The sequence below is a fragment of the Phocoena sinus genome, chromosome 7 (assembly GCF_008692025.1).
Source record: "Phocoena sinus isolate mPhoSin1 chromosome 7, mPhoSin1.pri, whole genome shotgun sequence".
Classification (NCBI taxonomy): Eukaryota; Metazoa; Chordata; class Mammalia; order Artiodactyla; family Phocoenidae; genus Phocoena; species Phocoena sinus.
The window spans coordinates 9,204,429-9,276,517 of record NC_045769.1 but is presented as its reverse complement, the minus strand read 5'-3'; the positions used below and the strand labels follow the sequence as shown (position 1 = coordinate 9,276,517).

The 72,089-nt window shown below is 43.0% G+C and overlaps 2 protein-coding genes and 1 pseudogene across 2 annotated transcripts in view; 2 read left to right on the top strand and 1 right to left on the bottom strand.

Annotated features, from left to right (window-relative positions):
• LOC116756841 overlaps positions 1 to 834 on the top strand; it is a 20,931-nt pseudogene extending 20,097 nt beyond the window's left edge.
• Positions 1 to 31,299, top strand: part of FBXO36 (F-box protein 36) — a 109,736-nt gene extending 78,437 nt beyond the window's left edge. The window contains exons 3-4 of the mRNA XM_032637856.1: positions 10,673 to 10,845; positions 30,803 to 31,299. Coding sequence (XP_032493747.1) covers positions 10,673 to 10,845; positions 30,803 to 30,991 — 362 coding nt within the window. The 3' untranslated portion in view covers positions 30,992 to 31,299. The remainder of the gene's footprint in view (positions 1 to 10,672; positions 10,846 to 30,802) is intronic.
• A 9,525-nt stretch (positions 31,300 to 40,824) lies between these two features.
• On the bottom strand, positions 40,825 to 70,508 carry SLC16A14 (solute carrier family 16 member 14). The gene is made up of 5 exons (XM_032637942.1): positions 70,155 to 70,508; positions 63,405 to 63,676; positions 57,719 to 57,862; positions 50,387 to 51,364; positions 40,825 to 43,746 (listed from the first exon to the last, which is right to left on the bottom strand). The coding sequence occupies exons 2-5, from the start codon at positions 63,661 to 63,663 to the stop codon at positions 43,595 to 43,597; spliced, it is 1,533 nt and encodes a 510-aa protein (XP_032493833.1). The 5' UTR covers positions 63,664 to 63,676; positions 70,155 to 70,508; the 3' UTR covers positions 40,825 to 43,594.
• Between the last annotated feature and the right edge of the window lie 1,581 nt (positions 70,509 to 72,089).

Here is a 72,089-nt window from a genome sequence, read left to right as displayed (position 1 = left end):
TGTGACTACCTCTGCATCCGCTGGCATCGGGAACGTGGTGGACTTTGGCTACACCCTGAGCAAGCGCTGCTCCCGGATCTGCCCCATCCCAGCGTCAACCTCTGCGTGGCGTCCGTGGGTACCCACTGCTGCCAGAGCTTGCTGCGTAACATCAGTGCGCCGACGGTGGACTGCGGGCCAGTGCCACCCACCGTGCTGCTCAGCCTGCTGTCGGCTCTGCTGCGATTTGGCTTCTGACCGCCGGCACCCTGTGCCCGGCCCAGACTCCCAAAGCTAAGGAAGGAAAGTCCAGCCTCTCCCAGACCCAGGAGGATCTCGAAGCCTCCTCCTCTGATTCCTCACCCTGCTGATCCCACCCTCTAGGCCCTGTAGGTGCCCCCTGCACCCACACACCTGCCAGCTACCCTTGCTTCCCTGTCAGCCTTCCAGGGGGAACCTGGGAACGGAGCCCAAGGGTCCCGGAGTCAGAACCGCATCCTAGGGACATGCTGCGAGGGCCATCTGGTCCCAGGCCTGCCCCTGTCCAGGCCCTGTCCGCCCGCAGGTGCAGAAGATGTGCTGTGTGGACAGGCGTGTGGTCCGTGTGCCCTGCTGGGCATGGGTGAGTGTGTGGCCAGGTCTCGGCCTGTGTCGGGGGGCAGGGATGGGAGTAAGCGTCAGGATCCCGGCATCCACAGCCCCTAGAGCCCCGAGCGCCAGCACAGAACCCCATTCCCCTGGCATCTCTGCACACCACATTTCACTCACTTCAAGGGTAGCCTTTTGGAAGACAGGCCTTCCACTGTTTCTAGGTCTAGGCTGCTGACCCAGAAATCGCTCCCACCCTGAAATCCAGCTGCTCTCGGGCCCCCTCCCTCCACCACCACACTGGAGCCCTCCTGCTGCTTCCGTGCCTCAAATAAACACAGATGTTCCCACCCCCCAAAAATAGTAATAATATATTTTACTTTTATATATTTTAAATTTTACATAAATGGTATACTGTATTGTTTTTCAAGTTTGTTTTATTATTGAACACTGTTTTTGAGATTTATCCATGTTGATATATGTATATCTAGCTCACTCATTTCAATGGCTTATGGTATTTTACATTACAAACCATAGTTCAGTCATCTCCCCTACTGAGGGTAGTTAGGTGGTTTCCACTTTTCTGCAATAATAAATCTTCACTTATCCTTGTGCAATGTGTGAGCATTTCTCTAAGTTAGGCATGTAGCGGTGTTTGTTGAGTTGTAGGATATGTGCCTCTTCAAGTTTACTAGGTATTGACAGTCTGCTCTCCAAATGAGTTAAATCAATTTATATTCCCATTGGCATTTTATGAGGGAGTTGCTATTTTCCCACATTCTCACCAACATTTACTGTAATCAAAGATACATGTTATTCTTTGCCAAACTGGGTGTGTAAATTCCCTGATTAGTAATGAGGTTGAATACCCTTTCTTATATTTATTGACCAGTTTTCTTCTGAGAATTGCTAATTCATCTTCTTTGCCTGTTTCTTGTATTTGGTTGTTTACCTTCTTTGTGTTGTTTGTAGAAACTTTTTCTTATCTTGAGTACCAATTCTTTGGTTTGGTTATATGTGCTACAGATATTTCACCAAGTTTGGGGTTTATCTTTTTACCTTGTTTATGAGTTTTTACCCATATAGAAGTTTATCATTTTAATGGCGTTCAAATTTGTCACTCTTTTAATATATGGCTTGTACTTTTGTGTTTTGTTTAAGAAATCTTTGCCTACCCTGATTTCATAAGGATGTACTCCTATGTTTTTAATTCTAAATATTTTATGACTTGTTTGTCATATTTGGTCTTTAACTTATCTCAAGTTTGTTTTTGGTTATGATGAGATGAAATGTTATAATTTTTTTTCCTGTATGGTCTGTCAATATTCCCAGCACCATTTATAGGATAGTTTAGTTACCCTACACTGTTTTGTAATCCCATCCTTACATATTGCAGGTTCCAAGGTACATCTATCATTTCCAGGAATATTTAGTTCTATTGGTTGATTGTCTTACACCAACATTACACTGCTTTATTTTTTATTTTTTTAAACTTTTTATTTTATATTGGAGTATAGTTGATTAACAATGTTATGTTAGTTTCAGGTGTACAGTAAAATGATTCAGGTATACATATACATGTATCTATTCTTTTTCAAATTCTTTTCCCATTTAGGTTGATCAGCATCATTTTTCAGTAAAATTTCTTGACTTTTGTATGTTGATATTTAGATCATCTGCAGTTGCAGTAATGACAGTTTTTCCTTGCCTTCTAACCCTGATACTTTTTTTTTTTTTTGCGGTACGCGGGCCTCTCACTGTTGCAGCCTCTCCCGTTGCGGAGCACAGGCTCCGGACACACAGGCTCAGCGGCCATGGCTCACGGGCCCAGCCGCTCCGTGGCATGTGGGATCCTCCCAGACCAGGGCACGAACCCGCGTCCCCTGTATCAGCAGGCGGACTCTCAACCACTGTGCCACCAGGGAAGCCCCCTGATATATTTTTGTGTCTTCTTTTTTTTTTTTCTCCACCTCCAAAACAATGTTGAATAGAAATGGTGAGAGTAGACATTCTAGTCTTAGGCCTGACATTAAAGGCCACATAAAATCACCATTAGGAGGTGCACTATGGAGAAAACCGCTTGCTTCAATCCTAGTTCTCACTATGTGACATTGAGCAAAAGCCACTTAAACTGTTCCTCATCTTTGTCTTTATAAGAGGGAAATCGTAATAGTACCTATCTCACAGAGTTACCGTGAGGATCGAATGATGATATGTATGTATGATACACACACTGTATATATACAAATTAGAGCAGTACATGGCAAATATTGAATAGTAAACAAATCCATGTGTTATTATCATTGATACTATTATTAGGTTTTTGGTAACTAGCCTGTGTCAGGTTTATCAGGTTAAAGACATTCCCTTTTATTATAGTTTTCTAGGAGTTTTTCTTCATAAATAGATGTTAGAACTATATGAAATAATTTTTTAAATTTATTTATTTTTGGCTGCGTTGGGTCTTGGTTGCTGTGCGCGGGCTTTCTCTAGTTGTGGTGAGCTGGGACTTCTCTTTGTTGCGGTGCACGGGCTTCTCATTGCGGTAGCTTCTCTTGTTGCGGAGCATGGTCTCTAGGCACGGGGGCTTCAGTAGTTGTGGCACGGGGACTCAGTAATTGTGGCTAGTGGGCTCTAGAGCACAGACTCAATAGTTGTGGCGCACGGGCTTAGTTGCTCCACGGCATGTGGGACCTTCCAGGACCAGGGCTCAAACCCATGTCCCCTGCATTGGCAGGCTGATTCTTAACCACTGCGCCACCAGAGAAGTCCCCGAAATAATTTTTCTACATTTTTGAGATGATCATTTTTTCCTGTTATTTGTGTTTTTTTCCATTTAAAGAAAATATTTAATTTTCACAAAGTGTGTAAAACTCCTTACATAGTCAAATGGTTTTTTTTAATTGGAGTATAATTGCTTTACAATGTTGTTTTAGTTTCTGCTGTACAATGAAGTGAATCAGCTATATGCATACCTATATCCCATCCCTCTTGGACCTCCCTCACCCTGCCATCCCATCCATCTAGGAGGTCGTCACAGGGCACCAACCTGAGATCTCTGTGCTGTACAGCAGGTTCCCACTAGCTATCTATTTTACACATGGTAGTGTATTTATGTCAAACTTAATCTCCCAATTCGTCCCCCCCTCCCCTTCCCCTCCGTGTCCACATGTCCGTTCTCTACATCTCTATTCCTGCCCTACAAATAGGTTCGTCTGTACCATTTTTCTAGATTCCACATATATGTGTTAATATACAATATTTGTATTTTTCTTTCTGGCTTACTTCACTCTGTATGACGGACTCTGGGTCCATCCACATCTCTGCAAATGACCCAATTTCGTTCCTTTTTATGGCTGAGTAATACTACAACACAGTGAATAATATTAATATATCTTCCAAAGTTATTCCATCCTTGGACCCCAGGATTAACTGTACTGCTCACAATTTATTTTTTAAATGTGTTGATAGATTCAATTTCCTAATACTTTATTTATAATGTTGGCCATGTGTGTTCCTAAATGATGTTTCGTATGCAGTTTTCCTTTTGCCTACCATCATTGCTAGTTAGAGCAACCTCCTGATTTGAATTGGGAGTTTCCTTCTATTTCTGTTTTTTGGAACAAATGATATAAGATCTGGATTGTCTGTTCTTTGAGAGTTTATAAAGCTAACCTGTAAATCAGTGTGGACCTGAAGTTTGACTTGAGGTGTTTTTTTTTTCAAATCAAACAGTGGATTCAATTTATTTACTAGTTATAGTCTCTCAGGTTTTCTATTTCTTCTTGAGTCAGAATTAGTAAATTATATATTTCTGGAGGATTGCCCATTTGTCTGATTTTCTGTTAATTGGTGTCATGTGTTTCTAAGTCCCTGTTGTAGTTAATCTTTTTATTTCTCATAGGACTGAGTTATGCTTTTGTCCTTTTTTCTTGTTTATTCTTGAAAGTTTATCCATTTTATTAATCTTTTGAAAAATTAATTTTTTGGCTTCCTTGATCATCTATAATGTTTGTTTACTACTTTATTAATTTTTGCTCTTATCTTTGTATTTTCTTCTAACTTGGGGAAGTAATCAATTTTTTTATTTGAACGCATAGCTCATTAATATTTGATCTTTGTTTTTCTATAGAAATGTCCATTGATAAGTCTTATTAATAGTGTTATTCAAATATTCTATAACTTCACTTCTGTTTGGTATATCAAGTATTGATAGATGTTATAAAATCTTCCAGTGCAATGGAGGATTTATCATTTTTTCATCATAATTCCATCAGTGTTTGCTCTGTGTATTTTGTTAGGGGCATACTATTTTAGAAGTATTAAATCTTCCTGGTGAATTATTCCTTTTATCAATAAGTAATGGTCCTCCTTATTACCAATAGTGAGTTTTGCTTTAAAGTATACTTAGTCTGGTATTACTGTAATTATACCAGCTTTCTTTTGGTTTGTATTGGTCTAGCTTTTTCCATTCTATTACTTTCACTTTTCTGTATCTTTTTTTTAAACATGTATGTATTATTTATCTGAGTGTCTTTTAGCTGGCATGATTAGTTCATTTATATTTACTGTGATTACTAATATGTCTATAATTTCCATCATCTTACTTTGTGCTTTCATCTTATCACGCTTTTTCTTTGCTTTTTGTTTTGTTTCCATGTCTTCCTTTCTCTTTTGTGTTTCCTTTATTCCATTTTTTTCCCCTTAAGACAGAGACTACATTTCCCTCCCTACCTTGCAGATGTGGCCATGTGACCCAGTTTTGCTGGGTAAGACGAAGTTGTTTCATAGAGCATCCCAGAAGGTGCCTTCAGACACAGGTGGACTCAGCTTCCATGTCCATTTTTGTTCCTTGTCCTACCCCTTTTACTTACTGGACCATGGTTGTGATGCCTTGAAAACAGGAAGGGTGAGAGCCACATCTTAAGAATGTGAAACAGAAAGATAAAAGGATCTGGGACTTTAGTGACATAATGGAACTTCTGCAACAGCCTTTCTGGTCTACCTCCAGACTCTGAGAAAAAAATAAACTTCTATTTGTTAAGTCACCTTAAATTGAGTTTTCCATTTTGTTCAGCTGTGAACCAATCTCCAAGTGATTACAGACCAACTATTTTGGGAGTTACCCTTATATATATATATATTTTTTTCTCCTTTCTTTCTCTCTTCCCTCCTTCCCTCCTTCCCTCCCTCCCTCCCTCCCTCCCTCCCTCCCTCCCTCCCTCCCTCCCTCCCTCCCTTCCCTTCCTTCCTTCCTTCCTTCCTTCCTTCCTTCCTTCCTTCCTTCCTTCCTTCCTTCCTTCCTTCCTTCCTCCCTCTCTGTCTCTCCTTCTGTCTCTCTCTGGTGGTGTCCCTTAAAAGTTTAGCAAGTTTACTTTAACTTAACTTATAAAAATCTAACATATGTCAATATTTCTATCTGCCTCTTGAACATAAGGACCTTAGAATGTTTACATTCTAAGCCTCTACCTCATATGTAACTGTTGACTGCTGTTTTGATTTGCCTTGTTTTGACACCTCCTCTAAAGTTTGTTATTTAAAACATGTTTTATACAGTAGTAGTTGTTTATATTTGCCTATGTTTACTACCATTTCTTTCATCTTCATTGCTTCTGAAATCCTAGTCTTTCCTTCTGGGCAAATTTCTTTCTTCCTGAAGTATATCTTTAAGTATTTCAGAATCTCATCATGTAAATGGGGTCCATATGTGGATAGGGCTCCTCAGGTGTAATGCCTTAAGTACAGCTCCTCGAGGATGGTTCCTTCAGATCTGAAGCCAGTGACGGGTTTTCCTTCCCCTCTCTCCCAGCATATCACGGTGGGCCAGGCATGAGAGAATCACTGTGTACAATGCTCTTGAAACAGTGGGGAAATGATAGCTCCATGGGAGTCATTCATAGAAATTCTGAAATCCAGCAGGGCACAGGTTATTAGCTCTTGATTAGAGCTCAGAACCTATCACTAGACTCTTCATGGCTTTTGGCCTCCCCTCTGGACTCTTGATTCCCTCATCTGATTCATCTTTCCTTTTTGGCAAAAGGGAGCCCATGTTTGCAGGTGTAGTTTTCTCGGCCTGCCTCCCGCCTGTAGGAGTTTGGGAGTCCAGAGTCATCTTTTCCTTTTGTACTACCTCTGAACCCTTGCAGTTCAAGCTGGCAGTCAGTGTTTCTGCTGATATAATTCTCTTAAAAACTTTATGTGTTGTCTGTTATTCTTATTGGGGTTCACTCCATTAGACAAAACCACACCTACACATCTTTTTGCGATAAGCCCTTCTTTACTTTGGGTTTCTGTCCTTGACTCCTGAGTGACCATACCCTTATGCTTCTTGGAAGTGCTACAGTATCACTGAATGGTTCTTAACAAAGCATTTTCCAGCCACACTCTCAGCGTCACCTTTATACCATGTTTTCCTGACACTGCTCTGGATTTGATCTTTGCCTGGGAGTCATTTCTTAACTTTAGCGTTGCTTGCCATCCAAAGAGGCAGAGAAGGTTCCAGCAAATCCTGGCTGCTTTTTAAGAGACCTGCCTTTGGCTTATCTCTTTCTGTTCACATTTTACTTTAAGCAGCAAGAAGAAATCAGGCCACATGTTCAACAACACTCTGCTTGGAAATCTTAGCCAAGTCACACACCCACCAGGAATATTTCCTACCTTCCATATTACAGCAGGCAATAATATTGCTAAACTTTCTGCCACTACATAGCAAGGATTCCCTTTCCTCCAGTTTTCTTCCCCCTTTCTCCAGTTTTTTAATAATATTTTCTTCACTTTTCTTTAAGCCTTCACATGTAAAGCCTCCTCAGAGTCCATCAGGCTTTTATTAACAGATATTATTTACTTATTATACTACTTATTGAAGGCTTTTCAGACTTTCACTAACACTCTCCACGTACGGGCTTCCCTGGTGGCGCAGTGGTTGGGAGTCCGCCTGCTGATGCAGGGGACATGGGTTTGTGCCCCGGTCTGGGAAGATCCCATATGACGCGGAGTGGCCGGGCCCGTGAGCCATGGCTGCTGAGCCTGAGCGTCCCTAGCCTGTGCTCCGCAACGGGAGAGGCCACAGCAGTGAGAGGCCTGCGTACCGCCAAAAAAAAAAAATCTCCACGTACTTTCCAATTTCAACGCCATTCCCACATTCTGGGTTTCCACCGTGGTACCACAACACTTGCAGGTACCTAAATCTTTATTGTCTATCGTTGTGTAACAAATTACCCCCAAACCCAATGGCTTAAAACAATAATAAATGTTTATTAACTCAGAGAGTTGGGTCAGGAGTTTGGGAGCAGCTTACCCCAGCTCTTCTGATCCAGGGTCTCACATGATGTTGCCTGGGACCCCAGTCAACTGAAGGCTTGGTTGGAGCTGGAGGATGCAGTTCCATGATGGCTTACACACCTGGCTGATTCAGTCTCCTTCCGTGTGGACCTCTCCATGGTGCTGCAGAGTAGTGTTAGGGCACGGCAGCTGGCTTCTCCCAGAGTGAGTGATCCAAGACAGCAAGACAGAACCCCCAAAGTCTTTTGTGACCTAGTACTGGGGTATTTTTGCAATATCCTATTGGTTACACAGGTCAGCCCTAATTCAGTGTGGGCTGGGAACACACAGGGGCTTGAATCCAAGAGGAGAGAATCAGGAGCTCTCTTGGAGGCTGGCTGCCACATAATCCAACACAAAAGAGCTGATTTTACTTTTCAAAATGGAGTTTGTTTTAACACTGTTTTCCTTATTTTATTTATTTATTTAATTTATTTATTTTTGGCTGCTTTGAGTCTTCGTTGCTGTGCGTGGGCCCTTCCTAGTCGTGGCGAGCGGGGGCCACTCTTCCCCGAGGTGCGGGTGCCTCTCATTGCGGTAGCCTCTCCTGCTGCAGAGCACAGGCTGTAGGCGCGGGCTCAGTAGTTGTGGCGCAGGGGCTCAGCCGCTCTGCAGCATGCAGGATCCTCCCAGACCAGGGATCGAACCCGTGTCTCCTGCATTGGCAGGCGGATTCTTAACCACTGCACCACCAGGGAAGTCCCTGTTTTCCTTATTTTAAAAGAAACAGATGTGGGAATTCCCTGGTGGTCCAGCGGTTAGGACTTGGGGCTCTCACTGCTGGGGCCCCGGGTTCCATCCCTGGTCTGGGATGTAGATGTTGGTTACATAAAAAACACAAAGAAGCAAAAAAAATTTTTTCTAAGGACCCCAATACCTATACACTTTGAAACGATCATGTTACATACTTAGGTGTATGTGTCCTTTTATAATTTAAAATTTAAAATTTAAAAGACTTTATTGGTAGAGACTTTTTTTTTTGTCTGCATGGCTTGTGGGATCTTAGTTCCCCAGCCAGGGATTGAACCTGGGCCCTCAGCAGTGAAAGCACAGGGTCCTAACTGGACCGCCAGGGACTTTCTAAAGTACATCTGAACATGCTTTGAGTATGCTTTCCTGGAATCTTAAAATGTTGAAACATCTACAGTTATTTTAAGGAAATTTTATTGTACAAGGGGTTTTGTTTTGTTTTGTTTTTCCAATAAACAAGCGCTGCTTTTTCCTCTTATCCTGCTGGTGAGTCAAGGGTTCTTCATAATATCTACCGTTTTAGGCTGAGTTTTTGAAGGGCTATTTCCCCCACCCCCACCCCTCCAAGAAAACCTTTGGACTTCAGAAGTGCTTTGAATTGGAAGCACTTGGAATTTAGAAGCAAATAAAACCCTTAATGCCTCTAGAAAGCTGGACTAACCAGTTTTGGAGAGAAATCTTATATGGCCGGCTCTTCCACGTTAGCACAATTAGAGCTTTTACATAAACGTAGCCCACACCTTACATCCATTTTGAGATTGGAGATCCATCTACCTTTAGCATCACCGATCTGCCTGCTTCTGCAGGGAGCTGGGTATTCTTGACAGCTCCATCCCACTTGCCCCAGAAGGAGTGTTCCAGGTTGGGAAGGAAGGTGGCGCCCAAATCTTGGACAGTTAGTTCGCTGTAGAGAGTGCACTCTTTCTGTTCTAGGAGAAGTTCTCCGGAAAAGCTAGATATAGTGGTGCTTTCAGAGGCAGAAGTGGAAAAATGAGCTTCAAGAGACTAAGAAAGTCCCCAGCTTTGGGACCACTGGAATCCACATGCATACTCCATTATAACCCCATTTTCCTTTCTCATAAAAAGAGGGAGCCTTCCTCCCTTCTTTCTTTCCTTCCTTCCTTTCATCCATTTATCCTAGATTTTAAAAAATTACATGGTAATTATTACGGAAAGATTACAAAATACAGATAAGCAAAAGGAAGAAAGTAAAAACCACCACCTGGATTTAATCACTGTTATAATTTGAATCTGTATCCTTCCAAACATGTTTTATTATTTATTAGCCATTTCTTATTTATTCAGAGAGCTGGGGTAAAAAAAAGCAAACAAAAACCCAACCCTGTTTTCTCCTACATTAAACACGTTTGGGTAGATCATAGTGTTGGTTGATTCTTTGTGAACTATTTGCTATTTTGGAAATAACTGAAAAGATAGGAAAAACAATGGGCAAAAGTTGACACAATTTTCACGAAATATGCCTCTACTTTTCTTCTTTGCCTCTTTCTGTTTTTTTTTTTATTATGTAAAGATGGGAATGAAAGAAGGTAAAGAAGAAGGAAGGAAGATTCATAGAGAAACAATGTATAACAATAAGAGAACAAAAGTCAATTAAAATCAAGAGATATTAATGTTTCACACCAATTTGGGGAAGCAGGGGAGGGGTAGAAAAAAATGACCTGGACCAGCATCTTTGCCCAGTCATGGAGATTGGGAGGATGAAGATGAAGGTGACACTGAGACTAGTTAAGTCAGTTGTCTGGACTGTAATTTGATGCAGTCCATCACTGTGTTGAACAGTGAGTATACCTAAAAGATTGTGATCTCAGGGCAAAGACAGCTGTTGGAAATACATGCCTCGTAAATACATGCCATTGGTCCCAAAGGCAGCTTGGTGAAAGCAGGAGTGACTCAGCAAAATCTAACATCACTCTGGGGGAAAATGCCCCGAAGCTTGTCTTACTGATAATGACCGTAGTTTTTATGTGACTACACATGATGACTGTGTTGTTTTGTTGGCTTGTTTGAATTACAGTTCAAATTGCCTTAATATTTGGTGCAAGAATATTAGACTATGTCTTCAGTTTATGCGAAGGTAAATTTGACTTCCTTGAACGGCTCTCAGACGATTTGCTCCTGAGTATCCTTTCTTATCTGGATCTTGAAGACATTGCCAGGCTTTCTCAAACATCACGCAGGTTTGCAAAGGTAACAGTCAAATTATTTTGGGTCTGTACGGGATTTCCCTTGTGCTTCCCCAAAGTTGTTTAATTTTGTTTCAAGTTTTGTTTTATTTTTAATATAGAAGTGGTTTATTATTTGCATTTATTTCAGCAAGCTTTTGTTGAATACTTGTTTTATGACAGGTACTGTCCCAGGCACAGAGGCAACAGAGCTGAAAAGACATTATTCTTGCCCTCAAGGAAATGATAGTCTAATAGGAGAGAGCCATACAGGTACAGATCATCACAATGTAGTGTGAGCAATTGACCAAGGGAAGTGTGAACAAGGTACTAAGACAGTACAAGGTGATTTGCTCTGCCTGGCTTCACAGAAGTGGGTTATTTTTTCTGTGTTTTGGGGGGAAAATAGGAGTTCATCAGGTGGCCTGGCTAGCTAGGGGCATTCCAGGTCAAAGGGGCATTCCAAGTCCAGGCAGTAACTCAGGCAGAGGCATGATGGCATAAAAGAAGAAGGAAGGAGGTGATTACTCCCCAGCCATTTCCATTTCTTCCAGTAAAAGCCCTTTTCCGAATTACCTATCTCCCACTATGGGTGATTCTGAGGCACTGTTAGTTGTAGTGCCCTGTTTTTCCCCATGCCCCAAACTCACCAAATAGATTCTCTCACTTTGAATCCTCAGCAGAAGGACACAGGACTGGAAAACACAGTTAGTGCTGATTTCAACCAATGTTAGGGCCTTGATGCAACTATTATTAGTTCCTCTCCTAGATCCTGGAAGGTGCCTTGGTTCCTGCCCCTTCAGCTATTCCTTCAATTCTAGAGCCCTGTTGTGTCCTAAACACACACATACTGTCCTTCCGTTTAATCCTTTTTGGCTTAAGTTAATCAGAGTTGGAGTTTGTTGCTTGCAACTGAAGAACCCTAACTCAGTATTTAGCTGTGATGTACTGGTGTTACTAACCAGGTAGTGTGAGCAATTCAACAAGGGAAGTGTGGACAAGGTACAAAGACTTGGTGGAAGGTACAGGGGTACAAGGTAGAAGGTCTTGGCCTTCCCCCATCAATAGAAATTGACTAGAGGCCAGACAAGAAATTCAGTCAAGGCTTTATTGGGGCCCCTGCTGCAGCAGGGGGTAGCAGAACAAACAACAGTTTCCCTCCTTTGCTTGCTCCCTGAGTGGGGGGCAAGTTTGTTCCTTACATGGGGTGAGGGTAGGGGTGTGTCCAGGGGTTGGGCTGGAGGAGTGGCTTAGGTGTTTTGCCCACCCCTTAGGTAGTGTTGTGTGCAGGGGGCATGCGCAGTACCCTGGTTTTGCTCCAGGCCCTTCAAAAGTGGCAGTTGGGTTTTTTTTGGTCTCTTTGTATTTTTTTTTTTTTTTTTTTTTTTTTTTTTTGCGGTACACGGGCCTCTCACTGCTGTGGCCTCTCCCGTTGTGGAGCACAGGCTCTGGACGTGCAGGCTCAGCGGCCATGGCTCACGGGCCCAGCCGCTCCACGGCATGTGGGACCCTCCCGGACCGGGGCACGAACCCGTGTCCCCTGCGTCGGCAGGCGGACTCTCAACCGCTGCACCACCAGGGAAGCCCTCTTTGTATTTTTTGTCCACAATTTGTCCCAGCTGCACATGCATGCAGTTATTTTTAGTCCCACACCGTTGCTTTGTATTGGGTTGCTCAAGGAGAGGTGTGTCCAGGTGTAAGCATTGCAGCACTGTAGCAAAGGGTCCCAGCTCCAGCAAGGGGTCCCAGGTCCCAGCCTGTCTCACCAGGGCAACGTCCATTTATACAAGAACCTGCAGCATCTCCCAAGATGATTCAGATCATAATCTTATTATCTAAAAAGTCAACATTTTTTTCACAGTAATGCAAAAAAATTCCTTGATTTTTTTTTTTTTTTTTTTTGGTACACGGGCCTCTCACTGTTACGGCCTTTGCCGTTGCGGAGCACAGGCTCCGGACGCGCAGGCTCAGCGGCCGTGGCTCACGGGCCCAAGCCTCTCCACGGCATGTGGGATCTTCCTGGACCGGGGCACGAACCCGTGTCCCCCGCATCGGCAGGTGGACTCTCAACCACTGCGCCACCGGGGAAGCCCTCCTTGATTTTTAAATATTAATTTTAAGTTTACAATCTGTATTACTTAATATACCCCTTTTGAGTAAAAAAACATGTATACTTGATTTTTCCCCCTAAAATGGAGGGCCAGAACCAAGTATTATGTATATCATTGTACTGTATTTTTTTTGCCCTTTTAAAAAAAGTATTAAAGTTAAGATTTTGTACTTGCTGCTGCTAAGAAGCTGATTATTCACGCTTTAAATGAAGGAAGATTTTTGTTTGTTTGCTGTTTGGCTTTTTGGTTTTTAATTGATGTGTAATTGATCAACAATACTCTGTTAGTTCCAGGTGCGTAGTATGATGATTTGCTATTTCTATATGTTACAAAATGATCATCACTGAAGGAGAGTTTTAAGTGATTAAAATATAGTAGTGGGAATGTATTAAAAGCTGCTGCCAGGGCCTGGGTTTGTCCTGAGAATAAATGGAAGGATTCCATAGGAAATGGCGGCCACTGCAGTGTCTTGGGAAATTGATTCCTTACTTGTAGATTCCTTACTTGGAGCAACTGGCTTCCCTCCGGGTTTTGCTCATTTCCACTTTCTATTCCTCTCCCTCCCAATGCCCTGCCATTATGTTAGCGCAATCTTGAAAATAGCCTCCATAATTTACCCCGCACTCTAAAGTATGGCTTTTTCTAGGTTGCTGGCTTCAGCCCTCAGAATCCTCGCAGAGCAGAATTATTCAAAGATGGAATATGATCCAAGGCTGCTTTTTTCTTTCTGTGTAATATTAACCATTCACTTTTGTTGTTAGTCCGAATATTATATGTTCCATTTACATATTTTTCCCTTCATTTATAAATCACTTTCATTTACTGTTTTGCCCCCTCAATTATTAAATTATTTTATTAAGGAAGAGTCCTCTATTTCAAACTTTTGGGGGCACATTTATTAGCAAATTAATTGTATCCCTGTCCCACGTTTTCCTGTGGTCCCAGGGAGGGAGGTTTCCTTCCTGTTCAAGACCAGTGCCACCTGCCACCCAGCTCCAAGTTCCAACCCAAAGGATTTCAGGTTGTCACTTACCTCCTTTCTCTTCTGTGTGGTTGTTGTTATGTATTTTTTACTTTTTATTTATAAATAATTTTAGATTTATAAAAGTGTTGTAAAGATAATACAGAGAGTTTGCATATACCCTTCCCCTAATTAGCTTCCCCTAATGCTGACATCTTACATAACCTGGGACATTTTTTTTTTTTTTGCGGTACGCAGGCCTCTCACTGTTGTGGCCTCTCCCGTTGCGGAGCACAAGCTCCGGATGCGCAGGCTCAGCGGCCATGGCTCACGGGCCCAGCCGCTCCGGGGCATGTGGGATCCTCCCGGACCGGGGCACGAACCCGCGTCCCCTGCATCCGCAGGCGGACTCTCAACCACTGCGCCACCAGGGAAGCCCAACCTGGGACATTTTATCAAAACTCAACAGTTAATGTTGCTACAATAATATTAACTAAACCACAGACTTGATCTGTATTTCATCAGTTTTTCCACTAATATCCTTTTGGTGTTTCAGGATCCAATCTGGGAAACTACGTTACATTTAGTGCCTATTTCTAAAGGTCTCTTTCAATTGGTTTTTCCTCTCGGTACATTGACTTTTCTCAAATCGGTCTCATCCTTCAAAGAACAAAAACTCTCAACTCGATTCTTATTCAATCTCTTTCCTTCCCTGTTTGTGAAAATAAGGGTTTACATAGCAGTTCACACTCAGCAAACCAGCACCATTCATCCTACTGAGATTTTATAATCTGTGATAAAATGGGAACAGTATGGGTGATGTGAAGAGTCTGTCATCAAGCTAAATTCATTCCATTTAAATGACCATTCTTCAACAGAGGTTAGGCCTTCCTATTTGGGGGAGATTTAAAATGTCCCTTCTTTTATAAAACAGTGGTATTAAAATGTGATAATTTTAACAAATTATCCTTACTTGGCAAATTTAAAAATTCAGCAGTCTTATTTTGGTTCTTAATTGTTGTTTTGTTTGATATCTAAAAATTTTGCTGGTCTTACACCATCCAAAATTCTGGGAGCCACTGGCCTTTTGTCAGTTTACCCTTCATCTCTCATTTCCCCTCTCTCCATGCCTCCTAAATATCTCTGGCCTCATTCACAGTAACCTCTTGGTTGTCACATCCAAAGGGCAAGAGGCCTTCCATGTCCTGACCCATCTCTGATTCCAGAATTCTCTGGCGGGTCCCTTCATGGCTGCCCTTTCACTGCTTCATTGGTAGCTCTTCCATGCGGGCTGAGCGTGGCCTTTCTAAAATGCACTCTGGTCGTATCACTGCCCTGCTCAGTGACACTTAGTGATGTCCCATCATTTTCAGAATGAGATCCAAAGTCTTAGCTGGCACTTCAGGCCGTGGTGCCCTGGCCCCAGCTCCTGCCCCCAGCCCCAGCCAAGTAGACTGCGTGCAGCTGTCCCATGTGCTGGGTTCTCTGGGCCCCTTGGCCTTTGCTTATGCTGTTCCCTTTCGGAGGAATGGCTTCCCTTGTGACCCATCACTCTTAACTCCTGAACGCTTCTCATTTGGGCTTTGTGCTATATCCATTTTGTTTATATTTTTGAAAAAGAAAATCGATTTGCATTACAATGACCAGGTTGAAAATTGAAAAAAATTATATGTCTTTTAATGTGTAGTAAAAAGTAATTCTCCCTCCCATTCTTTTTATTATTATTATTTATTTATTTATTTTGGCTGCACCGGGTCTTAGTTGCAGCGTGCGGGATCTTTAGTTGTTGCAGCACGCGAACTCTTAGTTGCAGCATGCACGTGGGATCTAGTTCCCTGACCAGGGATCAAATCCAGGCCCCCTGCATTGGGAGCACGGTGTCTTAGCCACTGGACCACCAGGGAAGTCCCTCCCTCTCATTCTTGATCCTCATTCCTCTAATTCTCATCTCCAGCAGCAATTATATTACCAGTGTCTCATATGTCCTTCCAGAGAGAGTCTGTGCACATATAAGTGTGTGTGTGATGCGTGAGCATATATACATGTACATATACCCTTTTAAAAAGCATATGGTAGGGCTTTCCTGGTGGCGCAGTGGTTGAGAGTCCGCCTGCCGATGCAGGGGACGCGGGTTCGTGCCCCGGTCCGGGAAGATCCCACATGCCGCGGAGCGGCTGGGCCCGTGAGCCATGGCCGCTGGGCCTGCGCGTCCAGAGCCTGTGCTCCGCAATGGGAGAGGCCACAGCAGTGAGAGGCTCGCATACCGCAAAAAAAAAAAAAAAAAAAAAAGCATATGGTAGCATATTATATATTGTTCTTTGTCGGTATTTTCCCCACTTCACAACATATTTTAGACACTCTTTTATGTCAGTACGTATAAATCTTCAGTTTAGAAAAGTGCCCTAAGTTGTTATTATATGGACAAATCATAATTTTTTAAACTAGATCCTTACTGATAGACATTTAGGTTGTTTCCCCTCTGCTATTTGTAAATAACGCCCCACACTATGGCTAGACTGGACTTTGCAGAAGTGGGTCTGCCCTGGAAGCATAAAGACACATGAGAGACACAGAGGGTGTAGGGACTCTGGGTGGACGGGGGCCTGAGCCTGGGAGAGCCTGTGGTGCTGGCCCACACCCAAGGATGGAAGTTTCCACTTATCAAACTTAATGCCACCAGCAATCAGGGCCATCTGGCTGCCAGCCCTTGCTCTGATTCCGTGTTGACCAAGCCGTGGAGCCTCCAGGGATGAGCATCTGAAGGTCTCATGGGTGGATGGTTATATTTCTCAGGGTAAAGAGGCAGCCTCTGGGAGCTTGGCTAATATAAGCACACCCCTGAAAGGTGGGTCCCACGTCATAGTATACCAGAAAGTCACACTGAGGGCCAGCCCTGGGCTTGCAGTGAGCTCACTAGGGTAAGGCTGCCGTGTAGACCCTTCCTGGGGAATGCTGAGGTCCAGATGGGGGAGGGACGATCATGACTAGCAAACATATTCATCTCGGTAGTGACTCAGGAACAGGCCCCCGGAGGAAGAAAATCTCTCCTCTGTCACATTTTGGCCTACAGAGAAACAAATTTTTCCTTATGTTCCCAAATTCCCTATGACTGTGATCCCCAAGTCTGGCCATGTAGGTATGGCACCCAGGGAGCAGGTGAAAACAGGCCAGGCCCCGAGTCGGATTGGGTAGGTCTTGGTGGACCCAGCGTCTGCATCGTCTTGCAACCCGATTCTAAGCGTCCAGGCCAAGAATTTGACCATTTGATATTAAAATTGTACAGACAAAATATCTCACGAGACTCTGAAAGGCTGGAAGCTTGGGATGGGGGCGGGGCTGTTGTTTTTCCGACTCCACTTGTGTACAGGCAGCGTGGATGTTTAAATCAGCTTGAGACCAGAGACCTGGGTTCTGTTCTTTGCTCAGCTGCTCTGCACCATGAGCCTTGGGCAGTCACACCCTTATCCCCTCCAAGCCTTAATTTCCACGTTTGTAAAAGGAAAGTTTTTAACTAGATAAACCCTAGGACCCCTTTCAACTTGAATGTAGTTTATGTGTGTTGAGTTCATGCACCACCTCCAGGGGGAGCTAAATCCACGATTGGCTATGTTTGGATCAAAGCAGCTGGAACCATAGTCAGGATGGGCACTCTGTGTTTTGCAACCTGGCATCTATCAAGCAAAAGAGACCCAGGGTTTGGGAGTCCTAGATGGGGGTATTTTGTAAACCAACTTATAATACAAAACAAAACTGAATATTTTTACTGTAAAATATAATAAGTCATAAATGAAGTTACACTGGTGGAAATTTCAGCTCTCTTGTAAGAATTCCTTCCTTTCCTCCAAAACCTCATCATTTTCTTCCATAATCTCTGTTGTATAAGATACACTGATATCCTGAAATGTATTGTGCTGGGAAAGGGGTAGTCACCTATACTAGTGTTACAGAGTTCAGAGGGTTTTTTTTGTTGTTGTTGTTTTGTTTTTTTGTTTTTGCGGTATGCGGGCCTCTCACTGCTGCGCCTCTCCTGTTGCGGAGCACAGGCTCCGGACGCGCAGGCTCAGCGGCCATGGCTCACGGGCCCAGCCGCTCCGTGGCATGTGGGATCCTCCCGGACCGGGGCACGAACCCGTGTCCCCTGCATCGGCAGGCGGACTCTCAACCACTGCGCCACCAGGGAAGCCCCGAGTTCAGAGTTTTAAAAAGAGGTTCAGATCTGTTTTATTTTTACTTACTTATTTATTTATTTTTAATTATTTTATTTTATTTTATTGCTTTCTTGGCCGTGTGGCATGGCACGCCGGATCTTAGTTCCCCGACAACGGATCGAACCCATGCCCCCTGCACTGGGAGCATGGAGGCTTAACACTGGACCACCAGGGAAGTCCTGTTTTATTTTTTAATATTAAGATATTTTCTAAGAGTTTTCCTCTCTTGTTTATATTTAGAATATGTTGTAATCCGAGTAGAGGAACTGGACCTTGAAGAACTGTTGAAGATGGGATAAGGTAATGAAGGACCTGCCTAGCATCAAAGTGTTTGGGGGGCTGTCGTCATCAGAACGCGCAGCATTGCTGCTTCACTGTGACCTTCATGATGTGAATATAATAGTTTTTGCTTTTGATATTTACGCAGAAAGGATCTTAAACGATTATGCTTGATGATACTATTAATTTCTGTCTGAAATTCACTCTTTTCCCTTATTGGAATACATTGAGAGTAACATGAGGTATGAAAGTAACCACCACTGGCTGCTTTCTGCTCGAAAGTGAGTGCAATGGTGTCATGAAATAGAGATAACACTTACATGTTTTTCACCTCCCCCAGAAAGAAGTCAGAACATGTGGGAGCAAAGTAGGACAGTGCCAAGGCCAGGCCAGGGGTGGTGGGAATGGGATGCTTGGCTGTCTGGAATTGTGGGCAGGGTGGATAGTGGGCAGCTGGGTGTGGCCTGGTGGGCTGAAGTGATGGTCCACAGTGGGGGACATCAGTTAGGGGCACAGTGAGGTCACTTTTAGACAGCTGTCGCATGGTGGCGGGGTTGTCCCAATCCTGGCACTGGGGGGTGCTCCCTAGACTCCCAACTATGGCAACTGAACTGGCCCCCCAGTGGCTAAGTGCCTATGGGGCCTTTCTTTCCGGTGTCTCCTCAGAAATGGCTGAGGTAGCATCTATTCTGTCTCCCCTTCCTGCCCGTTGATTACATCTTTTCCATGTGCTTTATATATGTTATTCCTAATCCTCACAGCGCTAAAACTTTAGTGTCATTTCCATATAATCATAATAAGTTCCATTTATTGAATATCTACTACGTGCTAAGCGCTGAATGTACGTCATCCAGTGCAATCCTCAAACAGTGCCATAAGATGGATGAGTAGAGACTCTCTTGTCCTGATTTTCAAGGAGGGAACAGAGGCTCAGGTAAAGCACACAGATAATGAACAGTGGAGCCAGCCAGTGCTCACCAAAGAGCACTCAGTGCCGAGGATGCTTCCGGTAATGAGATGATAAGGTGGTTTGCTCTATGGGTGTCAGTCAGCTCCTTTCCCCAGCTGGGCTCATAAACCAAATGCCCAGGTGGCAAGGATGGAAATTGTGCACGGACTCAACCACATGAGTCTCTTCTTTTCAAGATTAACCTGCCCACTGTCACAGGAGAGGCAGGTGCTGTGCCCGGGCAGCCTTACTCCATGGCTGGTGTGCTTGAATCAGTTTATTCTCCTCCTCAGATGACCAAATGCAAGATCAGATGTGGAGACCAGGCTCGGAGCAATAAGTAGAATGTCCAGGATGACTTAATTACTAAGTGGCAGGGCCAGCGTTCAAATCAGCTCGTCCCTGAAGAACAGGTTCTGTCTTTCATAAGATGGAGTTAAGTATGGGAATGTGTTTTTCCCTCAGGTAGACTGGAGCTACAGCAGGTAGGTCCCACAATGATACTTTCAAAGCCATGAAAGTATTTTCTTCCTCAGGCCACATGGAAGCATCCCATGAGCAGTAAGGCAGAAAAGGTCCTGCCCCCTCAGGACATGTCACAGTCTTCATTATCCTTATCTATATAATTGTGGTAGCTCAGATTCCTTTTTCATATATCTTTTAAATATCTGTCTATGAGTCATTTCTTTTTTTTTTTTTTTATTTATTTATGTATTTTTGGCTGCATTGGGTCTTCGTTGCTGCGCGCGGGGTTTTCTCTAGTTGTGGCTAGCAGGGGCTGCTCTTCGTTGCGGTGCGCGGGCGTCTCGTTGCAGTGGCTTCTCTTGTTGCAGAGCACGGCTCTAGGCGTGCAGGCTTCGGTAGTTGGGGCTCCAGGGCTCTAGAGCGCAGGCTCAGTAGTTGTGGCGCATGGCCTTAGTTGCTCCATGGCATGTGGGATCTTCCCGGCCCAGGGCTCGAACCCATGTCCCCTGCATGGGCAGGTGGATTCTCAACCACTGCACCACCAGGGAAGCCTATGAGTCACTTCTAATGAACCAAGTTTGCAACCATGAAATTTAAACTAACAGAAGGAATAAAGTCAGAAGATGGCTTGAGTCTATACCAGCTTATCATTTCACTGATGGAATTCCATAAAGGTGATTTCATTCTGAACGAGTTGCACTACAAGAAGGACCCCATCATTATCTTGTGGAGGATTCAAAGGTTGTAGTCATCCTTAAGTTGCAATTACATATCAAATACTAGAAAAATTCAAAAGCTTTCCATAATAACTATATTAGGATAGACCAAGTTAGAAATTGTGACTTGGGATCACAAACCACCCTAAAACAACAGTGGCTTAAGACAATAATATCTGTTTGTTTCATTCATGATTCATACTCATTGTGGGCTGATAGGAGGCTCTGCTCCACAATGTCTTTCAGTAACTCAGGCTATTAGAGACTCCACTGAACCATCTGAAGCACGTGGTGTCCTTAGTCACTGCGGCCGGGAAGAGACAGCTGAGGTTCATGCACTCTGTTTTGATACAGCATTTCTACTCATGGTCCTTTGGCCAGAACGAATTACACGGCCCCACGTAACTGCGTGGCACAGGGAGATGTGGGAGAAGAGAGGGAATACTTGGTTAGCGTCACGATCTCTGCCACAAACTGAAAATCCCGGACAAAGCAGTGTGTACGTTAAGATTCATATATATGAAGATAGTATCATAATAGTATTTTTTCTCAAATACAGTTACCTGCTTTAACATCTTCCATACTAGAAAAAAGAGACCTTAATTTTTCATTTCTCCTCTTTTCTGTGTTTCTTGGGACTGTGTTTTCTGAATATGTGTCTGGCTTTAGAACCAAAGACTACACTATGCTTATAAAATACTTCTCCTATAAAGAACTGAGTTTCTTTCTCTCTTTCACCCTCTGAGATGTCTATTTTGCACCCTCTTCTCTCTCCCCAAGTCTCTGTGTCCCACCTTCTTCCTCACTCTTAACTGATGTCGAGTCTTATTTCAATGAGAAACTAGAAGCAGTCATAAGAGAATGGCCTCCTAGGCCACTCACCAGTTCTGCTGGTGCCTCATTCTGCTTTACTTCCTGTTGCAGGTGATAAATTCTCCCTGTTATCATCCATGGCCACACCTCCACTTGTGGATTTCACTCCCCTCACCTATTCAACAACTTGGCTCAGCAGTTATCCCTCTTCACCATGCATCACTGCATCATTAATTTTACCCCTCTACTGGATCATTTCCATCAGCACATAAACATACATTTAAAATAAAATTGCCTTGACCTCACTCCCCATTCTGCTCTTAAAGCAAAATTCCTCAAGCATTCTCTGTACTTGCTATTTCTACTTCCTCTCCTCTTCTTTCTTGGACTTACTCTAGCCAGGCATCCATCCCCACTAAGCCACCGAAACTCCTCTTGTCGAGGTTGCTATTGTCCATCACCTTGTAAAATACACCAGTTTTTTTTTTTTGAAAGATTTTTTTTTTGATGTGGACCACTTTTAAAGTCTTTATTGAATTTGTTATAACATTGCTTCCGGTTTTTTTTTTTTTTGCGGTATGCGGGCCTCTCACTGGTGTGGCCTCTCCCGCAGGCTCCGGACGTGCAGGCTCAGCGGCCATGGCTCATGGACCCAGCCGCTCCGCAGCACGTGGGATCTTCCTGGACCGGGGCACGAACCCGTGTCCCCTGCATTAGCAGGCGGACTCTCAACCACTGCGCCACCAGGGAAGCCCTGCTTCTGTTTTTTATGTTTTGGTGTTTTGGTTGCGAGGCATGTGGGATCTTAGCTCCCTGACCAGGCATCGAACTTGCACCCCCTGCATTGGAAGGTGAAGTTTTAACCACTGGACCACCAGGGAAGTCCCACCAGTCAGTTTTTAATTCTCATCTTATTTGACTTTTCAGCAGCATTTACACATTTCATTATTCTCCAGGTTTTCTTTGCTCTTCTCAGTCTCCCTGGCTGAAAACTTTATGCCCTGACTGCTTAATGCTGGAATGTCCTAGAGCACTTCCTTGGGCCATTTTCTCTATCTACAGTCACACTGAGATGATAGCTTTAAATATTATTTACATGCAGCTAATTTTCAAACGTACGTTTCCAGCCCTAGTTGCCCTCTTGAACTCCTAACTTTTATATCTCATTGCATGCTCAATGCTTCCTCCTAGATCTAGCAGTATAGACATCTCAAATTTAACACATCCAAACCAGACCTCTGAATTTCCCCACACACATACTTATTTACAAATTCTAATTCTCCCAGTCTTATTTTTCTGTCCTTGGCGACATTCACGCAGCTGCTCAAGCCAAAAACTCATCCTTAATTCTTCTTTCTCCTCTTCCTTCTCATCTAATTCATTATCAAGTGGTATGAGCTCTACCTTCAAAATATATCTATCATCTGACTCTGTCTTGCCTCCGGCCTGGCCACCATCCTGTTACACACCATCCTCATATCTTCCTGGATTTTCTAGATAGAACTCCACAGTAGATTTGCTTTCACCTCATGGGACTAGCAGCGTACTTTCATCATTTTGCCTCAGGACTATGTCAGTTCTCCAGCTGAGTCATACTTATATCACAGAGATATTGATCCTGTCACCTTCCTACGTGCTGGTCTTTGGTGACATCATGCTGATAAGCAGGAGTAGCAGATACCTTGGATGCCTTGGTGAGATCGTAGATGTCAGGGAGCTGGCGGAATGGTTGGGAGTCCGCCTGCCGATGCAGGGGACGCGGGTTCGTGCCCCGGTCCGGGAAGATCCCACGTGCCGCGGAGCGGCTGGGCCCGTGAGCCACGGCCACTGAGCCTGTGCGTCCAGAGCCTGTGGTACGCAACGGGAGAGGCCACAGCAGTGAGAGGCCCGCGTACAGTAAAAAAAAAAAAAAAAAAAATACTTTAAGGGGCTTCCCTGGTGGCACAGTGGTTGAGAGTCCACCTGCCGATGCAGGGGACACGGGTTCGTGCCCCGGTCCGGGAAGATCCCACGTGCCGCGGAGCGGCTGGGCCCGTGAGCCACGGCCACTGAGCCTGTGCGTCCGGAGCCTGTGCTACGCAACGGGAGAGGCCACAGCAGTGAGAGGCCCGTGTACCGCAAAAAAAAAAAAAAAAAAAAAATTGAGAGGCCTGCCATCTCAATGCGTTATCTAGAATCCATTGCCTTATTGTAACTTCCTGTCCTAAGAAAACAGCACAGCTCTTTGTGGATATTTTTAGTTTTAAGGTAACATACAGCACATTTGAGTTTGCTTCTCTGATTCATTTACCAAATAGCCCATAAAGCTGCCAGTTTTAAATGGGGCCCAGCTTGCCGTGTAAGCAGCTGAGTCACTGGCTCCTTGTGATCCAGCAGATTTCATGGTGCTCAGAGCGTCTGTGGCCTGGACGGCCATGGTCTATCTGGGTCCTTGCTGAAAGTTATGGCATGCGTCATCAGGAAAATTACACCTCGTACCTCCAGGGTTTTAGAGTAAAGGCATGGATGCTTTTACAGATAACTGCTCTGCTATTGAGAAACAGCTCTTGGATTTCTGTGGGGCAAAGGCTAATGTTTTGCCTAGATGCTCAAAGTCTTGAAAAGAACAAGATTTGGAGATTAATGAGGAGTTTTGGGGAAGAGGTATTTGGGTGGACTTTTCAGAATAAGCCAGAGAATCAAGATATTTGTGTCCCATGTGACTGCTCACCAAAGAGCACTCAGTGCCGAGGATGCTTCCGGTAATGAGATGATAAGGTGGTTTGCTCTATGGGTGTCAGTCAGCTCCTTTCCCCAGCTGGGCTCATAAACCAAATGCCCAGGTGGCAAGGATGGAAATTGTGCACGGACTCAACCACATGAGTCTCTTCTTTTCAAGATTAACCTGCCCACTGTCGCAGGAGAGGCAATGCTGAGTCCCCAGGAAGGCGCCATGCTCCAGGCGGTCCAGTCAGTAACGAGGTGGTAGGTCAGTTACACTGGACGCTTTTCACCCTCCCTGGATGGGTTACCTCTTCTGGGTATGGATCGGCTTTCCTGGCACGCCATGCTCCTTCAGCAACGTTGTGTGTAAACTGACCAAATACCTTATTTTTCCATCATCGTAGCCCATACAAGATTGCTTCAGATTATTTTGCTGAAATAAATTCATTTATTAAACAAGTAGACATAAATAAATACGGTATGAGTACACGATTTCCTGCTCTTAGCTTGCATACTCCACTGTCTAGAAATACTTGTCCTCACGGCTTCTTGGAGGTGCTTAATCCCTCATCAGCTAATGGACAACACTTTACAACGTTGGAGCGCGTTCTTACAGGATGTATTATATGGTCTCAGTCACTGGCCAGAATGTGGTCCTGTTTCTTCTGTAGCTACAATCAAAGGACGAAAGTGGGAGTATCATCTCTCAGAATCATACATAGTCACCCATGTGAAAAAGTGTTGTTTCCTTCTCCACAGCTTAGGCTTCTAGTAGGTTAGGGATCTTGATAGTCAAAGAATGAATAGTTTCGCCTAAAGAACAACAATGACTCCATTGAACTAGAAATTAAAAGAATGAAGAGTGCTCCCAGGCTGTCTGGGGCTCCTAATGCCACTGAACAAACAGGCAAAAAAAAAAACAAACCCCAAATGGGCATTACTGTGTTGGCTCTGGTGATTAATCATGTTTATTAGAGAAAAATAGAGTTGCTTGTTCACAGTGAAATTACAGAGAAGTATTTCTGGAACCCGGACCATCCCTGCAAGTGCTTTTTTTTTCTTTTTCTTTTTTTTGGGGGTGGCTGCACTGCGTAGCTTGTAGGATCTTAGTTCCCCAAGCAGGGAGGGATCCCCTGGGATGGAACCCCTGGCCCCTGCGGTGGAAGCACAGAGTCCTAACCACTAGACAGCCAGGGATTTCCCTGTGTGAGTGCCTTCTAATACTGGCATGTTCAATGGCAAAACTTATTTAAAGAAGACTAAAGCATCTTCTACCTGAGAGATCAAGAAGTACTCACACCCAGCAGGAACCGGAGACGGTTTGGATCACCTCAGCAGGTATAGCAGCTTGACCAGTTGAGGTGCTGGCTGAGAACAAAAGGATGGTGGAAGGCGTAGTAGAACGAGAAAATTACAAACACAACTCCTGCTTGTGACCAGTTGCAGAACCTAGGACTATAGTAGCTCCCTATATTTTCTTCCTCACCCAGTGATATGTACATGTTTAAAAAATCTGTTTATTTTTGGCTGCGTTGGGTCTTCGTTGCTGCGCGCGGGCTTTTCTCTAGTTGCGGCGAGCGGGGGCTACCCTTCGTTGCGGTGTGCAGGCTTCTCATTGCGGTGGCTTCTCTTGTTGCGGAGCACGGGCTCTAGGCGTGCGGGCTTCAGTAGTTGTGGCCCACAGGCTCAGTAGTTGTGGCGCATGGGCTTAGTTGCTCCACAGCATGTGGTATCTTCCTGGACCAGGGCTCGACCCCGTGTCCCCTGCATTGGCAGACGGATTCCTAACCACTGCACCACCAGGGAAGCCCCGATATGTACATTTATATGTAAACCAATATTTTCCTCTTTCCCTTTCTTCTATTATTTTATACAGGGCAAGTCGGTACTGGTTAACTTTATAATTCTAGGATACAAAGATGAACTGGGATTAACTAGAGGTAGCAAACACTACCCAGAGGTTTGTAGTGACTGCTGGGATTTGGCGGGAGTCGGGTAGAGGTGAAGGCAGAGAATAAACGCATTGTCACCGTATGAGGGGCAGTTGCTTTGCATTAGGTGGAGCATTGCTGCTGCCGTCATTGGGAAGTTTACGTGTGAGAGGAAGGGTCTGTATGTGTGAGAAGAAGGGTCTGTATGGATAAGAACAGCCAGGAGGTCAGACAGAGGAGACATGCAGTGGGCTGGCTGGCTTCACGCCCATTTGGGCTCCCTCACACTACATGGAGTTGCCTTTGTGTGCTGTGAAGGTAAGAAAGATAAAAGCTACATTTCATGGATGCCTTTGCAAGTAGTGTCTTGGGCGTAGCCTGGGCTCTGTCAAGTAGACCCACGTGCAAGAGTCTTGGAAGGAAGATGTGAGCCAGGTGGGGCAGCCTCCGTGCTTTTCCTGCCAGCATGGCGCTGAGGCCTGTAGGGGAGGTTCTAGGGTCCAGTCCAAGGCGTTAGCACATCTTTAGGTGCTGAGTGTTGGGGAGCAGAAGCAGTGAGATTTCCACTAGAACAGTCTGGGTTTCTTGTTTCGTTTTTTAATCTGACTGCTGATTTTTTTTTTTTTTTTTTTGCTGTATGTGGGCCTCTCACTGTTGTGGCCTCTCCCGCTGCGGAGCACAGGCTCCGGATGCGCAGGCTCAGCCACCATGGCTCACGGGCCCAGCCGCTCCGCGGCATGTGGGATCTTCCCAGACTGGGGCACAAACCTATGTTCCCTGCATCGGCAGGCGGACTCTCAACCACTGCGTCACCAGGGAAGCCCTGATTTTTTTTTTTAATTAATTTTTATTGGAGTATAGTTGCTTTACAATGTTGTGTTAGCTTCTGCTGTACAGCAAAGTGAATCAGCTACATGTATACACACATCCCCTCTCTTTTGGATTTCCTTCCCATTTAGGTCACCACAGAGCACTGAGGAGAGTTCCTGTGCTATACAGTAGGTTCTCATTAGTTATCTATTATATATTTTTTAATTTTTTAAAAATGTTTTTGGAATAGACAAAGTCTTTATAGGCATATAAACAAAGGCAGAAACCATATATAAAAGACTATTAGGGCTTCCCTCGTGGTGCAGTGGTTAAGAATCCACCTGCCAGTGCAGGGGGTACGGGTTTGAGCCCTGGTCCGGGAAGATCCCACATGCCGTGGAGCAACTAAGCTCATGCGTCCCAACTACTGAGCCTGCGCTTTAGAGCCCGCGAGCCACAACTACTGAGCCCGTGTGCCACAACTCCTGAAGCCCACACGCCTAGAGCCCATGCTCTGCAACAAGAGAAGCCACTACAATGAGAAGCCCGTGCACCGCAACAAAGAGTAGCCCCTGCTTGCTGCAACTAGAGAAAGCCTGCACGCAGCAATGAAGACCCAACGCAGCCAAAAATATAAATTAATTAATTAATTAATTTTGAAAAAGACTATTAGATTTGATTCTATCCCCGTAAACAAAATTTTAAAAAATTTTAATTTGCACATGTAAAAGTAATAACCCTTGACCGCCTGGAGGGGTGGGATAGGGAGGGTGGGAGGGAGGGAGACGCAAGAGGGAAGAGATATGGAAACATATGTATATATATAACTGATTCATTTTGTTGTAAAGCAGAAACTAACACACCATTGTAAAGCAATTATACTCCAATAAAGATGTTACCAAAAAAAAAAAAAGTAATAACCCAAACTTTAGAAAGAAAATAAGCAACATATGATTAACTTTGCAGAATTATTATAAATTGGTAAGTAAAAGACTAATAATACCATAATACAAAAATGAACAGAGATTATGAACAATTAGCAAAAGAGGAAATACAGGGGCTTCCCTGGTGGCGCAGTGGTTGAGAGTCCGCCTGCCGATGCAGGGGACACGGGTTCGTGCCCCGGTCCGGGAGGATCCCACATGCCGCGGAGCGGCTGGGCCCGTGAGCCATGGCCGCTGGGCTTGTGCGTCCGGAGCCTGTGCTCCACAACGGGAGAGGCCACAACAGTGAGAGGCCCGCGCACAGCAAAAAAAAAAAAAAAAAAAAGAGGAAATACAGAAATCAACAAAGTTCGACAAAGCAATCTCATAAGTAAACAAAGAAATGTAAATTAAAAGAAGACACCTTTATAGCCAACTAAGTCTAAGGATTTATTTTGCATGGTGATGCTCTGTTTACACTACTCTAGGAATTATAAGTCAGTAAACACTTTCTACAGGATACTTTAACGGTATATATTCAATTCTTTTGAAAAGTTAAATTTTTAAGAATGTACTTTAAAGAAAATCATGTGTTAATAAACATATATGTAACAAGGGTATTTGTAGTAGAATTATTTTTAATCATTAATTATCTATTTTATACATCTAGCTGCTGTTATTCCTGGCTGTAGAGCATTGAACGTTCCCCTCTGGTTTTACTAGATATTCTGTGAGCTTCCTATTGCCTGGACTGAATCCCTCTCAGCTTAAACAACATAGAATATGTTCTGTGGTCTGAAACAAGGGGCCCTGTCCAGTACCGTAGGCGTTCCATACAGTTTGGATGGATGGATGAATGGAGGAATGAATAGGCTATTGAAAATTGTGGGGCAGCTTATCTCCACACTAAATGGACCAAACTGTAGTCACTTTAGTTTGTATTTCTCTTTTCTATTTCTTCCCTTATTGTTAGTCTCACAACCCGTCGTTCTCTGCTTTCACTACTCTGCCTCTGATGGCATCAACCAGCCTTCTAATTTGCTGTGTCTAGACTGCTGAGGGCTAAAGGCTGTACACGAAACTAAAACAAATTCTAAGGAAAGGAAGAATGATTAGTGAGTGTAGGCCTTTTCTGCAGAACCCCCCCAGCCTTTCTAAATAGAGCCCAACTGGATTCAGTATTCTGGAGTTGGAGGGACTTTACCACGCCTGTCTGCTTCTCCTATTTAAGTGTTAAAGTTGCCCTCTAATTTTAAATAGTGAAATAATTAGTTCAACCTAATTTTTGTCAGTCAGATCAACTCTCTTTATTTTTCACAGGCACAGGGTCTGCACAGATCATTATCCATAGATAATCTTGTTTCCCACCATTATTGACCTTCCAGCGGCCCATCTGCTTCTTGTGTTTCTTTGCCTCCTTGTAAGAGGAGTCTTTGTGAGTTGCTCCAGGGGGCCGTGTCTGGGAGGGTCTGAGCAGGAAGCAGGAGCCTCAGCCCACGAGCTCTGTGCCGCTCCCCGCCCCCCACCAGTTTAAAGGAACTGTGGGCTCCTTAATGATCCTCTGTCATGCCTATTCTTTCCGCTGCTGGATTTTCACATGTGACGGGAGAATCAGGTTGGTGATGAACTTCCCTGAGCGCACAATTGGCACAGGAAGGATGGAGCCAGGAAGTGTTCTGGGGCCCACGTGAGACCCTTCTTTGAGTACGTTTCATATTACCGGAGTTATCACTATGCAGTGTCAAATATCCAAGCACCTTTAAATGTTCCTAGTCTTGCATACAGGTACCAAAAAATCACGGCTATCGCTAAGGTCGGAAATAATAAATGTAATGGAAGCTTTAACTTTAGGAAAGATTTGGGGGCATGGAAGCAAGGGATTAGGAAATCTCCTGTAAAGAGTGCTTAGTAGCAGAAGACTGATGGGACTTCCCTGGTGGTCCAGTGGTTAAGACTCCACGCTTCCACTGCCGGGGATGTGGGTTAGATCCCTGGCTGGAGAACTAAGATCCCACATGCCCAGCAGTGCGGCCAAAAAAAGTAGCGGGAGACTGATGAACATAGTTGCCGTAAATGATGGTGACGATTGAAAAAGTCCTAGTAGGAAATCTTGGGTAAATGGAAGCTGAACTCTGGCAGCTTTGAACTTGGAGGGAGGGCAAAGTGGTCTTGTGCAGATATTGGGCCAGAGGGGTCTTGTCTGTCCTTAACTTCATGGCCCTCAGGTAAAGGCCCAGACTGCAGAAGAACATCCCTGGGAAGATTATTCCCAGAGAACGGCTCCCTTTGCCATGTGTCTGGCAGGCCTGGGGAGCGACTGCATCTTGTAGGCCACTCTGTTGCATGGTGTGATGTCATGCATGCAAAGGACTCCGAATAAAACATGAGGACGGGACCCTGGCACCAGGAATGTGTAAATTTTAGGTGTGCTGGTTGGCAGTCTCCGAGGGCTGCTTGTCCGCTTCAATGCGGTTCGCTACTGAGTAGCCCGCAGTGACCTACGGTGTCCGCTGTACAGCCCGGGGAGAGGTGATTCAAGCAAGGGTTTAACATGACGCCGAGCAGGAGTTAGCAACGCTTCTCCTCGAGAAACTGCTGCAGCCCTCGGCGAAGATCGGTTGACCACACCATTATCAGCCTGTTATGTGGCTAGCTGGAAATTCACCACATAATGTTGCGTATGTAAACTTAACCATATCACGTTGTATGTGTACTGTTTATAACTGTGTCACATTTTGCATCTTTTTTTTAAAACTTTTTATTTTATATTGTAGTATAGTTGATTATGTTGTGTTCGTTTCGGGTGTACACCAAAGTGACTCAGTTATACATATACATGTATCCTTTTTCAAATTTTGCATCTTAAATGAGATCAGGACTTGATTTATTCCGTTAATCGAATATTGCTTCATCCTTTAGATACTTGTGCACTTGCCTCTCCTCAAAGAGGAAGTTTCTGGAGTCAGAACTGTGTCTGGTACATCTTTGTGCACCCGTGGTGTTTCCTCCAGTGTCTCACAGGCAGCAGGGGTTGGATAGTGATGTTGTGAGTGAGTGAACTTTTCCTTAACCCATGTATACTGTCACCCACCTCTGACTTTTTCCACCCACAGTTGTGCACGTCAGGCAAACTGTGGGAGCAGATCGTCCAGTCTGCCTGTGACCACATCACCCCAGACATGAGAGCCCTGGCTCAGGATATGGGCTGGAGACAGATGTTCTTCACCAGCAAGCTGCAGCTCCAGCGGCACCTCCGCAAGAGGATACAACAACAAGGAAGCCGGAGGAGCAGTGAGCTCTAGGGTCACACATTCCTACCTGCAGGAGAGTTGAGGCACGGCTGTGTTTTCCATCTGTGTCCAAACCTCTTCTGCTGCCTTTGATTAAGAACTAAGGTTTTGTTGATTCAAGGAGCCATAGAGTACTTGCACACAAATGCAGCACACCGCCTCTGCTGGGCTTTGCCTGAACCACGGTCCCTGCCACAGGGAGGGTCAGCTCATGGCCCCAGCACAGGGGCAGCAGGACAGGAGGCGCCCATGCCCTGCCACCCATAAGAAAAGAGGCTTCTGCTGTATGGTAACAAACAATAAATGATTATTAGCAGGTTTTTATTACGTATGTATTTTATCTAGGCGTTGGAAAGGGGAACACGGCTTTTGAATTTTTTCCTGGTGTCTGTCATCTGAATCCATCTGTGAGTAGGTGGCTGTGTGTCCCCATAGGGAACTGTGAGGGGACAGGGGCAGCGGGAGACACTCCTGCTGAGTGCAGCTGCCTTCCTGACTCTGCTCCGCTAAGATGGTATTCAGGTCCCCCACCCTCGGGACCCGGGATGCCAGGCTCCATCCCCCCACGTGAACAGCCTCTGACCTGGCCCTGGGACATGGCTGGAGAGAATTCTAGACATTCTGCTTGCAGACCTCGTGCAGAGTCCAACTTCCCAGGACTTTACATTGTCAAATAAACCCATAAATATTTCTAAGAGACGTGCGGCTTCCCCAAAGAAATGTGGACAGTTACTGCTATTATAACAGGGATTTTTTGGGGGGAGGGTGTTTGATTTTTATTTTATAAAAATTTTATATAAAATGTTATTGTATAAAAATTTTTATACAATTTTTAAAGGTTACTTTCCACTTACAGTTATTACAAAATATTGGCTATATTCCCTGTGTTGTACAATACATCCTTGAGCCTATCTTATACCTGATAGTTTGTACCTCTTTCTTCCCCACCCCTGAATTGCCCCTCCCTCTCCCCCTCCCCACTGGTAACCACTAGTTTGTTCTCTAGATCTGTGAGTCTGCTTCTTTTTTGGTTATATTCACCAGTTTGTTGTGTTTTTTAGATTCCACATGTGAGTATAACAGGGAATTTTAAAAACACAGGCTGTGGGTAACTGAGTGAAAACCCAAGTACATTTTGTATTCTCTTAAGTTGGCAGAGGGGCAAAAGTGGTACAGTTTTAGGGGAGAAAATTCTACCTCCCTGAGATGGGTTATTTAACAATTGTTTTCTTCCTACTTTCTCATGGCAATTAAGTACCCAGACAAGGCGCTCACAGCAGCGAATAGTCTCGTGACTCCTTTTAGGCTACGGAGCAAAGTAGCTCTCAACCTCCCATCACCTTATGAACTCTTCCTGCCTGCAATCTCCACTTCGCTACATAGAAAAATAATGCCCTTCCAACCCCGCGCTTGCCTCCCGCTAGAGGAACTTCCTGTGATGCCCTGGAATCTCCCAAATGGTGGGGAAGAAGGGGACTCAGGCTGTCCTCCCCCACTCACTCCTCCTGGAACAGCTCCATAGCCATAGCTTAATGACAGATTCCTTCTTTTCTGTTTTACTAAACCTGGATTCATATCGGATCAGACTTTAACCCCCATCCACACACCCTTAACACTCAGTCTTGGATTTCCAGGGACATCTGTGAAATCAAACGCAGTCTCCTTCCTGGCAGAAGAAGAGCCTGTCAAAGTTGTGTCTGGTGGCTGGCAGGCAGGCGGAGGGCCCGTGCTTCTGTGCGGCTCCCGCTGCCTCGTTTCGCCCGGAAGTTACAGACTTCACTCCGGGCCAGGTTTTCAGTGACAGGTTAATACCACGTGTATACGGCAGCCGTGTGTGCGCACAGCATAACTGCGTAGATACCAAATTACAACCCATTTGTAACATCGATGCAAAATGCCAACAGCTTAAAAAATTTCACGTGTAATGTTTTACCAACTGAGTTCTGAAAGCTTATGGGCGTGTATAATAATCTAGATTCAACATGAATCAGTAAGAACACATATATGGCCATTTGAAAACTTACTATCTATATAAAAGATAAATACAGATGCTAAAAGCTAAATAATTAAAAATGAGTTGTTAATATGTTGGCTACTGTAAAGTAATAGTTAAATAACATAGGTTATTAGATTATTTCAATAATTATTTGTCCTCAAAATTTGAGTGCCTTATTATAATTACTCCTACTAAAATAGGAGCAGTATCGTCAACCTAAAATCCTGCGTGGCACCAGCACCCTCATTTTGCCTCTCTCTCCCGCCTCAATAGGGAGGCGATGATGGTTTGCCTCTGCCTCTGTTGACAGCTTTCATGTGGACAGATAAATCTGCTTCGTTCGTGACATATTTCAGAGTAAAATGTCACAGCATTTTATACTTTTGCCTTTTCTCATCTCTTCACTCAAAAGCGTTTCTACTCGTCTCTCATTCACCATTGTAATTGTAAAAGTAAAATACTGATACTTTCTGATGATTTATATATTTAGTGTTATAAGAACAATCTATTATTTTTTTAAATTAATTCATTTATTTACTTATTTTTGGCTGCGTTGGGTCTTCATTGCTGCGCGCGGGCTTTCTCTAGTGGAGGCGAGCGGGGGCTACTCTTCCTTGCGGTGCACGGGCTTCCCATTGCGGTGGTTTCTCTTGTTGCGGAGCACGGGCTCTAGGCGCACGGGCTTCAGTAGTTGTGGCACGCGGGCCCAGTAGTTGTGGCTCACAGGCTCTAGAGTGCAGGCTCAGTAGCTGTGGCACGTGAGATTAGTTGCTCCATGGCATGTGGGATCTTCCTGGACCAGGGCTTGAGTCCGCATTGGCAGGCGGATTCTTAACCACTGTGCCACCAGGGAAGTCCAAGAACAATTTATTAACAATAGCAAATGTGAATATTTAATTTATAAACTAAAAAATAAATATATTATACTCAATGTCAACTTCTATTGCTGCTTTTTTTCCTGAACAGGTTGGCATAGTACATGCATTAAACCTCGATTATATGGAATCCACAATGTTTTGTTTTATTGAGTAGGGCCAAGAATTTAGGCTGTGATTATATTTGGGGGAGGGGTGGGAAGCAGGGGTCCGGTCAAATCACTAGTTACCACTTGTTGCTGTTTTCTGAGCTGCTTGTGTACAAGATGGTCATCAGCCCTCATTTATTACCCAAACCAACTGCCCAGCTGCTAAAGAATAATATCAAAGGACCTTACATAAAACATCTGTGCAGCATAGTTTTTTGCTCTGAGCTTTAGTGTAATGACCTCTATCTTCAGTTTGTGTTGTGATATGATACAGTGTGAGAGAGAATCCAAGCTTTTCCACTCTGAACAGTTGGCTTCCACTTGAAATGGATGCCTTTGGTTGGATGTTAAACAGACAGGCTACCACCATACTAAAGAAAGGTGTGCACCTGCAGTTAAAAGCATTCTATTACGTAGCAGGTCATTTTACAAAGTAAAATTAACATCTTAGCTTTACATGTTTATTGTTTTGAAATGAGATCGTCCGCACACTGGGATAGCATTCTTTTGCCCTGGCAACATGGAACCCTCAGGGATGGGAGCTACGAAGGACTTGCTGTTTCCTGCTTATCATGTTCCCTCAAACAGAGATCTTCATTCAGAAAAGCTATTTTCCATTGGGAAATCTGTTCTGCCCATCCAGAAAGTCTGAGAGCCATAGATCATGGTCACGGACTGAATTGGAATAACCTTAGGAACAATAATAATAATAGCAACTTCCATTGATTGTCTATTGGTTACCAAGAAATAAACAGGTAATAACTGATTTAATTCTTACGGCAACCCTTGAAGGTAAGTGATGATATTTCTGTCTTATAGACAAGGGGTCTATAAACTACGGCATACATCTAATCTAACCAGCCACCTGTTTCTGTATATGAAGTTTTATTGTGCCACGGTTTATGACACAGTGACAGAGTTAGATAGCCACAATATAGACTGTATGGCCGGCAAAGCCTAAATTATTCTCAGGAAGGGCAAGTTAATTTTCCAAAGGTTTTATGACTAATAAGTGGTAAAGCTGAGATTCAACTCTATGCCTACTGAGTCTATGTTCTTAACCACAAACGCCACACCACCTCTCCTTTCAGAGCCAAAACCACGTTTGGCCAGTGCAACTTGAAAAGGTGATGGAATTTGCCCAAGGTCATATTTGAAATTATAAAGGGGAGGACCTTGAGTGTACTATGAGAGACGATACTAATTTAGTTGGCCAGAGAATGTTCCAAGCTTTTAATGAACTAAGTTATTACCCATTTTTCTATAAATAAATATTGTAAACTTATTTAAATACTAATAAATATATTCTTCTTCAAGGCCCTTACATGCTCTTAGGGAAAACCGGGGAAAGGACTGAATAACAGAGTGGAACATGGCTCACTGGGACCTTCCCAAACTCAGTCCTCTCTTCTTCCTGATACTTTCCTCCACTGGGGACCAGGCCTTCCCAAGGAACTCGCACCTCTTTCCACTTCACCTGACAATGGAAGAGGCTACCCAGTGCCAATTTGAGACCTTTGGCCCGACTCTCTCTGTTTTCATCGTCAGAAGTCCACACAGTTCATCTGTAGCATCTTTAATGCATTGCCAGTGATCTGCTCTCTGCCCTGACTCAGTTTCCCTTTCTTAGACGCTGATGGCTCATTAGCTTTAAAAAAGGGAGATTAGAAATCTCGCTTTCTTAGCTCACACAGCTGCACCATCTAAGCCTAAACATGAAGAAAAAGATGAATCAGAAATCTACTAAAAAAGTGTAAATATGAAACAAAATATGACTCAAAAGCTATCTATTCCACGGCTTTATCATGTTAAAATTTTACCTTTTTGGTACCTTCTGAGTTGTGGCATCATTTTAAGAGACATCATTCAGAGTCTAAAGAAAGAGGAATTGAATATTTTAAATGTAAATGTGATGAGTTCATTAAAAGCCAAAAATTGATTGTTATAGCTTTTCAACGCAGAGAGGCAAAGCCATTGAAGTACCCTGCAGGGTAGGTGACTGTGCAGGGTACTTCATCACAGGAAGTGCCTCTGGCACCCAGAGAAAGTCATGTAAGCCTTACAGCTGACACTGCTGAATGCTGGCTGGCTGGAGAGTCCGCAGAAGAAATTACAGCAGCGCCACTTTGTAATGATACAGTAGCTTGTCAGATCAAAGATTTAGCTGCAAACGGGAAGGCTGAGTTAATATCTTCTCTGCAGAATCGTACTTCTGTCTCACAAATGGACAAATCAATAGATGTGGCTGGACTCGCTGTTTTGCTTGTGATCATCTAGTATCACACCAACTAGACAAAGATCTTTTATGTGAATGCTTGGAAGCAAACACAAGGGGTGCTGAACCATTCAAAATCCTGAATAACTTGATTCACTCTCGTGGTTGATCCTGGAGCAGCTGTATTGAGGTTTGCACTGATGGTGCAGCAGCAGTGGTGGGTGCTGCTAATGTCTCGGCACGAGTCAAAGCCGCGCCACCAAAACGCACCAGCGGTCATTGTATTTTTCATTGCTATGCTTGCGGTCAAATAATGGCCAGATTCACTTAAGGACCTCCTTGAGGAAACAGTAATAATGACCACCTTTTATGAGGTCTTTACTCTTGACTGCACATCTTTTTAATATCCTGCGTGACAAAATTGTTACCAAGCCAAACTTGGGTCCACTTGAGCAGCAAAGCCAATCTACTGACAACCGGGTTGTGGTGAAGGAAAGTGCAGTGTTTATTGCAGGGTACCACGCAAGGAGAACAGGCAGCTCATGCTTAAAAGACCCCAATTCTGATAGCTTTCGGGGAAGGGTTTTTAAAGACAGTGTGAGGGAGGGGGTCTCAGGGTGTGTGGTCAGCTCACGCACAATTCTCTGATTGGTTGATGGTGACGTAATAGGATGAAGTTTGGGGAATCTCAGTCATCAACCTTCTGGTTCCAACTCGTCTGGGGTCTACATGCTGGTGGTCAGCATGCAGTTAACTTCTTCCACCTGGTGGGGGTTTTAGTATCTGCAAAACAACTCATGGATATGGCTTGGGAAATTGTCTATAGCCCTTGATGAAGAACGGAAGGTCCTTGACTTTGTTTTATGGCTAAGCCATTATTGTTTTTGACTTGCTTGACTGCTTTCCTTTCTTTCTGCATTTTCTCAGTTCTCTGATTAAATTTGCTCTTTGGAACGCAGGGAAGGCCTAGCAGGCTAGAGCTTTTTTACAAATAAGAGGTGAGGATGTGGGGTGGGGGTGGGGTGGGGTGTCCCTGGGAAGGCCCTGCAGGGTCCTGCTTGGTTTCGAAATGGAAAATATGCACAAGGCACATGAGCTGCAAATCGAAGTCCATTGGTTGTCTTGAGGAAAAGCACTTGTGTAACTGAGTTGCAAACTCAACTATGGATTTTTCGTGAAATACCATGTTTATGTTTGGCAGATACATTATTGAAAATGAGGCTGTCACTTCAAGAAAAATAACTGCAGTATTTGTTGCCAATGATAATATTTAAGCTTTCCAAAGGAAATAAGAATTCTGGAAAACTTATATCAACCTCCATGAGCTTGTCCACTTCCCAGTTGAGATATAATTCACATACCATAAAATTCACCCTTTTAAAGTATATAATTCAATGGTTTTTATATATTCAAAAATTTGTGAAACTATCACCATTATCTAGTTTTGTCACCCCCCAAAAGATACCACGTGCCAATTCCTCTCTCCTCCTAGCCTCTGGCAACACCTAGTATACTTCCTGTCTATGGATTTGCATATTCTGGACATTTCATATAAATGGACCACACAATTATCATATGATTTAAAAAAATATTGTTTGAGATATGAAAACATCTGGAAGATCTACAAAACTCAGTAGATTAGTATTTTTCCTAATTACTAAAGCATTATGTTACAAAATCCTACATGGGCAAAAGAGCCATTCGCAGTGCAAAATAGGCTTTTAATGTAACGTTTTACAAAAAGTTATACGATATGGTGTCAGATTACACAGTGCAAATAACCTTTAAGAAATACCACTTGTTGAGTTTTGTTGTGGTATCAAAAAAAAAAAAAAAAAAAAACTACCGAACTACAATTATCTGAAAAGACTATTAAAATAAATACTCCTCTCTTTCCAACTACATATAGGTATGAGGCTGAATTTCCTTCATATATGTCTATCAAAACCATATATCAAAACAGATTGAATGTAGAAGCAAACATAAGAACCAAGCTGTCTTCTATTGTGCCAGATATTAAAGAAATTGGCAAAAATGTAAAAAAATGCTGCTATTCTTACTAAAAAAATTTTTGGGAAATATGGTTACTTTTCAAAAAATGTTATTTATGTTAACATAGTAGGCTCATTATTATTTTAAAATGAAGCAATACTAAATAATTTTTTAAATTTCTCAGTTTCACTTTCTAATATGGTAAATATCAATAAGATACAGCCTACAAAAACAAAAGATCTTTTGGACTTCATTGGTTTTCAGGACTGTAGCATGGACTTGAGACCCAAGAGTTTGAGAACTGTAAGTTGAGCACTTGTTGTCTGCATCTTTCATTGGACAAACAGACATACCTTAGGGATAGTTCTGCATTCGTTTTATTGAACCTCTCTGTGTCTTTTATATTATTAATTACCGTTTCATTTAAACAGGTTACAAGTCTCATCTCCCTTAGCTTTGTTATTGCATCACCACTTCCAGCAATAGCAACTTCCTCTGCACGTGGGCCGCTCAAGGGCAGGCACTTGGCATCAGCCTGCCTCGTTCTAATAGGATCCCAGTTTACATCTGTTGAATGGAAGGAGACTAGGGAGACAGACAGTGGAATAAAAATACTATACACTAGGAGTGCTCCATGGATTGTAATTAATCGGAATGTCATATGCATAAAAGGAGATAATCAATGTGAGGGAGTCAGGAAAAGCATTTGAAATTGATTGGAGGTGGGGAGGAGTGTTTATCACAATATTACACACTATGGTCAAAAATTAGAAGCAACCTAAATGGCTAACAATTGGGAATTTGTTTTTAAAACATTATAGTTTATACAATCATTAAAAATGATGTTGGAGATAGGTATTTGCCATCTGGAGTTTTTTTGACTTAAACTGACCGTTTTCCCTCCCTCCTCTCTGCCTCATCTCCTCACCCCTTAAAAAAAGAGTTGACAGAATAACATTATCAAAACTGTGTTTAGGGGCTTCCCTGGTGGCGCAGTGGTTGGGAGTCCGCCTGCCGATGCAGGGGACGCGGGTTCGTGCCCCGGTCTGGGAAGATCCCACATGCCGCGGAGCGGCTGGGCCCGTGAGCCATGGCCGCTGAGCCTGCGCGTCCGGAGCCTGTCCTCCGCAACGGGAGAGGCCACAGCAGTGAGAGGCCCGCGTAACGCATAAAAAAAAAAAAAAAAAAAAAAAAAAAAAAAAACTGTGTTTAATGCCTCAATTGTGCTGGAGTGAAAAAAATGGTTGAGACCACTGTACTGAAGATGCACATCTACTGATACAGAAAGATGTCCTTGATAGAGTGTTCATGCAAAGAACAAATTATAATTTGCTTTATAATTTATAATAAAATTTAATTATAAATTATACTTTAAAAGTATAAAATTGTTTTTGAGAAACACAGGCACAAACAGTAAAAGGGTATAAAAGATATTGCAATGATTATATCTGGGTATTGGAAGTACATTTAAATTTTTTCTTCTTATTTTTACACTCACCTCAATATACTAATATATACTTATTTGCTTACCAAATTCAGTGTATTAATAAACATGTAACATAATACTTTTGTAACAGGAAAACAAATTATTTTTAATTTGTTAAAATATAACAGTAGCTCTCAAGCTTCTCTTTATCAAGGTGTTACACTCGTAGTCATTTATCAAAAGAAAAAAACAATGCTAATAAACTCACTTTTGCTTTTTCAAAAAAAAAGAAATCGATTGGAATGTTTTACACTTAACTATGCTGAGAGCTGGTCTCCAGTTTTAGTGAGCATAAAAATCAACTGATAAGCTTATTTATTGGGTGGGCAAAAAGTTCGTTTGGGTGTTTCTGTGACATCTTACGAAAAACCCGAACGAACTTTTTGGACAGTCCAATACGAGGCAGATATCTTGGTCCCATCCTCCAAGATCCCAATTCATTAGGTTTTAAACAGCCCCAGGAATCTGCATTTAAAATAATTTTGGATACAAGTTTTAAATTGAAAAATCATCACGTGCATAAGGGAAAAAGTCAGGCCCACCCTAGAGCCCAAACTGCCCTCCCCAGAGGTGAACACTGTCAATGTTCCCTTCTGTTTCCTTCCAGAAATGTTCTCTCTCTCTATATATATACAAGCCATATGAATAACCTTTTTTGTAGTTAGCAAAAATGTAATTGGGGGTACATTAAACATGTCTTGCTTTTTTTCTCTTAGCAATATATCTTGGATACTGTTGTCTAATTTTACATATGAATCGGTCTTTTTTTTTTTTAACAGTTGCATAAATACCATACTTTAACAGTTCCCATTGATGGACATTTAAATTATTTCCAGTCTTTTATATAACAAACAATAAATCAAAAAATCCTTGTTCATTTGTCTTTGTTCATATGTAGGAAAAAATTTTAGAAATGCAGTTGCTGGATTATAGGGTGTGTGCGTTTTAAATTCTGTAGCTGAACTTGGCCCTTCTAACAATCACGCTCAGTGATTCTCTCTCGGTGGTTTTATAACCATACCTAGGGAAAGGGGAAAGAACCAAACGGATAATTATCACTTATATTTTAGGAGTTTTCCTCTTAAAGATAAGAAAATAAAGATTTTGTACAAAAACTCACTGACCATCTTTAAAGAGGACAAAATTTATTTAGTTGTATGTAAATGAAAAGTATTTGGATATGTGAGGGGAAACCTATAAAGCACATAACAAATATACAATCAACCCTATATAATATCATCAGGATATATTTAAACAGGAAATAATGTATTTGCTGTAATTCTTTATAAGCATTCTCTTTTTTTTCTGTTGGCAACATGAATATTGCAAGTAGGTTTTACTTTTGTCTTTGTAAAACGGGGACTTGATTTGGTAGAGATCACCACTTCTAAAAATATGGTAAATCAACGAACAACTGGACAGACTGAACATAAGCAGGTCTCACTTGGATATTTAACTGAAGCTGGGTCATTGGATAAAAAGTTCGTATTTGTGATGTACAACTAGTAGTGCAAGCGTCAAAATGCATCAGCTGTATAGCACCATTCCCAGTATTTAACACCACCTCTTGTTAATTTGGTATTGTCAGTAAATGAAAGTAAGGGAGTAATGTAGTCAGTTTTAAAACACACAACATGTTTTTCAATCTATCATCCTAATTTAATGGTAAATATATATAGAGAAAAACGTTGCCTCAGCATTTAAGATTACCTTTATCAAAAACAGAGAGCTGGGTTCTTTCACAGCAGCCAAAGATGTCATGATAACAAACGGGTCATTGTGTTGGACCAAATGGAGTATGACATGCAATTTATGATCTATAATAATTTACAGGCAATTCTTTAATCATTGGAGGTAATATTGCATATGTTAGCCATGCTTTTGTTTCTCCTTTCCATTAGCCGCCTTTTACGATTATTGTTATTTTGGTGGTCCCTTTCATTACCCAACCCCTCCCACTAGACATTAGAGCAGGAAATCGTGGAGATGAAACAAAAAGGAAACGTGTCCGTGTAATCACTTGTTAACAGCTCTAAAGGGTTTGGTGGAGTAAAAGACTGAAATGGATGGCTAAAATTAGGCTGGGGTAACATTCTGTGACTCCAATTACTAGTACCATTCCTGCCTCTAATTACCAAGGATAACTGAGAATGGTCTGTACTCACTTTAGATAAATTTGACCCAAGACACTGGCCGTGATATTAAAGCATTTTTGTGTGTGTGTGATGAGCAAATTGTAAGTGGAAATTTAAATAGTTCTAAAATATGTGTAAACAAGTAAGGCAGCCAGAAATTTCAGAATGATTCTGGGAAGAACATTCTGCAGTGTGAAACATGTTTGGCTTAGAAAAATAGAGATCTCCGATAAGGGAAGAGCATTGTGTGATATCATGGATCACGGTTATCTTCTGTTTGAAATCAACCAAGAGAACTATTTTAAAACCTGTGCCGAGCTCAGGCAGATGAACTGTCCGTAGAACAGCAAGACACTGGAGAAGGGCTATTTGTTACCACTACTGCAATGTCAAGTGCACAGACATTTGGACCAAGGGCATTTTATTATCCTCACAACCTGATAGTCTCATATTTGGGATTAGTAACATGCTTGACAGACGATTTAACCACCAACTTTACATGTTAACCAGCAATTCGTTTTCTATTTTATTTACTGGGCAGGAGAAACTCAGAAAAAATGTTTTCTATAGGCCTCAGATCGTGCTCATAAACTAAGAGGCCAATGAAATGAACAAAAGTGCTTGAATCGTAGCCCTTGATTCAGTGGTTGTGTACATGAATATGACTTTCACTAAGGAGATTATTAATATTTATTTGTTAAGGTTTTGTCTCAAGGTTCAGTTTATAACTGGATAATATTGAATTAGGAGTAACAGCAAATGCTCTTCTTAGAGAAAGATTTAGAAATTGTATGCCCTAGCTGCAGAATTCTTTAATAAAAATATACACTGTGTTTCTTTAATTGTACCAAATATATTACCTTTGAAGTTAGAGCCTGCTTTTGTTTGACACTGGTAGATCAACAGCTCCCTGTAACAATTTCTGAAATCCAGCATAGTCTTCTGCTTAAAACCCATTTACAGGTTTTCCCCACTATCTGAAAGCAGAGTGTTCTGTGAAACCTGAACTGAAATGGCATAAAGCAAAGAAGCCATGACCTTAGGTCACATCTTGCTCATGGATGCACAAAATAGATCGAGATCAAGTACAGATGCTCACAGACACAGTTCACGGCTATGGCGACTTGAGGCTGAATTGCCGAATGTGGCTCCCCGGAAGGAGCCTGACGGCGCCACTCTTGCTGCTCCGGCCGAGCTGCCTCTATAAAGGTTCGCAGCAAAACAAACGCTGAACGTGGTTCCCCTTTTCTTTTTGTAAAAGCGAAAATCCTCCTTGGGTTTCTTCTGGTGAGTGAAAACAGGTACTAACGTAGGTCTTTCATAAAAGCAAAGCAGTGGAAAGCGCTTTCAAAAAGCAGGGGAGACCTGTATCTGTAAGATTTCCAGAAGCACTTAGATACCTTATTTTCATCTTAAAAAGAAGTAGTTGGGTTGAAAAGCTTTAATTCTTTGTTTTCAAAACTGTTTCTAAAACCCTAGTCTTAGTGGATGATGAGATACTTTTTAGGAGGGCGTTTCTACCAATGATTTAATAGGCTGTCTTTGCAGGACACGGTCATCTCTAAGATGCATGTAGTCCTTAATGCCTCTCCCTGCACAGGAAGGCAGTGCTGCTTTCAAACGAAGCCATGACAATGGCATTTACAAACGACTGTGCCAGTTATGGGACAACATACTTTCCCATGATATGTCACAGGCTCCTCACAGCAACCATGTGAGGTAGGCATGAGTATGGCAAAGAAATCTTACATGGAACATAACAGGACACTACACATTTGTACCATCTATGTATTTTTTTCTGGACTGTCCTATAATTTGAATGCACGGTTGAATGAGTAAAAAGAGTATTCCTACCATGTAGAGTAAACCACATATATAAAAGGAAAAATCATATTTTTGTGTGATGTCGTAGATCCACCCTACAAAACAAAAAAGAATATATTCAGTGTAATGAAGTTGAGAAAATAAAGTCAAGAACTCAAAGCAAGCATTTATTGCTACTATAAATAATTCTCTAAGGATTTATTACATGTCATTTAATGCCCCAACCGTTCATTTAGCCATTTTTAAGTCTGGGCTGTTGGAACCAGAGTTCTTGGTGCGTGGGGACGGCTGCATTTATCTTTGAAGTCACTGGGGTACTTTTAAAGGCACTGAAACAGTAGCTGGCCGACCTATAGGGAGAATCTTCTGGCCCACAGCCCTTGGGGTAACTCTCAGGCCGGCACAAAGCCAGCAGCAAAAAGTGTATCTAATGATTTTCTTTTTACACACATATAAACACAAATCTTTTCTAAAACCTGAAAACTCTTCTGAAGAAGATTCTCGTGTATATACAAAGAGGCTGGGCAGAAGACATTTGAACTTTCATTCATTCTGAAGTATAAGGGTAAATATCTGTTCTAGAAAGAATCAAGATTTCCAGGTTTTGGGCTTCCCTGGTGGCGCAGTGGTTGAGAGTCCGCCTGCCGATACAGGGGACGCGGGTTTGTGCCCCGGTCCGGGAAGATCCCACATGCCGGGGAGCGGCTGGGCCCGTGAGCCATGGCCGCTGAGCCTGCGCGTCCAGAGCCTGTGCTCCGCGACGGGAGAGGCCACAACAGTGAGAGGCCCGCGTACCACAAAAAAAAAAAAAAAAAAAAAAGATTTCCAGGTTTTATAAAATTCACATTTACAGCTATAAACCTTTAATATATATATTTAAATTTGTGAAAGTTTAAATTGCCAAAGACATAGCTTTAAATGCTAACTAAATTATCGGTCCTTTAAAAAAAATACTTTACTATTATAGTCTAATACTTTCATATAATGATCTTACTAGGGCCTGTAAGATACTACCATATTTCATGGATTCTAAGGCACCATGAATTACGTGATGCATCGTTGTCTTATGTATCAATAAAAAAGAAATGTATCATCAATTAAAATATGACTTGATATTTTCTTAGAACTTTGTACAAGCTATTCTGATTTCAGAGCTGTTAAAATGTGAAAAAGGAGTCTCAGAAACTATGATGTTTCATTCACTTCAGTTATTAATCCTAAGGATCAGTCACGTGTCTTGGTGCCCACATAGCCAGCTATGCAAACTGAGAGGATTAAGCTATATACAGAATTTTATTTATGGTAAAAATGTAAATGTAAGCATTCACTTTTTCCATTTCAACAAGTGCATTAATTAGCAAAGACATAAGAAAAATATAAATGATTTAATGATCAAACACAGCATTCCATGGTCACTTTAAGAAAATTATCTTTTAAAAAGTTTCTAATTGGCAAATGAACGCATAAACACAACTTATAACCTTCTCGACCAACAAACAGCTACACAAAAGCAACTGCTAAATGTGTAAACTACTATCTCTGACTTCCTGTGGCTTATCTGTATCTCTTGTTTATTGTGTCTAGTGCTTAACGCACCTGGATGAGTCAAGGCTGTCGTAAAGAAAAACAAACAACAGCATCGAAAATGTATACTTTTAAAAAACCCCTCAAGAGCTATGAACCTGGATATACTTTAAAAGTAAACCAAGTTTTTGAGTTTGTTATTTGATATATAAAAGAAGAGAATACCAGAGTCCTTAGATGTGGCTTAGTAAATGTTCTATCATCTTTTCTTAATTTCCAGTTTGAGACTAGAAGGACAGATAAGATTAAACATATAATCCAGAAACAGTGATTCAGCTTCAGCATCGAATCAGAAAGACACAGTGACATATGAACAAAAACACACCCAACTTTTGCTCGGTGCCACCATTTGTCAGCTGTGGACCACTGTGAATTATGATGAAGTGAATAATTCACTTGCAGATAACGCTGAGTGGTGTGTCTCTATAAGCAGAGTACATGACAGCTCTATCTTCAGCTACAATTTCTAAAAAAATCAATACATATAAATGAGGTTCTCATACCCCACTCATCCCATATGAAAGCTGATCTTGTCAGTGTAACCGTTAAATCCTCCCTTTTCATACGATCAAGTGATTGAGAGTAGGAAATGATGCCTCTAAATAACCAACAGCTGAAACAAGTTGATTTCGCATCACTGCCTAACACGGACTCAGGACAAAATCCTCATTGGAGAATTAATTTGTACTTAGTTCAGACTATTTATGTACTTTTCGGTTACAAGTGTTTGAGTACAAGCTCCAGGGCTCTGTGATATGGCCCCTGTCCACCTCTCTCGCTGCCCAGAGCTTAACCACAAGCACAAGCCATTCTGAATATTCTGGAGTTTCAAACATATTTGTCTTGACACCTTGTCTGTACATGTACTATTCCCCCTTCTGGGGGGACAGTAATAAACCCATCACCCTTAGAACACCCTACCATCTCCTTCCCACTGCTCCATCCTCCCTCTTGTCTCCACAGACTACAGAAAATGTGTGCTAAGTGTGTTACATATTGTTACAGCCTTATGTTGAATTAATTATATTTTAAGACCTTGCATCTTTCCCCTAAAAGTATAAACTTTTGTAAAAGCATCTTCACACACCCTATTCTTTTAAAGTAACTCACAAGTCAATTTCTCAAAAAGTGCACTCAACTTTACCAAACAAGTTTGGTACAAATTGGAGTAGTCCTAAATTTTATGTTAGATTAATCCCATAGGTTTTTCCAATCTACCTTTATCTGAAACGATTCCAGATCCTGCCATCTCCACTAGTCTGAACTCAACCCAGTCCCAAGTCAGATGCAAAGCAGGTCAGGAGACAGTACTTTACCATGTGCTTTGGCCCAACACATGGGGACGAGCTCTTTAGAAACAAGATGTTTCAGACAAGATGCCCGCCTCATTCATCCTTCACCATCTCTCCCTGTAGGCCTGAACTCATCAGTCCCTTGGTTTGGAGCTTGGATCCTTGGCAGTCCTGATCCAACCATCCACTGAAATCAACAGCTTCAGAGTAAAATCTGGTTCCCTATTAAACTGCATTTCTTTTTCATTTGAGTCTGTCAAATGAGGAGTGACAGCTATTTTTCTTACTTATTAAATAAGGGTTCCCAGCTCTTGATGAAAAAACATTACAAAGTATTGTTAGGGTGTTATACTTTGTGCAAATACTGGAGATACATGTAGGTTCTTGGTCAGTCAAATCTGGTGGCTGAGCTTTGCTACACTTTACCCTGGAAACATCTAGAAAAGTACTACTATTATTTCTTTAAAAGTGATGAACTGAATGCCCAGTAACATTATAAATGAATTACATCACGAAGTTCAGGTTGCTGAGTGACATGGTTGAAATGTCTGTTCAGTATCTTTGATTGAACATTCTTCTCCTAAATGGAAACGTGTGATTGTCCAACATGCTACTAAATTGTACCAGACTTTTTAGTGCCAGTAGGAACCGCTTCGAAAAATGGAAAACACATTCATTTCTAAACCCATTAAAAACGAAAAAGCTAACGTGAACAGTAATTTTCCTTCTAGCACATCAAGGTAAGTAAGAATTTCTAGTCAACCTGGAATTTCTAGCAAGAATTTAATGCGGTTATTTAGTCACTCGTATTGCCAGGCACTTCGGCACTATCACGCGTAAAGGCTGGCCTTGCATCTCTTGCAATATTGGCTCCTTGGCCTGGCAAGTCAATGAATTAAACACAGTACAGTTAGCCAATCACGTTGTTCAGCGTTCCTCAGGGCGTGAATTCAGTGGAAGGAGAAGAAACAAACGAAAAGAAGGAGAGGTCCCTTTAGGTGGCTGGCCTGGAGATGTACATCAGAACATTGATTTTAGAGTCCCCATGGCAGCCTTTGACACATATTCATGTCAGGTTTGTAATACAATGGTTTCTACCATCTATGGTGTATCAAATTCAGCTACAGACTCCACTTCTAGGGAGGAACGTTGAAGCAAGCAGAGATCAGACCTGGTGACTGAGGGTTGGGTATAACTCCATGTCTTCTTCTAGTTATAATTCCTTTCTGTTCCGCTCAAGAAAGTGCACTAGAATCCAAGTGTGTGAAAAGGAAATGACCATAGGGATGGGATAAGGAAACCATGCTGGCAAACCTTGGTGCTTTAATTAACACTGATCATGAATTACTTCTGCTGCACCTCACGGCTGTGGTGTGATACTGCTATTGCAATCTGATGGATCAGTATCAAATAATCGCAGACTGACCATTAGAAGCAGAAAGTACCCCTTGGATCCTGCAAAGAAACATCAATGGCAGATTCTGTTTCCACATACAATGTATCTGAAGGACTTCCAACAAGAGGGTGGATGAGCCACTGATAATGTCCCCATCCCCTTAATGGATATTTAACTCCTTTGGAAGTTACCATTGGTTGACTGATCCAACCCCCCAATCCCAGTTCTTTTCTCCTTTCCTTCCTTCCTCTAGTACAGAGGCTGGAAAGTAAAATTCTCCAATTCTCAGTTCCCCTTGAAGTTTGGACTAGCTGCGTGACACAGTTCTGGCCAATCAGATATAAGTGGAGGTCTTCTGGGACTGAGTCTTTTGTTCCTTCCTTTTTCTTGTTATAAATGAGGATGTAGTGGCTGGAGCTACTGCAGGCATTGTGTGACCATGAGGCCACTAGCATGAGGAAAAGGCCAAGAGGATCTTGAGACACTGCTCCAATATCATCTAGTCTCTGAATTCTAGATTTCTGGTTATGTGACACAAATCTCTGTTTAAGCTACCATTGTCAGGGTGTTCTCTTATAACCAAGTGCATCCCTAACTGATAGAGAATTCTATACTACGAGATCACTGAGCAGTACTGACTCTTCCACTGCCAATATAATGGTCTGCAGCACTGCTGTAGATATTCACTGGCACCTAGAAATGCTGGCCTGCATCTCTGTATAGGAGCAGCTTGATCCAGGAGGGGCCCCATATGTAGCCTCTGGGGTTCCTAAAGCAATTCTTGGGCCTTAAACCTTTTGTCAGCCAGCTGCCAGTGTTGTCAGCTGAATAGGTAAAAATCTATGATTTCTTGAGCTTCAGTCCTGAGGGGGACTTAAAAATGGTTGTGTTGGCATAAGCCCTCTGCCAGCGCAGTTCTAGGACAGGTGACTGTAGGCTCTGTAGACAGACTGGGAAGCAAGGGGTGGGGAGGGCTTTGTCCTGCACCCATGAGGTTCCCCCATCCACTGGGAAGAAGTATTTCTGCAGAGGATATGAGGATAAAGGGCCTGGAGCAGCCAGATAGGCAGAGGATGGGGGCACCTGAACAGGTGAGATTCTACCAGGTTAGCTTAAAACCCTGCACAGAACTTCTGGCAGCTCTGACAACTGTCACCAGTCCTGCCTGGCCTGGCTGCCCTACGAGCCACCTCCACAGAGCACCTTTGTTTTCACATTTGGCCCCAGCCCCTGCCATACTTTGTGGGCTCCTGCCTCCAATCCCTGGACAGTGGGTAGACTTTGTCACCTTTGCCCAGTACCTGGCCTCTTGGGGACTGGGTCTACCTACCACAAAGCTTAAAACCTGCCCAGAATGACAGGCTCAGAGAGGTACCTGGCCCAGACACAGGACTCCTTGGTGGTGCCTACGGCTTCCGGTATACCCGATGCAAGAAGGAAAATCTCCATTGAACTGAGGTGAATACATGTGAGAGATCTCACCCTAGATGTTGCCAACTGGTGGCCTCTGGGCCAGAGGTAGGCAGAATGTCCCAACTCTCCCCAGATGCCCACTTCCTAATCCCTGGGAACTGTAAATGTTCCCTTATGCGGCAAAAGGGACTTTGCAGATGTGATTAAGTTAAGGACCTTGAGATGGGGGTTATCCTGGATTATCCGGTGGACTCAATGTCACCAGCATCTTAAAAGTGAAAGGAGAAGGCAGGAGAGTCAGAATTAGAGAGATGAGAAGATGCTATGATATTGGCTTAGAGGATGCAGGAAGGGGCCGGGAGCCCAAAAGCAGGAAGCCTCCAGAAACTGCACAAGACGAGGAAATGGATTCCCCCCGAGAGCCTCCAGAAGGAATGCAGTTCCACCAACACCTTGATTGTGGCCCATTGTGATCCACTTAAGCCTTCTGACCTCTAGAAGTGTAAGATAATACATTTGTATTGCTTTAGGCTACTAGGTTTGTAGCAATTTATTACAGCACCAGTAGGAAACTACTACAGGGCTAGATCCACGGAAGTGCTCTGTTGGACCTACACACAGTGTTTTGAACAATTGGAGATGTTACCTAAGTGCAGAGTCCTAGCTTCTCTTGGACAGTGGGGGGAGGGGGCTAACCATAGAAGAGCTAGCAATGATTTTCTGTATTTCTTGGTGATGGAAATCCGCTGGAGCAGGGTAGAGGCTGTCTCTTTCGGACGGGGCAGGGGCTCTGCACTATTCCACCGTGCGCTTTACCAGCCTGGTCATTGATCTCACAGGTTAGGGATCAAAAGTTCATCTACATTCTATATGAAAGAATGACCTCTAACTTGCTAAAATTTATAACAGAAATTGGGGGCAGGAATGGGAAAAAAAAAGGACCATGTACACAAATGGAAACTTCCTTCTTATTCATCCTGGACTTTTAACACAAATGAGAACACGACTTTCTACATGCACTCTAAGCTCTTAAAGCCTTGAATGGTTTACCTGCAAAAGGTGGTCCCAGCAACGCAGAGATGCCGTTAGCACAGATGATGATGCCGTACGCGTTGGCTAAGTGCTCAATCCCCACCAAGTCTTCAGTCACCACCGGCATCAGGGAGAAATAACCGCTGGAAAACCCTATCAGTGCACAGATGACTGCCAGGCCAGCGTACGTGTGCATCAAGGGCAGAATAAAAATGCTGAGGACTAGGGTGAAGTTGGTAATCAGGAAGACATTCCAAACGCTGATGCAAGGTAAGTCGGCCACAACGCCGAGGATCACTTTTCCGAAGATATGAACTATTGCTATGATCGAAGTCAGAGGGAAAACATCGTTTTGCTCTGATAAATTATACAAATTGACTATTTCTGGGAGGTGAATGAAAGGGATGACAAAGCTGCTGTACGCAAACAGAGCCCAGAAAATAAAGGCAACAAACATCCGATTGGTAAAGAGCGAGGCTGTCCCAAAATAGCCCAAGTACCAATCCCGGAAGCCCTTCCTGACCCTCATGGTCAGCCGGCTCACGGTCTTCAGAACCCGAAAGGCGCACATGTCCTTTCTGTGTGCAGCCTTCTCGTGGCACGCCTGGGCTGGCATGTCCCCGAGGGAGTCCTCGGTGCCGGGGCCGCCCCCCTTCTCTTCCGCTCCACCCAGCTGTCCACTGGACCGAACAGATTCGGTGGAGTGAGCCGGGAGGACGTGTGGCTCTTTCCCTTCTGGGTCGTCTCCATCCGTCCCAGGAGAGAGGGGCCTCATGAGCGCCCCGCAAACACACAGGTTCAGGGACACCGCGCCTTGGATGAACATGGCATTCCGCCATCCGTACTCTGCGCACAGGTACTTGAGCAAAACCGTCATGAGGAATGTGCCAAACCCGGTCCCGGTGGTGCTGAGGCCCTGGGCGAGCGCGCGCCTCTTCTGGAAGTACCTGCCCACCATGACCACGGCCGGCAAGTAGGCCATCCCGCTGCCAAAGCCTGCGCACCCGAGAGGGAAGAAAAGGCACACGGCACAGCATAAATGGCCATAGCCCGAATCTGCAGCCTTTAAAGATCATCTGCATTTTATTATGTTAGTTTCTATAACTTTTCTTTCAAACAAAGAAATAATCATGATTGTAAAAATGGAGCTCGAGGGGCAAGTACCAATATTCACCCAAAGAAGCCCACTTCTAGTCCATCATTTCCCCCAACAGGCTTTTCAGCATAGGTCACTCCAATAATAATAATAATAATAATAAACTATTATATTAAATAAATAAATAACAAATATATATATAAGAATTAAATAAATAAAATAAGTCTACATTCTCACATCAGAATATAAGCTCCACCAGGGCAGGACTGTGTCTGTATTATCACCCCTGGTATGCCGAGCACTGCTCAGAGCATGCAGTGTGTGCTTAGTGATTTGTTGAAAGAATGAATGGATTCTGAGGGCTCTGCTGCTAATTGCCCTTAATACACAGGAAAGTACTCATGTACAAGGGGATGCAGAGTGACTCCAGGCAATTTACAGAAGCCTCAGGAATGGGCCAATGTGTTCCCAAATGAATTAGAAGAATAAAAGGAATTAAAATGTACCTATAAGGATACGTAGCTTACTAGATGTCAAAATCACCTAACACGCATTTGCGTCTCTGGTTTTTAATTGTATCTTTCTTAGAAAATAGGAACGGTTTGTGATTTACGGGCACAAAATTAAAATGCTGGTGGGGAAGATTGTGTCTCTTGGGGGCAGGGTATACTGGGAGTGCTTTGTGCTTTCTGCCCAATTTTGCTGAACCTAAAACTGCTCTATAAATGAAGCTTATTTAAATTTAAAAATAAAATAAATGTGAAATAAAATAAAATGCTAGCCAAGAGGTTGAGGGTTGTGTTCTTAACTTCTAGGTACACACAGAGGGAAACCATAAGCCCCGCTTCAGGTGGTCATGGGGCCACACACGGTTCTAATGCTCACAACCTCCTGACATTAGGATAGCAGCTTGATAGGAGAAAAGAGACTTGGACCAATAGCACTCCCCAAAGCCGAGAAGCTTCCCTAGTTTCGCATCATTTAATAGTTTCAGAATTACTTGAATCTGGAAGGAGAGCAGAGCGGTCATACATGCAAACATAATGACAATTACCACTAACTGAGTGGTGAGGATGTGCCAGTTGCTTTTCAGGCTTTATCTGATTTACGTTTCACAATAATCCAAAAGCTACCTGTGATTATACCCATGTTATAAAAGGGGGCATTGAACCTCACGGAGATTCAGAAATTTTCACCAGACCCTGCAGCAGGTAACTGGAGAATCCGGGTTGGAATTCAGACCCAGCTGCAGAAGTCTGGTCCCTTTCCACTGCCTGCACTGCCTCTCATCCTGAACTGCTCATCTGCCCGGCTGCCAGCACATTGCTGCAGAAGGATTTTGCTTCAGTTTCTAAAATAAGCTCCAAGAAGCAACCTGCCTCCTTTATTTACCTTAGAGCAGTGATAATCTACAGCAACTGTCAGGGGCCAGTAACCAACTGCTCCTCAGATGGATACCCTTGTTTTAAGAACAATTAAGCCAGCTTCTAAGTAATTCCCAGCGAAAGCAGGGGCAGGTCCCCAAGCCACCTGCCAAGCCTCAGCGAGGGAAGCAACATAGCAATCATTTGCGTGACGGGGTAGAGGAGGATGAAGAAAACGGCTACCCTTAATTTTGAACCAAACTCTGAATTAACTTCTATGAGTTTGAAGTCCGCAAAAGGCAGAAATCTCTAATTTCCTAAAATTTAAAAGGGACATAGAAAAACATTCAATAGTCCATAAACTGGTCCTACATCCTGACTAGTTGGTTGACTTCCAGTTATCTGCATGCTGTTTGAGAAAATTAATTGAATTCTGAAGATTTCTTTGGCTAATATGAATTGTGAGGAGCTTATCTCTTTATAAAATCTGGTTGTTCCCTTTGCTAGAATGTTCCTGCCCTCGGAGAGCCCTAGGGCTTGGGCCCCATCCCCTGCTTGCAGTTCATCGTCTCAGTAATGCTCACATGACCATCCTACTTTATTATTTTCTATTTTTATTAAAAAAAAAACTTTGGGGGGTATAATTGATTTACAATGTTGTGTTAGTTTCAGGTATACAGCTGACCATCCTACTTTTTTTTTTTTTTTTTTTCGGTACGCGGGCCTCTCACTGTTGTGGCCTCTCCCGTCGCGGAGCACAGGCTCCAGACGCGCAGGCTCAGCGGCCATGGCTCACGGGCCCAGCCGCTCCGCGGCATGTGGGATCTTCCCGGACCGGGGCACGAACCCGTGTCCCCTGCATCGGCAGGCGGACTCTCAACCACTGCGCCACCAGGGAAGCCCATGACCATCCTACTTTAAAATGCAAGCCTCTCTTGCCCTCCACTTCCATTCCCAATCTCTCTTACCCTACTTTTCTTTTTTCCTATAGTAAGTACTTGAGAGTATAATTTACTTTGTATTGTGTGTGTTGTTTATGATCTGACCCCTTCTCCCCTACAACTACCACTATAAGCTCCATGAGGGCGGCAGGGATCTTGTTCTGTTGTGTTTTCCGATACATCTCTTCCAAGCACCTAGGACTGTGTCTGGCACATAACAAAGGAATGGAATGAATAAAAGAAAGTTCTCTGGGAAAGTAAAGTGATCATATTTTGAAATAATAGCCACCTTTCTCATACCGGTTAAATTGATACTTCCAGGGTTAAGGTACAAAATACTCAGCTGAAAAATTAGTGTATCAGTGGTTATTTTGAAAAAATAATTATTTGTTAAAGAACCAAGAAATTCTTTGATATTAAATATTGTAGCACAGTATTATTGTCCTTATGATTGTGCTGGGGAGATGTGTAGCAGAAAGAACCTAGCTGGCCTTGGGTTTAAATCCTGGCTCCACTCCCCATAAGTAACCGTGTGACCTTGACCAAGTCAGTTAAACATGCAGCTCATTGGTGTTGTGTTCCTGATGTATACGTAAGTGCAATACACCTATGTGATAGCACACTGTCAATTAATGTTACCCTCTTACCACTTATAATGAAACAGTTTGAATCAGATTCAGAGTAAGCTTTTAAAAACCAAGTGGTTTAATGAACTCCCACATACCCATCACCCAGCTTCAACCGTTATCAACTCCTGGCAATTCTTGCCTCAATCCCGCCTCTACCCCAACACACACACACACACACACACACACACACACACACTCCTTCCTCCATATTATTTTGAAACAAATCCCAAATATATCATTTCATGTGCAAATATTTTAGTATAAATCTCTAAATAGAAGAATTCTTTAAACTGTATAATCATATCAGTATCTTATCTGAAAAAAATGAATAATTCTTTGATATCATAAAATATCCAAAGGTGTTCAAATTTCCAATTCTCTCATAAATGACCATATTTTTAAAAAATGTGTTTAAATGAGGATCCAAGTAAGGCCCACACATTGCTATTTGCTGATACATATTTTAAGTCTTAATTTCTCTTTTTTTTTCTCTTGCAATTTACTTGTTGAGGAAACTAGATCATTTGTCCATTCTGCATTTTGCTGATGGCACAAAAGTTTACTTTTTAAAATTTGATTTGTCATTGACAATCACCAGCAACCTAAATTTAATGTGGTTATGGATCTCTAAACAGCAGCAGAATGAAATAACTAATAGGAACCGAATTGAGGGGCAAAGCATAAGAGTAGGACCAATTATAACTTCGTTTTAATAATAAACACTCCCATGTGTGAGAAAAAAAATCCGTTCCTAATGCTACAAGCATCTACTACCCTCTCCATGTCCTTAACAGCATCTCCCCTTCCTAATGTGACTTTGTGATTCGTAGTCAGCACAATTATTCTATGAGCATATAGAACAGGCCTTGGGGATATCGAGGCTCAAGCCCAGTGGTCAAGCAGGGCCCTGGAACAATTCTTCACCACACTCAGGTTTAGAGGCCGGGCTTGTACCCAGATAAGCCAGGCAGAAGAAGGCCCAGAGGGAGAGAGAAGATCCTGGGGTTCTGAGTGAAAAGCATGCATAGCGGGGAAAAGCTGTCTCCAGAAGCCAAGTTTAAGAGAATGGATCTCTTAAATGGCAAAGCTGAAGAAATCTGTCCAGATTCTCCTGGCTGAGTAAGATCGCTCAAACAGATGTTAGTTTTCTGCTTAATAGGAGGACATCCATGCAATTTTAATTGCCTAGATGTTAAAAACCAAATACAAACAAATCTGCCTCAGATGCTTTTTGTAATGAAGAAAGATGTCAACAAAGTCTCTTTCACACATACATTATTGTACAGTGATATACATATCAATCAGTTGCTTTTAAAAAATTTTTTTTTATTTAAAAATCTCTTTATTTTTTTGTTGTTTCAATCACTTGCTTTTTGCAGATCTTTGCTTCTAACTTTCTTTTATACTAAATAGGGGTCAATCAGCTTCACCATGCCTCACTAACAACAGCCCAACGGTATATAAGCTAACTGATTTAGCTGGATTTTCCACTTAAACATAATTATATATATACATTTGTGGAGGACGTGAATACACTTATTTTCAGAGACTTTCTTTGGGTGTTTCCTGTATTAAAAAGAGGGAGCAATAAAGTGTCTCAAGAAACACTTTCCTTTCACTGGCCTCCTGATTTTTTTTTCCGAATTCCTTGTATCCCTAAATATTTGTTGATTAAATAAGTGAATGCATAAACAAATGAATGAATACGGAGATCACATTACTTGAGAACCAATAAGCAACTAACTGCAAGAAATAAAATTCCACGTAAACAAAGAGTCTAACCATAGACATCTCTAGATGATGGGAAGAAATTTCAAGTCCCGGTTATGGGGACCAAGTCATAATCCACGTAACCAAACACCACGAATCAAGTTCCTAGGGGCTCCCACGTGTCTGCCCAGAGACCCCAGTGTGGCTCCTTAGTCCCAGGGGAAGGAGTTTATTTCCTCACCTATAATATAAAAATCCCCGTGCCAGCTCTATTCATTGGACTGTTATGGGGCAGAGTTTCTAAAATGCCTCAGGGAAAACATCCTGAGTTGTTCTTTAAGAGCTGTTATCAAGTCCTTCAGACCAATGGTTTCCAAGCTCAGCTTCACAGGATACAGAAGTGCTTTAGGTGTATATGTGGATAGATGTACATTACAGAGAACCAACTTGTCAACTTATAGGGACAGTGAGTTTTTATGTTCACTGTCTCCTGCTACCATAAAAGCATATACTTAAGCTTATAATATAATAAACATGTTATATACAATAACAATTATATATTAGCTAACATTTGCTCAAGACTTTATTATGCGCCAAGCATTGTGCTAAGTGCTTCATACAGATGATCTCATGTAATCATTTCAACAACCCTGTAAACCAAGCACTCAATTATCCCATTTTGCAGATAAGGAGACTGAGGCATAAGTAAGTTAAGTAACTTTCCCAAAGTCACACAGATAGCAAGTGGAAGAAAAAAAGCCAGAATTCCAAACTCTAACTTTGAACTCTTATGCAAACACTGCCATCAGTGTGCCACTTATTAGGATTATAGCTCTGTACTCAAAAAAGTCAGGCTGGCTCTGGTTCACTGAAATACAATTGTATGAGTAAGAAACTACTTACCTGTGTGCATTCTGCTACCTGTTGATAAAGGAAATTATGGCCGGGAATACATTTTGCAGAACAGATATGCAAACTGGGCTGCCTGGCAGCCAATTTTTATACATCTCCTGGGGACTGACACTTCGCTCTGGATTTGATTCTTAGAGTCTCTACATCTATGTGGGTTTTGCTGCTATTCCATTAATTTGAACAGGGGTGAAGGAGAAAATGATTTTTCTCTGATTCACGCTGGATTCTGCAGTTATTAAATGAGAGAATGTTATTACTATGTCCGTTTTGTTACAAGAGAAGGGACTAGCACTTAGAACCAGGTATAGAAAATTTAATTAAAATCTATTAGGAAGGCCAAGTACAGCTGTTAGGTCGTTTCCTCATGCTTAAGGCATATTTAATATCTTATATTAAAAAGTATTTCCTGGAGGATAGGATATGGTTGGGTTGGGGTGGAGGAGACAAAGGGACAAAATATTTAATGGGTCTCTTTTCCTTACAGTGAAGTTCATTGCCAAAATGCCCAATAGAAACATATAAAGTCAAGTTTAAGGGAATTCCCTGGTGGTCCAGTGGTTAGGGGTCCACGCTTCCGCTGCAGCGGGCATAGTATAGGTTCGATCCTTGGTCGGGGAACTAAGATTCCCGCGTGGTGTGGCCAAAAATATAAATAAATAAATAAATAAAGGCAAGTTTAAGAAAATCACTACGCTTACCGGCTGCCACTCCGAAGGTAATGAAGAGATAATGCACGTTTGCAGCGTAGGCACTCAACACCCAGCCCAGCGAGTTCAGCAGCCCTCCGATGATGGCGGTCTGGCGGCACCCGCAGGTGTTAATGAACAAGCCAATGAAAGGTCCTGTCACAGAACATTGAAAAAAGAATGACTAAAATGACTAATGGCATTTTATTTTCCTACTTTCTTAGGGAGTCCTCATATGAAGACAAAGACTACAATATTACTAGAGCTCTCAAGTAAAACAAACCAAAACCACACCCCTGCTTTATGTGCAGAAAGCTCTTGGCGTGCAAAGATAGGTTTTAGTAACTTCACTGGAGAGCACAAGGTTCTAGATTTTCAAGGAAGACAGACCTGAAATAAACAGACCAGTTGAGTTCATTCTCTTGTCTACAGCAGAGGTCCTAAATTAGTGGTCTAGGTGCCCCGTCCAGCCTGTGGATGCATTTTGTTTATCCAGAACAAAGTTTAAAAACGTTTTGAATCAGTTGCCAACATTTAAAAATTAAGATTATTCACAAAAATCCAGTGGCCACACAGAATACCTTCCCACACAGTGCAGAGCAGCTGGACCTGTGCAGCAGCTGACCCTGTTTTGCTGTGTCACACCCTCTCTAGTTTGCTGCAGTCTCCACCCTTCCCTGCAGCCTCGTATTTGACACCCTGCCCTCATTTACATTACTTGTTTGGCCCCTGTATACATTTGAGTTTTTTACTGTAGATCTAAAGGGAGTACACAAAGGGGGGTTCTCAGGACCTCCATGCTTCAAGAAAGGAACCTATAGCCTGTTTTCATGAGGATATCCAGATGCAAACGAAGCCGGAAAGAACTCCATTGCTTCATACATACTTTAGCCTCTGCTGACTCTCAGTCCCTGACTGGACCCATCAGGCTATGCATTTATGACACTGTGTGGAGATTCAGGTCTACCCCTGGTTGTACAATATTTGCCAATACTCACAGCAATGCAGTGTATGATACACTTTCTCATTGCTTACTTTATATGACGCTCTAGTTTTTGTCAACCTCTTTGTTTCCTTCCTGATTTTGTGGCAGCTTCTGATGTCATTGAAGCTTAATGCTTGCCTTCGGGTCAGTGATTCCTTATCCAAATAGCAATCCGTATTTTCGTAATACAGTTCAAGGCTGTACTCAGCATTGCATTTTAAACATCATCTTAGTTTTTGATCATTATTACTTTATATAGTTATCAAACCCTATGTTCAGGTGGGACTATTTCAGGTTAAAAACTTGTTGAAGTCTAAGGAGCTTCCTCTTGTAGTCCAAACTGAAATAAAACTCTCCTTTACAATTCTAACAATATTCATGTACATAGTTGGGTACAGTCTGCTAATAAATTTTTTTTTTTTGTCTAGTGATTTTGAGAGGATCCAATCCTGAAAACTGAGAAGATAAAGACTTACTAATTTAATTAACCCTGCTGTATTACAGAAAATAATTCAGTAGATAAACCTCTTAGAATAGACCTAATCCAGTAAACATCTTATACAAATATACTGTATTATGTATATTATAAAATAAGCACATGATATAAACAATATATAAGCTAAGCACATGGATATAAACATCTGAGGAAATTACTGGGGGAACTGAAATTCAGAAACCGTAAGTTGAAGAGTGCCTTTTATTTCTCTATAAATATTTTTATTTTCCTAAACCCACGGTCACTTCACCACTTCAGATCTCAGATGAGTGGGTTAAAAAAAGAGAAAAATGCATGATTCATTGGTTTGCTGTTAATAGGTCTTTTAAGATATGAAGGGTCAATGCATGACAGTTCAGTGGAATGATATTTCCCACATTACAGAAAGGACCCAGAAGCAAGTTTTTCTGTGATGCTATGATTATGAAACACTGCATTAAGAAGCATTTGGGGGAACAAAGGGAGAAAATTCCCAAATAAGTACAGATATTCGTATCTGGAGGAATTCTATATATCAAAAAGAAAGTATTGCTTGCTTTACTGAAAAGAACATTAAGATGATAACGGTGTCTGGCTTTTAGTTTATTGATTCTGGCACCATGTGTGCTGCAGCTACAGTCATTCATGATGTGCAGATGGGCAAAGTCAGCCCCAGAAATGCTGTGAGTCCTCCATGGTTACATAATATAGATTTATCAAAAAAAAGGAAGTCAGACCCAAAGTTTCGGATCCTTAGTTTCATTTTCTAAGCATTGTTTATTGATGGTCGGTTGGCATCTCCATGATGGAACTGCCATTCAACAAAATGAAAAGAACTCCACACCCAGTCTAAGGAGAGGGGAAAATAAGATTGAGATGCAGTCCTTTGGCTAAGATTCCCACTTTTTTAGAGGAATTCATTGTTTTGGAATGAGATTATACACCTTGTCAGACTTTCTCCTCTTCGGAAGGAATCTGAATCTTGGCCCATTTCCCACATAATAAAGTCTCGCATTGCTGCAGGAACACGCTGAGGAAGTCATGATTTCTTGCCCATCCCAGCATCTCATAGGTTGGAAAAAAGCTCAGGTGAGGAGAGAAACAATCTGAGGTGAGCCTTGGCATACAATCATGGATGAAAGTAGCTAGTTCATTGAATACCCGGTCTCTTGGTGTAACCCTTCCCTGCAATAAATCAATGGCTCTCTGCCTTGGCTGATTGTCGGAGTCACTTAGGAGCTTTAAAAAAATCATTAAAGAAAAACCCTGATGCTAGGGTCCCATCCCGAGAGATTCTGATTTAATGCTCCAGGTGCAGCCCGAGAGGCATGGTTTTTAAAAGCTCCCAGGTGGATCTAACGTGTAGCCAAGATAGACAACCACTGCTCTAAATCTACTTAGCAAGTAAATGACCTTTTGCAGCCTATAGCTACCCTTAACAACATGGCTTCTACCAAGAATTATTCCAAGAGCTATCACAAAGGCTGCTGTAGATACTGCCAAGGTGATTACATTTTTTTAACAATTGGGACCTTCTGCAGGAACTGGCAAAACCCATGCTAGCAAAGAATGAAACAAAAATGAATTGAATTCCCCATGTGCAAGGCACTGCCCAGCAGAGTGCTTTTAACTCTGTAACATAATTCATGGAAGTTTTAAATTTGAAAGAGGTAACTCAATGTCCTTACAATGATTAGAAAATGAAAACAATTTATATTTATTCACTTCAAACATATTTTCAGTCCTCATTTAACGTCATGGCAGGCAGTGCGGTACGGCGGACACCATTTCAGAGTCCAGAGGACCAGGTTTGAAGCCTGTCCCACACTTACTGGCTACAAGTTAACTTCAGTAAGTTACTTAATGATTCTGAGCGTTGCATGTTCTCCTCTGTGAGATCAAGATGATGGTCTGGCCTCCAGGGCTGCTGTAGGATCAAAGGAGGTCATGTACATTACACGCACTTGGCATGTAGTAAGTGCTAAATAAAGGAGAGCTCCTTTTTGCTTTTCCAAGCAAACAACATATCTGCCGCCACCTGTACCAGCAGCTTAGATAATGAATAGCAATTTAGGGTCATGATAAACAGAATAAAAGACGTTTCATTTACATAACTATGAGCCTTGCTGTGCTGTAATTTCTGAGCTGCAAGACAAAAGATGTTTATCTGGCAGACACCTTTCCTGAAGAAAGGTTAGTCTACAATCTAAAGTTCCACTGTCTGGAAATCAAGGACTCTCAAACAGAATTCAAAATCCACAGTTACCTCCTAATTAAAGATGACAATCACATTTCATCACCACTATGAGTTAGGTGTTCTTATTTGGGGGATCATCTTCAGAACCACATCCAATAATTTCAGGACTGATTTCCATTGCTTATTCCTGTAGAACTTGTGAAACACAAAGTAATACCGAAGACAACCTTCTTAGACGGTTTGGAAAATACTGGGACAAATACCCTGGTCTTTGGCTGAATCTTCTTTTTTGCTGTATGAGCACACTTTCTAGATTGAATCTGTGAGTATCTTGTTCTACCCTCTAAACATTTATTTTTAAAAAGGTAAGAAAACTGGGTGTTTAGTATTTGGGCTGGCCCAAAAGTTCATTAGGGTTTTTACGGCCAAACCCAAACGAACTTTTTGGTCAACCTATATTTTAGAAGCACAGTTTTCCTTTACTGACTTATTGAGAAGGTAGAATTATATCCAACACAAAACTAGCAAATTCCCTGCACTGAGGTTAACCTACCTGCACTTCTCATATGATAAACAGTCCTGGTTTGAACAAGGCCAAGGCAGGGTTGAGGAGTCAGTTCATTACAATTATAGGCAAAAGTGATTTATCAACAATTCTCTCTCACACACATAATGATGCCCTTATTTAATTTAAAAACTAGATCAGTAATAATTCCTTGTGATAAACACATACCCCCTGTACACATCTTGAGAAATAACATTCTGTCCTTGTTTTCTATCATTAGCACTGCCACTGTTATTAATGTCGCTGGGATTATCCAAAATAACATTGGCTGAATACCAGCCAAGATCAACAAATCTCTGAATTGAATTCAAGCAATTAATTACCAATGTGGAAATCACTGACAAGGCACAGGCTCTTGTCAAACACACATCTGCCTGTCATCCGCATACTCCCACAATACTAGGAAGAGATTTGAGGCGTATTATGTTTCTAGGATAAAATATATCACGAACCCTTTAAATTAAAAAAAAAATTATATGTAAAAATATGGCTTTTACTTTCAAGTAAAGGAATTGAACAGCTTTACGGTATAGTGGTAATTACCTCGTACGACTGTTGAGAGAATTAAAGTTAAATGAGATGATGTAAGGGAAAACACCTGGTATATAATAGGTGCTTATTAAATAGCAGTTGGCAGTAAAAGCTGTTTAGTTCTCAAACTGAAACACATTAGCCATAGCAACGTATCATATTTATAATAATTTCCTTGTTTAGTAACTCCAATTAGATAAGAATTGCTTTCATAGATTGCTACGTGGTTAAACTACAAAATACAAGAATATGTTATTATTCCCTCCTGTTAGCTATATCAGTAACTTTTCTAAAAACAGTTTAATAGATTTTTCAATAACATAGGATCAATACTTCAAATTTAAAACATTAGAGCTCTGAAATAAGATTATTTACTTTTACTGTGTTTTCTTAAACATTTTTATCTTTTAAAAATATTCATGTGTTAAACAGATTTGTAATGATAGGTAATGAATTATAATGGTTAAGAAAACAGAGTTAGGGGTAAAAATTCTAATGCTCAATTTTTAAAATACTCCAAATGTTTACCATACTCGAATAGGAATATCACACAAAAGGACAAATCTTGTGTGATCCCACTTATATGAGGTATTTAGCACAGTCAAATTCATAGAGACAGAGAATAGAATGGTAGTGGCCAGGGCTAGGGGGCTGGGAGGAGAGGTGGCAATGCGGAGTCATTGCTTAATGTGTGCAGTTTTATTTTGGGAAGATGGGAAAAGTTCTGGAGATGGATGGTGGCGATGAATGGGCTCAGTGGCATTGAACTGTACACCTGGTTAAAATGGTAAACTTTATGTTATGTGCATTTGACCACAATAAAAACAAGAGCAACGTCCACTAAAATGTAATATCTAACGTTTCAACAATACAAAACATTACTTACAGTGAGGAACTGTCATTTTATAATTATTCAGTTTTACAACAGGCCACATGTGAACATACCCACAATCAAGGTGACGCCCATGCTGAGGGAGCTGACCCATGCCGTCAGGCCACGGCTCTGATGGAATTCTTCAAGCCACTCCACATTGAGGACTCCCAGGGCCATCTGGGAGCCCATGATGAGGATGTGCACAAAGAAAGAGGAAAGGACCATCATCCAAGCCCATCCGCCATCAATGTCTGGGTGGGGTTTAAGTGTCTTCTTATCTTTGGGGTCATCTTCAAAATCATACCCAATGTCTTCATGACTTGTATACATTTTCCAAGATGTTCTGAAATACATATGACAGATAATTTCATTGAACATCAAAACAAAAAAATCTCCACCTTTCTGGAAAGCTCTACCTACCCATCAGAACCAAAGTGGCCCCACCATCATATTAGACCTTTAGATTAATCTTGTCCTTATGCAGATTTGGGAACACTCCTCACTTTTTCATAGGACCAAATGCTTTTATGAAACCTGTTTCATCTTTACAGTCATCCTATATGTAAGTATTATTATGGCTATTTTAAAGAAATGGAAATAGACTCAGGGAAGTGAAGTGCCTTTCCCAAGTTCTCATGGCCAGGAGGTAGTATATGTAATAGCTAGACAGGAAGCCAGGAATTGAACCCAGCTATTCCTGACTCCAAAGCCCATGCCTTGTGTCCCTTATTGAGATGGAAACTGACAGGTGACAACAAAGACGTTAGAGAAGGAAGATGCCTGGCCTTAGACAGGGTAGCTTGGCCTTGCGGGGGGGGGGGGGGGTTGAGTGGGCGCCTGGCAGAGGCTATGGTTCTCAGTTTTGTGGGTCCAAGTGTTCAATTTGTTCAATGCAGCTACAGTGGGTTAGCCTCAGGGGGACTGACTCATACGAACCCAACTCAGGAGAGATTGGTAAAGGAGAAGGCCAATTTATTATCTTACAATGGGAGATAGAGTCTTCTAAAAATGGTGATATTTATGTCTGGTATACAAGACATACTTTCACCCCCTCCATCCACCCCCATTCCCAGCATTTACCTGGGAAGCTAGAAAATTGCTTAGAAAATTGGAAATCAGATTACAGAAATTTGGATACCACAATGGCATACAGGTTACCAGGGAGCCAGGGGCTAGATCTTGAAGAGCCTTATGTGACAGATAAGGATTTTGGAGTTTATCCTGTACATAATGAATAGTTGGTGGCCGCATTTGCACAAGGAAGAGATAAGATGGGACCTGTGCTTTGCGTAGATCTATCTCTCAAGTTGTTCAAACAAGAGGAGGGGGTTGGATGGAGCTAGAGGTGACACGATGCCAGACCAGGGGAAGTCTCTGGTTTTGTTTTATTTTTTAGGATGAGAATGGAGTGTATGCATAAAAACTGAGGATAAGGAGAGAGAGAATGACTAATCCCAGAGGTGGTGGGACAGGGTTGGTCTTGATCAGGAAGACTGACCCATCCTCTGAGACTTGAGGAAGCAGGGGGTAGATGGAGAAAAGATGGTAAGTAGTGGGATTTTTGATGATGGCCATTCTGATCAGTGTGAGGTGAGATACTTCACTGCAGTTCTGATTCGCATTTCTCTAATTATCAGCGATGCTGAACATCTTTTCATGTGCCTTTTGGCCATCTGAATGCACATATCTGTTTTGAGAGTAAGTTCCTAAGAGTTCAGAACTGCTGGTCCACACTTTGACTCAGTTTGGGTCTGCAGTGCCTGCGGTGTCACACATCACTGCCTTTAGCAGGACATTCAAGATGGACTGTCACAGCACAGTGATGGTGGAGACGAAGACCAGGACGCCAGCTACTTGACTTTTGTCACTCTATGTGCCCACCTGCAGACTTTAGTTTTGTTTAAAATTTAAAAGAGCAAAACAGAGTGCCAAAGCTGCAAGGTGAAAAGCTTTGGTTTGGAAAGTGAAATTTGTAGTCGATACATGAATTTGAATAATGACTTTAAAATGGAAATCTATTCTTTGTTTCAAGTGATTTTAAAACAGAGGAGCAAATCAGAAAATAATGATTATTACTGACCATGACATGTGATTATTACTGAAAATCATTTTGTTGCAGTGGAGGAAATTGGTGTAAAAAACGGTCCCAAATACACTCGGAACACCTCCAACCATGGGGCTTTTCTCCGCAGTGTCGTGACGTGGACAAAATGACAGAGAAGCAAATTGTGGCCCAAGTGCCCAGCTCTCAGCCTCTTTTAGGGAAGCACACGGTGCCATCTGCACAGACTCTTTCTGTACATCCCTGAGCTAAGAATTATTTTTTTACCTTTTCAAAGGCTATGTGACCTGCAGAACTTCATATACTTACTCTCTGACCCTTTATAGGAAAAGTTCGCTAATCCCCAGATTAAGAGTTTGTTGGGCAGAAACAGGTGCTAAGGAACCAAGGATGCCAGTGGAAGAGCAATTTAATGGATCTGTCCTGGGGCTCATCTTGACTTTTCATTTCTCTCATACCCATTATTTTCATCTTTTAAATTATTCTGTCTCTTAAACAGATATCCAGTGCTCAGCCACCACACTTCCTGCCCATGTTGCTGCTCTCTGCTGCGTTCTTCCCTTCACCTCTCCATTACCGAGGATGCTGGGAATAGGAAAATGCTATCGTACCATGTAACTTCCCCACCCGGTCGAGTTATCCTTAGGATTAAGTCCAAACTGCCCTGTCTGCTTCCAGGCTCTCCCCTCGCGTTATCTGCCACTCTGCCAGGTCCCTTCTCCTGTTCCTCAGCTTTGCACTCTGCTCTCCAGCCCCATGGAAGCACCTGCAGCTCCCTGAACCTGGCACAGTCTCTCAAGCTTTTGTGCGTGACCTTCTCTTCTTTCGGGAACATACTTCTCTCCTTCTAATCTCCTGGTCCTCTTCTGCTCATCCTTCAAGATTCAACTAAATTCTAATAGTGAAACCTTGAAATAATGAGGAAAAAAAACCCCCTGCAAACATCTCTAATATCCAACATTAGAGTACATGTTAAATCAGTCAATCGTGGTATAGCCATGCAATGCAAGTACACCATCAAAAATAAAACTGTATGGGCTCTTTGAAGACAGAGAAAGAAGGTCACGCTAAGGTTGAATTATACTAGGTGGTCACAAAATGGGGCACATGAAATAATTCCTTTTTGGTTGTTGTTGTTGTTAAAAATATGTATCTGTAGGAAAAAAGGACGAGTGAAACTAAAATGTTGATGGAGATTATTCTTTGGACGATTGTCTTCCAAGTAATTTCCTCTTCTTTATCTCTTTGGTAAAAAAATTCTAACTAAATGTATATTAACTTTATTATAAGAAAGTCAAGGCCCCTCTCTCTATCTCTTAAACATCATCTGGTTCAGCTACTTGCCTACAGTAGATTAGTGGCAATTCAGAGCCACTTCCCTTGGGAAGTCTAGTCTGCATTGGGCTGTAGGCTTGTGTGTGTGTTTCCCACCACCCTCCTCTCCCCCCACGAGAGGACAGTCTGCCTGGCGATAGAAAGGGATGGGATAACCCTTGCTCTCCAAAGCTCACAGCCCATAACCGAGCTACCCTGTCAAAAGTTCCAGGAGGATGAAGCTAGAAAGGGTTCCGAAGTGGTGTCTGATGGTTGTCTTCCCTTTGCCCCTGGTAGTTGTACACAGAATCCCAAGGAGCCAGAAAGAGGAGAACCAGGCAGCTTGATAAGGGGTGTGACTGGCTTAGATGAATAATAACAACATTGTTTTACAATCTGTGTTTAATGAGATAAAACACACAACTTGGCATTTTCCTAAAGCCCACCTACATGGAAGAAAGACTTTGAAATAATAATAATACAAAAGTCATATTTTTTTCAACTTATGAGTTGAAATAGTAAGCACTTTTCTAAGCAATGTTAAGAACTTTATATTTTCACTGAATTATTTATCTTATGGGTTAAGAGATGCAGTTGCCATTGAGTTGTTCTTGACATTTCCAGTTTATCTGTTCATAAAGAAATGACGTTAAATGGCGTTTAATGGAAAAGTTTTCTTCAAGAGGCACAGCTGTAAAAAGCAAAGAAACAAACAAACAAAAAAAAGAGGCACAACTGTGCCTGTAGAAAATAGTATCAGATGGAGCCTATGGGTGGGTAAGACAAAATTCCATCAGATCCGCAGGAAGTCCCTGAAGATCTTCCAGGCAATGGGGTTGTCTGCATTTCACACCCAAATCTCTCTAAAAGTCATTCCTGTTTTGACTAATCAGAGTTATCTGACTGTACAGCCAGATTAACGAAAACAAACAAACGGCAACAGAAGAATAAACATCTGTCCCCTCACCCCCAAGTTTGCTTTAGCATTTCAGCATTTATGTAATAAGATACAAAATAATCATTTGAGCATTAGGCCCCTCCTCTGCACCTGGAGAGAGAGGGAGAACCAGGAAGGGTTTCTGGGCCACCTCTCGCCAGGCTCCAAGTCTTTCTCCACCATACGGTCTTCAAGCTCCCCCATCTTTTCCACACACTGACACACATGCAAAATGACAACACGTGTGGGACACTGGGGGAAGTGGAGCAGTGAGCGTGGGGTTTCTGCTAAGGACTGATGTGTAAAATGTAACCCATTCTGGGCTCACCTAGAATGGAAGCTCTGCACATAACGTTAGGGCCTTGCACTGAAGAAGCTGAAGGAAGGAAATGGGAAGATTATGGAAGATTATGGGATCAACAGTCAACTCCCCATTCTTCCCTAAAGTGAGTTTACTACCAGTGAAAGAGAAACCATTCATGGGGGAAATGAAGTAACACACGCAGGCTATGACATGGAGGTCAGCTACGTATTTACCTGGTAACTGGCAGAAGTGAAAATACTATATAGCCTGTTCGAGTGTTTCAGAGATTAAAACGAAATTAAATTTTCCACAACTCTGTTAGGGGAGCAAGTTTTATAAACAAGTCATTGATTTTTTTTTTTTTTTTTTTTTTTTTTTTGCATTACGCGGGCCTCTCACTGTTGTGGCCTCTCCCGTTGCGGAGCACAGGCTCTGGACGCGCAGTCTCAGCGGCCATGGCTCACGGGCCCAGCCACTCCGCGGCATGTGGGATCTTCGCGGACCGGGGCACGAACCTGTGTCCCCTGCATCGGCAGGCGGACTCCCAACCACTGCGCCACCAGGGAAGCCCAAGTAATTGCTTTTTAATTTGGCTACTGTTGATTATGTTACAATGTGGTGAGCTCACTGTAAATAAGCGGTAAAGGGGAAAGCGCCCAATTAAAATTAAAAATACAATCTTCCCCAAAGGTGACAGAGTATGTTGGTAGCAGGTTCTTCATTAGACGTGGGCGTGGGGCGGGCACATCTGTAATTTGGCTCTGTCGATATTTGCCCTCTAGACCGGGTGTGCACTGGACATCTTGAGCCTTTAGAGGGCGCACTTGAGGCCAACAGGCTGAAGAGGCTGGAGCAGCCAAGGCTGGGGAACTGAGCTGTGCAGAGACCACAGAGCAAGAGAAACGGGGAACCCTATCTAGGTTCACGCTGTATCAGGGGGAACTAAAAATATAAATGCCTTCTATGGGTCAGGAACTGTTAACGGCTTCTCCACAACGATTCTGTCCAGTTGATATTAATGCCCCATTTTACAGATGAGAAAATTGAGACTATTTGTAGAATGGGGGCAATGCAGCTTAGAGAGGTTAAACTACCCGGTGGTGGAGGCCAAATTTGAACTCGGGCCTGAGGGATTCCAAAGCCTATTTTATCTCTCTCTCTCTCTCTCTCTCTCTCTCACACACATACACACACACACACACACACACACACACACACACGCCAGGCAAGGCGAAAAGGAATTTTTCTAATGCCCAATAATAACCCTTACTCATCCTTGCTAATGAGAGCCTGGATCAACTTTTCCGCAGAAAGAAAACGGCTTAATTAATTGGTAAGCAAAATTGAGCTCCTAAAACACCGTCAGTGGCCTGGCGGCGTCTAGCCCCGAAATGGCCGCCCCGGGTCCCTAGCCCCATTTCAGTCTCTCCTTTCCTCCCCAAGGGGCCTTGATCAGAACCGCTCTGGGGTACCAGCGTCCGCACGCCCTGGGCTGGCCCACGGCGATCCGGCCTCCGCGCCAACCCTCATCTCTCGAGCTCCGCCTCCGCCGCCCCGGGGCCCCCTCCCGGGCGCTGTGTGCTCCCCCTTCCCCGGCACCCCGAGACCCCTGGCCCCCATCCCGGGCATCCCGCGTGTCTCCGCGCGCCCGGAACTCGCCAGCTCCGCGGGGAAGCGAGGCCGATCGCAGTCCCGGCGGCCTGCGCGGGGAGGCATCCTGCACCCCCAGAAGTCCCGCAGCCGCCCCGCCCCCGCCCGGGTCTCCCCCTCTCCGCCCCAGCACTGCTAGTTCGAGTGGCTAACGCGGGCCGGGAGAGGAGGCAGGAGCAAGGCTGGACGCGGGAACCAGCGCGCCTCTGGGGTCGGGCGGGGATTCCGAGGGGCACCGTGCGCCCTGGACGACGCGCGCGGGGCCCTGGCCGCAGTGGGAGCGCGGCGCGTGCCCACGTTCCGCCCCGGCGCGCCCGCCCGCCCCGAGGTGGCCTCGCCAGCGATTCCGTAGCACCCCGGCTGGCGGCCTGGGCGGGACCACCGCGCCTCTGCTCAGCCCTGCCCTCGACCCTCTAGACGCCTTCCCCTACCAGGCCCCGGGCCCGCACCGCCGCTTCCCGGGCGGCTGGGGCGCAGCGGCCACCGCAGCCCAAGATGCCCCCGGCGCCGCTCCATCCCCGGGCCCGCGATGCAGCGCGGCCCGGGATACTCACTGTCCGCAGCCCTCGGGGCGGCGGCCTCACTGGGCTCCCCGCCCCGATCCCCGAACTTGCTGTTTCCCTCGGAGCCCCCTGAGCGGCTGGGCGGAGAGATTTGTGGCAACGTCGCCTATCATCCTGGAGGTGCCGGTGCCCGCGGCTCTGCGCTCCGCCCGGTTCGGCGCGCTGTGCGGGCTCCCGGCGCCTCTGCCGCTCGCTGCCGGGCCAGCTCCGTTTTGTGGAGCTTGGAGCTCGAGGCCTCAGTCCGTGTGGTTTTAAAAATGGTGCGTTTGGAGGTGCCCGAACCTAACCTGAGCTTCCTTCCAATCCGTGCAATTTCAAATCTCCGTGCTCGTTCATTCCTATACCGGCTAATTCTGGTTTGGCAGGAAAAAAAAAAAAAAAATTGCAGTCACCTCACGTGCACACTCTCGTGGCCGGCTGTAGTTTCCAGCTTTGACTGAGGTTCGCTAATGCTTGGCATGTTTATAGCTGGAGGAAAGGGCCCGAAACCTAAGATGCAGGTGGGAATGGAAGTATCTTCCATTTCTCTGAGATAGGGGAGAAGTGATGAAAAAAGCCCTCAGCCAAGGCTGGACCGCAAAATATGGCAGTTCGTGAGGGAAGAGTCGGGCGGGCCCTGCAAGTGTTCTCAGCCAAAGGGGACTGAAAATCCCTTATTCTTTGTCCCATCCTGGGTGGTACCTCTCCCTGCGCTTTCCCCGGTATCTAACTGTTGCCTGGCTCTTGCATTCGTAGGTACAGATTTCATTTCCACGTGTACCTACTCTGTTCCCAACACAATGCTTTGCCCAGGGAAAGTTTTCAATATTTGTTAAATGACTGTGTGAATAAATGAAGCCAGTGCTATTTTTACCTCACTTGAAGGACTCTGTAGTAGTTCTCTATTGCTATCGTAATGTAGTACCACAAACTTAGTGACTGAAAACAACACAGGTTTATTATCTCATAGTTCTGGGGGCCAAAAGTCCGAAATGGATTTTACTGGGTTAAAATCAAGGAGTTGGCAGGGTTGTGTTCCTTCTGGCAGCTCTAGGGGGGCGCTCATGCTTCTAGAGGGTGCCCACACCCCCTGGCTCCCGGCCATGTCCTCTGTCTTCAAAGCCAGCAATTCTGTGCACCATTCTGTGCCTTTCTGCATACTCACATCTGTCTCCTGCTTCCGCTGTTTTTTTGTTTTTTTTTTAATAAATTAATTTATTTGGCTGCGTTGGGTCTTTGTTGCTGTGCACGGGCATTCTCTAGTTGCGGCGAGCGGGGGCTACTCTTCGTTGCAGTGCTTGGGCTTCTCATTGCGGTGGCTTCTCTTGTTGCGGAACACGGGCTCTAGGTGTGCTCGCTTCAGTAGTTGTGGCACGTGGGCTCAGTAGTTGTGGCTCACGGGCTCTAGAGCACAGGCTCAGTAGTGTGGTGCACCGGCATAGTTGCTCCGCGGCATGTGGGATCTTCCCAGACTAGGGCCTGAACTTGTGTCCCCTGCTTTGGCGGATTCTTAACCACTGCACCACCAGGGAAGTCCCGCCTGCTTCCACTTTTAAGGGCTCTTGGGATTACATTTGGCCTAGCAGTGGTAATTGGATTATTGGATAATCCAAATAATCTGCCTGTTTTAAGGTCAGCTGATCAACAATCTTAATGCCATCTGCATTAATTCCCCTTTGCCATGTAAGGTAACATATTCACAGGGTCCAGAGATTAGGATGTGGGCATCTTTGAAGGACCATTATTCTAGCTATCATAAATTTCCTTCTTTCTTCCATTTCCCCTTCCTTTCTTGTTTCTGTTTTTTTTTTTTTTTTTGCAAAAAAAAATATCCACATTATCAAATTTTGACTAAAAATAATTGAGAACATTATGAGAAAGTGAGGACATTTCGATGAAGCACCAGGCTTATGTGGTCCAAACGTTTTACTTTTGCTGATCGGAACA

Excerpts from the sequence above, each read along its gene's own strand:
- SLC16A14 (XM_032637942.1), bottom strand. The coding sequence starts at position 63,663 with ATGTATACAAGTCATGAAGACATTGGGTATGATTTTGAAGATGACCCC. Across the intron at positions 51,365-57,718 it reads TACCTTCGGAGTGGCAGCCG|GCTTTGGCAGCGGGATGGCC; the intron begins GTAAGCGTAGTG and ends TCGGGTGCGCAG. Across the intron at positions 43,747-50,386 it reads GCTGGGACCACCTTTTGCAG|GGTGGATCTACGACATCACA; the intron begins GTAAACCATTCA and ends TTTGTTTTGTAG.